Source organism: Balearica regulorum, chromosome W, assembly GCF_011004875.1.
Source record: "Balearica regulorum gibbericeps isolate bBalReg1 chromosome W, bBalReg1.pri, whole genome shotgun sequence".
NCBI lineage: Eukaryota > Metazoa > Chordata > Aves > Gruiformes > Gruidae > Balearica > Balearica regulorum.
Window position 1 is genome coordinate 5,788,786 of NC_046219.1, and position 60,948 is coordinate 5,849,733.

Here is a 60,948-nt window from a genome sequence, read left to right on the forward strand (position 1 = left end):
CGAGGAGGGGGTGTCACCCTCTATGTCAATGACCAGCTGGAGTGCATGGAGCTCCACCTGGGGATGGATGAGTAGCTGACTGAGAGATTATGGGTGAGGGCTGGGGCAGGGGATGTCATAGTGGGGGTCTGCTACAGGCCACCTGACCAGGGAGATGGAGCGGATGAGGCCTTCTATAGGCAGATAGGAGCAGCCTCACATTCACAAGCCCTGGTCCTCATGGGGGGCTTCAATCACCCTGACATCTGTTGGAGGGACAACGCAGCAGGGCACAAGCAGTCCAGGAAGTTCCTGGAATGCATTGATGATAACTTCCTTCTCCAAGCGACAGAGGAGCCCCCGAGGAGAGGTGCCATGTTGGACCTTGTTCTCACCAACAAGGAGGAGCTGGTGGGGGATGTGAAGCTCAAGGGCAACCTTGGCTGCAGGGAACATGAAATGGTGGGGTTCAAGATCCTCAGGGCAGGGAGGAGGGCATGCAGCAAGCTCGCTACCCTGGACTTCAGGAGAGCAGACTTTGGCCTCTTCAGGGACCTGCTTGCTAGAATACCATGGGACAAAGCCCTGGAGGGAAGAGGGGCCCAAGACAGCTGGCTAGGGTTCAAGGGTCACCTCCTCCAAGCTCAGGAGCGATGCATCCCAACTAAGAGGAAGTCAGGCAAAAATGTCAGGAGACCCACATGGATGAACAAGGAGGTCCTGGGCAAAGTCAAACACAAAAAGGAAGCCTATAGAGGCTGGAAGCAAGGGCAGGTAGCCTGGGAGGAATACAGAGAAACTGTCCGAGCAGCCAGGGATCAGGTTAGGAAAGCCAAAGCCCTGATAGAATTAAATCTGTCCAGGGATGTCAAGGACAACAAGAAAAGTTTCTATAGGTATGTCAGTGATAAAAGGAGGACAAGGGTAAATGTGGGCCTCCTCCAGAATGAAACAGGCAACCTGATTACCCAGGATATGGAGAAGGCTGAGGTACTCAAGGACTTCTTTGCCTCAGTCTTCACCAGTAAGCGCTCGAGCCACACTGCCCGAGTCACAGAAGGCAAAGGCAGGGACTGGGAGAATGCAGAACCACCCACTGTAGGAGAAGATCGGGTTCGAGACTGTCTAAGGAACCTGAAGGTACCCAAGTCAATGGGACCTGATGAGATGCATCCGCGGGTCCCAAAGGGAACTGGCGGATGAAGTGGCCGGGCCACTCTCTCCATCATATTTGAGAAGTCCTGGCAGTCCGGTGAAGTTCCCACTGAGTGGAAAAGGGGAAACATAACCCCCATTTTTAAGAAGGGGGAAAAAAGGAAGACCCAGGGAACTACAGGCCGGTCAGTCTCACCTCCATGCCTGGCAAGATCATGGAGCAGATCCTCCTGGAGACTAGGCTCAGGCACATGGAAGATAAGGAGGTGAGTGGTGACAGCCACCAGGGCTTCACTAAGGGCAAATCGTGGCTGACAAACTTGGTGGCCTTCTATGATGGGGTTACAGTGTTGGTGCATAAGGGAAGGGCAACTCTGGTCATCTACCTGTGCAAAGCATTTGACACTGTCCCACACGACATCCTTGTCTCTAAATTGGAGAGACATGGATTCGATGGATGGACCACTCGGCGGATAAAATGAATTGGCTGGATGGTTGCACTCAAAGAGTTGTGGTCAACGGCTCAATGTCCAAGTGGAGACCAGTGATGAGTGGCATTCTTCAGGGGTCGGTACTGGGACCGGCCCTGTGTAAGATCTTTGTCAGCGACATGGACAGTGGGATCGAGTGCACCCTCAGCATGTTTGCTGATGACATCAAGCTGTGTGGTGTGGTCGACACGCTGGAGGGAAGGGATGCCAACCCAGAGGGATCTTGACAGGCGGGTCTGTGCAAATCTCATGAAGTTCAACAAGGCCAAGTGCAAGGTCCTGCACGTGGGTCAGGGCAATCCCAAGCACAACTACAGGCTGAGTGGAGAATGGATTGAAAGCAGCCCTGAGGAGAAGGACTTGGGGATATTGATTGATGAGAAGGTCAACATGAGCTGGCAGTGTGCACTTGCAGCCCAGAAAGCCAACCGTGTCCTGGGCTGCATCAAAAGAGGCGTGACCAGCAGGTCAAGGGAGGTGATCCTGCCCCTCTACTCGGCTCTTGTGAGACCCCCCCCACCTGGAGTACTGCATCCAGCTCTGGGGGCCCCAGTACAAGAAAGACATGGAGCTGTTGGAGCGAGTCCAGAGGAGGGCCACAAAAATGATCAAAGGGCTGGAGCACCTCTCCTATGAGGACAGGCTGAGAGAGTTGGGATTGTTCAGCCTGGAGAAGAGAAGGCTCTGGGGAGATCTAATTGTGGCCTTCCAGTACCTGAAGGGGGCCTACAGGAAAGCTGGAGAGGGACTGTTTATGAGGGAGTGTAGTGACAGGACAAGGGGTAATGGGTTCAAGCTGAAGGAGGGTAGATTTAGATGAGATGTTAGGAAGAAATTCTTTACTGTGAGGGAGGTGAGGCACTGGAACAGGTTGCCCAGAGAGGTTGTGGAGGCCCCATCCCTGGAAGTGTTCAAGGCCAGGTTGGATGAGGCTTTGGGCAATGTGGTCTAGTGGAGGGTGTCCCTGCCCATGGCAAGGGAGTTGGAACTAGATGATCTTTAAGGTCCCTTCCAACCCAAACCATTATGATGATTCTGTATTCATCAGCATAGGAAGTTATTTGCCATATGTGGCAAACCCCCATTTTTAGTACATTTCAGCTTTCTTGGGCACCATACCTACCGCAGCTGATTTTAGTTAATAGCTAATGTTACTTGAAATCTTCACTGCAGTGTTGCCCTTTGTGTTGATTCTATAGGCCAGTTTCTAGTCTTCTGAAACTCTTATGAGGAATAGGTAATTTTTTTTTTGTTAAATCATTTGCAGTGCTGTTGAGTTGTTGATAGTTATAGTGAAAACTGGTTTATTTGCATCTCAATCCGCTTGTGAGAAAGAACTAAGAAGTTCTGTAGCTGCTGTTGTTTTGCTGGCATGAAAAGCTATTTGTACCTCACTTTGAGGTGTAGCTTTTCTGGTGCATGAGTCTAAGCCTTTTGCAAATCCCTGGCCCTCTTCAATAGACCTCTTTGCAAATTAAGGTCAAGTTTAATGTCAGGTAATCTCACCTGACAGGGAAAAGATGTGTGTCTGTGAAGGAAATGAACTCTCTCAGCTGAAGCCAGGACAGATGAGTCGTCATAAATTTGAGTGACTACTTATGTGGAGACGGTTGTTTCTTTAGCTAGTAGAAATATAGTAATTTTTACTCAGGATCTGTCATTCAAGAGATAATTTACTCTTAAGGGAGGTGACTGGTACCCTTTTTCTGCTATCTCCTCTAAATTGGTTGTGTTGGCTACCCATATCTAAGAATCTGTGGTTTTTCTCTGTTTTGAAGAAAGCTAGAGACCTTGGATAAAAGCCCTTGGCTGTAGCAGTCTCAGCAAAAATACTTTGTGAGCTACAAAGAGCAGTAGTATTCTAAAAATCTTCATGTTTATCAGGCTGTCTTGTGTTGCTTGTGTTTACTGCTCTACAAGTATACTTTATTAATGTGACATTTTATGCAGTATATGTCCATACCCTACCATAGCAAAGAGACTACTCATACATCTGAAATAAGGTTAACTGTTCTGTAATTTGTATTCCATGGCTCCTGCAGCAGTGCCCAATGGAGCTCTAAAAAAAATTGGAAATGCATGTAGGCATGAAAATTATACTTCTATAGAAGTTAGACGATTGATTTTTAAGATCGGTTCTCAATATTGTCAAGTGTTATAGTGTATTGGGTATATCTGGCAAAGTTTTGATAACAGGGAGGCTTCAGCGGTGGCCTCTGTGAGAAGAGGTAAGGAGCTGCCCCCAGGCTGGACAGAACCAGTTCCAGACACCTTCAGAATAGACCCATTGCTGGCCAAAGGTGATCAGCGAAGCTGGTGGTGCCTTTGTGATAACATATTTAAGAAAGGGTAATGTGGTGTGTTGACCCAGGCTGGAGGCCAGGTGCCCACCCAAGCCACTCTATTGCCCCTCCTCCTCAAATGGACAGGGGAGAGAAAATATAACAAAAGGCTTGTGAGTCGAGATAAGGACAGGGAGAGATCACTCACCAGTTACTGTCACGGGCAAAACAGACTCAACTTAATAAAAAATTAATCTAATTTATTACCAGGAAAACAGAGTAGGGTAATGAGAAATAAAACTAAGTCTTAAAACACCCATTCCTCCCTTCTTCTTGGGCTTAACCTCACTCCTGATTTCTCTACCTACTCCCCCCTGGCAGCACAGGGGAATGGGAATGGCAATGGCGGTTGCAGTCAGTTGATCACATGTTGTCTCTGCTGCTCCATCCTCCTCAGGAGGAGGACTCCTCACACTCTTCCCCTGCTCCAGTGTGGGGTCCCTCTCACGGGAGACAGTCCTCCACAAACTTCTCCAATGTGAGTCCTTCCCACAGGCTACAGTTCTTCACAAACTGCTCCGGTGTGGGTGTCTTCCATGGGGTCACAAATTGTCCCGTCCCACTCAGTGGGTGGTGTTAATTTTTTAATTCATTAACCATGCCCCCCATTCAGTGAGTCCCATGGACCGTAGGATGGATTGTAACCAAGAGTTTGGAGTCTCACCATCAAACCAGTCTTTTGGTTGCATGGATTGAAAAAGTTCTGCCATGTGGTCTGTTATCTCCTTCATTTTTGTTTGAGCTTCCTCTGTTGAAGTAGTAGCATTGTGTATGGTGATACAATATTCTCCATTGGTGAGATTTAACATCCCACAAACTCCTTGTTCTTTAAGCAATATCATATCCAGGGCTAGATGATTCTGAAGGGTCATCTTTGATACCTGTTGGACCTGTAAATTTAATTCTCCAAAGGCATATCATATCCAGTTACTTAAAAGATGTACCTGCCAGGTAATATTTCCTAGGACAAATTGGTGCCGTTTTAAGGTTACATAATGTTTGAAAATATTTTTACCCCTTAATCCAGCAGTATAATAATTGGGAGTTTGGACTCCATTAATTGCCCATTCGGGGTGGGCCTTTGGATTATTTCCTGCCTCTCTATGCAATTGCTGGGAAGGTATTGTAAAATTAAAAACATGTGATGGACACAAAGAAGGGATAGCTCATCCACACCTCAGGCCAGCATAATATTCCAATGTTAAGTAAGAGTAAAATTTTCCATTGGAGCATCCCCATGCTAACCCCAACGGGGCTGGATATATGCTAGTTTTACAGGTATATTGATCTGTGTAATTCACAGCATATATAATAGGCTTGGTGTTTATGGGTGTCCCTTGTAGGGGATAATGAATAAAGGGTACTCCACACCAGTTTTGTCTAATAAGACTGTGACTTCTGGGAAGAGTGAAGTTACAAGTTTTGTTGCTATTTTACCATCCCTTTGAAGGATATCCCCAGCATGTGCACATATCTCAAATTAGGGTTCTGAGACTATCAATAAACCAAGTTTCAGGAGGATCTCCTGGTCCTGAATCACAAGTGGTTGTCTTAGAACAATTAAGGGGGCTTTCAACTTCCCTGATAGGTGGATCAAATTTAGGCTCTATAAAACTCATCCCACTTGGTTTCCCTGACCAAGCCCACATCAAATTACCTCTATCTTGAGAGATTATATGGGTCTTATTCAGGAGTAGGATACGCTGTGCTGGGTTTCATTGAGTAGAATAGTTTGCTTCATAGAAATCAAGTTTTGCCAATGGATCAAACAGAGGATCCCATGGATAATAACAGGAGGTTTTCTTGGTGGTTTTTTTTTGAAAGTGACATTTCCAGCAGGTATGTTCCCTTTGGCACTAGCAAATAAGGGGTTTGATCCATCTATCGGAGAAGGAATAGAGACATTAAATGATGGCCTGGTAGCTTTACACACTGCTGTTGAATATAACATTTTTGGCTTGTTTTGGAGGTTTACTCCAAAAGTCATATATATCAGACCTTATCGTTGGCTGTTGCCGAAAATACACCCAGTTATTCTTGTTGGTCCAGTTGGGTGACAGGAATGTTAGAGGTGGCATTAGTCATATTAAAGATAAATGACAGATTTACAGGTGACAAAAACCTTAAGCCTTCTTTGGCTGATCTAGGTAGAGTAAGACACAGAACTTTATTTTGGTAGCCCCACATCCTAACAAAACCTTGAACTAACTCCCAAGCCAGATTTGGGGTATTTTGGCTTGTGGTTCCTATAACACATAGGGAGAGACAAAGAATATAGGACCAAATCCACAATTGCTGGTGTTGAGCAGAATCGACAGTCATAGTTTGGCTATGTACCTCTCTGTATCACACAGATTAGGAGTACAAATTCCCCAAAATATCATCAGCTTTCACTTTGAGGTGGAGGATGTTCCCAGTAGTTAGACCTGTAAAAAAAACAAAGGAAAAGATCCTGATTCTTTCAAATCAGTAGTTAAAAGGATGGGACAATCCATCTAGTATTAATCTTGTGTTTCTTTCTATAGGCATCAGCAGCCACCCATGAATAGGCGTTCAGTGGAGTTTTAAGGGTCAGAGGCACCTCCCCCACTGTTGGGAGGCCCACCAGAACAGGTTGTCCTGGACAGTGTAAGGGTTTTATGGGGTCCTTTTTTTCCTCCTTTCCAGGGAGCAAGGAGGTGGGCGTCAGACAAAGCGGTAAGTTGAGGGCATCTATTTATCCCCCATTGACCATTTACTCTGGCTATGGCATCTGGGAGTCTTGTGGACTACCCAGGGTCGTGAGGCTTCAGAATACGTTTTAGGAGTCCATTGGTCCTTTCTACTATCCCGTTAGTTTGGGGATAGTAGGGGGTATGGAATGTCCACTGTATTCCCTCGGTTTTTGCCCACTCCTGGACCACCCTGGCAGTAAAGTGGCTGCCATTATCTAATTGAATTGATTTAGGTTTAGGTAAAAAAGCTAAACCACAACTTTAACCCTTTTACTGTATTTTCCCCAGTCACCTGTGCTACTGCTTTGGCCTGAACAAGTCCCGATATTACTTCCACTCCAACAAGCACATATTGTTTCCCTTCTGATTTCTTAAAAGGTCCTATGTAATTGATCTGCCATGTTTCCCATAGTCCTTTTCCATTTCTCAGATGCAGTGGTGTCACTGAAACCCAGGAATAAACCTCGTAACACCAATGTAGTGTTAAAAGGCAGGCATTCTTTATTGCAATGCTGGATGCACAGGGGATAGCTACACCCAATGTGCATGCCAGGTGATCACCAACACACAGGTTACGTAGGATCAAAACATACATATTCATCGTTTTTCTCAGAAAAGGCAGTCCTATGATAATCATTTCTTGGAATTCATTTCCATATTTTCCTCCCCGTCACACATGCTCAGTGATTTGAGTCGGTGGCCCTCAAGGGGTCTCTGGTGGTCATTGGTGGTTGCACCCCTGTGTCCACTGGATGACCCTCTTCTTGCAGGCATGCGCAGTATCATTGTTGTGGATGCGCCTGTCCATAACAACTTCCTTCATAAGATAAATATTCCCAAACCTATTGTTCAGTTGGGTAGGGACTGTACATGGAACGTAGCAGCATTGTACCTTGCCATGGTCAGTTAGCTTCATTACCTATTACCTTGGTTACAAACTAATTATTCCAAACTAATCATTCTATAGTTTCTGTTTCATGGCCCCTATCCCACAGTTACACTGCTACAGGCAGGGACACCCTCCACTATACCAGGTTGCCCAAAGTCTCATCCAACCTGGCCTTAAATGCTTCCAGGGATGGGGCCTCCACAACCTCTCTGGGCAACCTGTTCCAGTGCCTCACCACCCTCACAGTAAAGAATTTCTTCCTAACATCTAATCTAAATTGACCCTCCTTCAGCTTAAACCCATTACCTCTTGTCCTGTCACTACACTCCCTCATAAACAGTCCCTCACCATCTTTCCTGTAGGCCCCCTTCAGGTACTGGAGGGCTGCTATAAGGTCTCCCCAGAGCCTTCTTTTCTCCAGGCTGAACAATCCCAACTCTCTCAGCCTGTCCTCATAGGAGAGGTGCTCCAGCCCTCCGATCACTGTTGACTTGCTCCAACAGCCCCATATCCTTCTTCTACTGGGGCCCCCAGAGCTGGACACAGTACTCCAGGTGGGGTCTCACCAGAGTGGAGTAGAGGGGCAGAATCACCTCCCTCGACCTGCTGGTCACACTTCTTTTGATGCAGCCCAGGACATGGTTGGCTTTCTGGGCTGCAAGCGCACACTGCTGGCTCATGTTGAGCTTCTCATCAATCAACACCCCCAAGTCCTTCTCCTCAGGGCTGCTTTCAATCCATTCTCCACTCAGCCTGTAGTTGTGCTTGGGATTGTACTGACCCATGTGCAGGACCTTGCACTTGGCCTTGTTGAACTTCAGGCGGTTCGCATGGGCCCACCTCTCCAGCCTGTCAAGGTCTCTCTGGATGGCATCCCTTCCCTCCAGCGTGTTGACCACACCACACAGCTTGGTTTCATATCCCTGAGCCTCTTCCTCTGAAAGCCTTATTCTGTCTCTGCCTGTCAGGGATACCCTCCACACATATTTGGTTTCAATTTCCTTAGCTTGCCTCCTATATTTTTCCTGCAGTTTTGCCAATTCCGTAACGTTATAAGGTATCTCTTTAGTGGTAATGATGGGTTCCGCATCCTTGCTGTTGTGTACAACTTCAGTTTTAATAAGTGGCTGGAGCTTAGGAGTAGGGTTAGGTTCTGTCACCACCCCCAGCTCCTCCCATGGATAGTGAGGGGCAACCTCCCTTGCAATGAGGTTGGCTTTTTTGGATAAGCTAGAAAATCCTGGTTCACTCTCAAGGTCCCCAGGGAGCTACAACTTCAGCTCTCTTTCCCTCACAAAAGCATCTCACAGGCTACCCTTCAAGTTTTCCATGATTCTTTTATCATCTGCTAATGCTTTTTCAGCTAGCTGCTGTTCTACCTGTTCTATTTCCAATTCTGCCTGTATTTTTTTAACCAATTGCTGAAGGGACTCATTTGCCTCCCATTCAGCTTGTTTAACAATGCAGTTGTCCTCCTGGGCAGCTATCGATGCAGCTCACAAGACACCAAAAAACCACAGCCTTTCCCTTTCCAGGCTTAAACTTGTTTTTCTTTTGTCAAGTCTCTTATCTGTTCTGCTATAGTTGTCAGGGACTGCTAGTGTCCCCCAGCCCCTTTTGGGGTCGGGCAAGCTTTATAGCTCTTTAACAAATCCAACAGTGGGGAGCAGTCAAGATCAGGCTTATCCCGGGTTGCCATGACCTAATGTCGGAGATTTCGGCTTCAACTGAAAATCAGTTCTCCTTTCTTCAGCACTCTGGCTGATATCCCCTTTTATGGAACCTCTTTACCACTTCTCACACAGAATTCTGTCTGTGACGCCAATTTAATGTCCCATCCCACTTGGTGGATGAAGTTAACTTTTTAATTCTCTGCACGGTAGTCAGGAGTAATGATAATTACTCGAGAGGTTCAAACAAATCACAAATTTACTTAGAACTCAGCAGAACTACAGAATATAGAGGCTTGGCAAAAGTTAAAACAATACTTAAAACTTAGCAGAACCACAAAAGGTAATGGCTTAGCAAAACTTGTAATTATGTTACCCTAATGTGCCAAAAATGAAGTTAGAGACAAAGAGAGTGATGGAGAGGAAAAGAGAAAAGAGATCACCACCCTTGGATCCAGTGGTGTTCTCGACTCATAGTTGTAGTCCTCAGGTGGTGGGCGCATGCTGAAAACTTGTCTCCCCTTTTTTTTTTATAACCTAATGTGCCTGTCCCATAGGTGGGGGCCTGTCATCACTGAGCAGGTGCAGTATGTGCTCAGGAATGTTCCAGAAATGAGTCGGTGGGTTGTGAGGGTCTTGGGGGTCTCACAGTTGTCCCCCTCCCCCCTCGGGGTTGACTGAGTGATAGCCTTTCACAGGCACGCATGTACGGGACACAGATGGTCTTTTGTCTGCACGTTTCAGGAATAGGGCAATGGACTCACAAGACGATATCCTGCCTCTGAAGGTTCTGTCCTTGGTCGAGACGGATGTCTGTGACATTCCCTCGTTATCAGTTTATCTCTGCTTGGGTCAAGACGGATGTTTGCAACATTCATTTATTATCAGAGCCGTACATAAGTCCTGCCAGCAAACCTGCTCTGGCATGGGCTCCTCTCTACACAGGTCCACAGGTCCTGCCAGGAGCTTGCTCCAGCGCAGGCTTCACACGGGGTCACAGCCTCCTTCAGGTGTCTCCACCTGCTCTGGTGTGGGGTCCTCCACGGGCTGCAGGTGGAATCTCTGCTTCCCATCATCCTCCATGGGCTGCAGGGGAATCTCTGCTCCAGTGCCTGGAGCACCTCCTCCCTCTCCTTCTTCACTGACCTTGGTGTCTCCAAAGTTTTCTCCCATCTTCTCACTCCTCTTTCTGGCTGAAAAAGCTGCTGCTCTTTTTTTTTTTTTTTTTTTTTTTCCCTTCTTGAATATGTTGTCACAGAGACACTACCACCATCACTGATTGGCTTGGCCTTGGCCAGCGGCGGGTCTGTCTTGGAGCTGGCTGGCATTGGCCCTATCGGACATAGGGGAAGCTTCTAGCAGCTTCTCGCAGAAGCCACCCTTGTAGCCCCCCTGCTACTAAAACTTTGCCGTGCAAACCCAATACAGGTGAAAAAAACCGCTGTGCAGCAGTTGAGAGAGAAGAGTGAGGGGAAAAAAAAAAGTGATTAAAAATGATTCTGTAGATACCAAGATCAGTGAAGAAGAGGGAGGAGGAGGTGCTCCAAGTTAACCCACCACATACACTTAGAAGTAAGATTTTTTTGTTGTTCAATTACATGGGTATTTCTAAAACAGCATGGGACTATGGACATCAGAAATTAGCTTGTTTTATTCCTGACTATAAACTTGAATCTAGCTTTGAAGGTGGTACGTGAAACTATAAGAGTGTTTCAATTTGCATGACCTGGTAAGAACTGAACTTGAGACTTGTGGATAGAGTTGGGATGGAAAAGCTGTTTAAGTTGACATACTTAGCATTGTGAAAGTAGTGTAAATGCTTATTTTAGGTGTGCTGATGTGGCCAGCATGGCTCTTGGCAAATTTTATCAACCCCCCTCTCTGGGGTAGGGGGAATATTGTTGGCAATGGATATACCCCTGCAGTAACCTCTGTTTTATATTAAGAGGACAAAATACATGTTTGCCAAGGCAGCTGTATCTTTCCCTTGCTTGCTTCAGGTGTATGTGCAGTTATTGTTTTGTTTTTTCTTCCCCACTCTGTTAACCAATAGTTTGAATAGGTAGTGTGGCTTATACTGATTTGCAGAATATCCGCATTGGAGCATTTGGGATGTTTTTCTTAAAGCGTAGTATAAAAATAGTCTTATCATTAAAATGGATAATATAAATATAATCCCAGTTCCTACTTGCAAGACAGGAAACCTTGATTAATTTCTGGAGGGCTTGAAAACATTGATGTCAGCCAGTGTGTGAAGAGTTTGTCTGGATTTCAGTGCAACGAAGGTCTCTAGTGCTCTGTAAGCCAGTAAAGCATCTCACTTTGCTTCTTAAAAGTCTTGACCTTCATTGTCATGGTTTAGCCCCAGCTGGCAGCGAAGCAGCACGTGGCTGCTTGCTCATCTCTCCCCTCCAGTAGGATGGGGAGGAGAATCAGAAGAAAAACTTAAACTTGTGGATTGGGATAAGGACAGTTTACTGGGACAGCAAAGGAGAGGGAAATAACAACAACAGTACTTAGAATATACAAAATGGGTGATACACAATGCAATTTGCTCACCTGACCTGATGCCCAGCCCATCCCCAAGTAGTGGCCCCTCCTCCCTGGCCAGCCCCCTTTATATGCTGGTCATGAAGTTATAGTATTGAATATCCCTTTGGCTAGTTTGGGTCTGCTATCCTGGCTGTGTCCCCTCCCAGCTTCTTGTGAAAATTAACTCTATCCCAGCCAAAAACTAGGACATTGTCCACCCCTTATTCTATACCATCTAAGTCATGACCAGATCCTACACCCAATTAATGAGCAACACTCTTCCTGGTTTTGAGAGAGATATATATGCACACATACACACACACGCAGATATCATTCCATTAGTCTATGGGCCATCCCTCTAAAATGTCCATTGAGTTCATTTAGTCCATGACTTTGGGCTCTGTCTGTCATTACAGTCTCTCAGGGCGGGAGAGATGGCGTGTGCTGTTGGATTGTTGCATGCTGCATCCAGAGCTTGTGGCTGGTGTATCTGGCATGGTCCATGCTCACAGTCTGCAGGTTGAAGATGTCAGTCTCGAGGAAGTTGCTGGGTGTCGGTTGCTGAAATCAGTTCTAGTTCCATCATCGCTGCACTTTGCTCACTTTCATCAAAGTTCATCCTTCATTAATTTGAGTGATTCTTACTGTAATACTATTGATACAGCATATAGCAATTGTAGTAGGGATGACATTCCTCCGGTCTTTCCCATAGATTGAGTATGATTATTGATTCATTCTGAGATGTCATCCGAGGTATGGGCATGACAGCAATGCCACACGCAAATATCAGCTTAAGCTCATGACCAGTGATGTTATTTTATCATAAGTCGATAGTACACAGTACAGCAAAATGAGAATCCTGATTCTTCTCCCAGAGGTGATAAACAGCACCACAGGGAATACATACAGCAAGTAAGGGTTTACGTACCACAGCTATGTGAACGAGCAAAACACCACTGTGACCAGTTAATATTTACCTAATATAATAAATGTGTATAATAACTTTGTGTTAACATTCTCTGGTCAGATCTCAACCCTTTGGGCCCCATGTTGGGCACCAAAAACAACTGTTGTGGTTTAGCCCCAGCCAGCAGCTAAGCACCATGCTGCCACTTGCTCACTTCTCTCCCCCAGAGGTAAATAACAATACTTATTGTACACTTTGTATATTCTGTTATGCAGAATACAGTTTGCTCACCTGACCCTATGCCCAGCCCATCTCTCAGTAGCGACGACTCCTCCCCATCCAGCCTCCTTTATATGCTGAGCATGACATCATATGGTATGGAATACCCCTTTGGCTAGTTTGGGTCAGCTGTCCTGGCTGTGTCCTGTCCCAGCTTCTGGTGAAAATTAACTCTATTCCAGCTGAAAACCAGGACGTTCATGCACCTTTCCTACTGCTGATAGTGCTTGCAGGGGCCTCTTGCCATGCTTTATCTGTAGTTTGAAACGTTGTAGGTTTTTTTTTGTTTTTTTGTTTTTTTTTTCCTGCAGAGCTCTTCGTTGCCTTATTACCCTGGAAATGCTATAACGTATTCTAATTGTTCTTTGACATGTATGTTTGTCAATGAGGTGAATGCTTCTGTTATTGCCTTAAGGGGAGGGACTTTATTTCCTCAAAAGAAACTCCAAAACTTATGTTTGTTATTGTTCTGGATAAAAATATTTTTGTTTTGGGTTGTGGTGGGGTTTAGTTCTTTCAGTTTTAACATCTTGCAGGGCTATAGCTATTACTGGTTTTGTATAGCATGCTCATTTTAAAGCAGTTAATAATATCAAATAAACTATTATATAGAAATTTGCTTATATTTAAATATGTTTTGTTAAATGTTTCCATAGAAATTGCTTAATTACTGGAGAGACGAAGCTTGTATTTTTCATGAGGCTTTTTTAATATGGGATTGTAATTAGAAACTGATACTATTCTCTCTTCCTATTTCAGACTAGAAGATGAATAATCTTTCCTTTAGTGAACTGTGTTGCCTGTTCTGTTGTCCACCATGCCCAGGGAAAATTGCTTCTAAACTGGCATTCTTACCTCCTGATCCTACATACACGCTGATTTGCAGTGAGAGTGGTAGTTGCTGGACTCTACATCTCTCAGAGCGAGCAGACTGGCAGTATTCTTCTAGAGAAAAAGATGCTATTGAGTGTTTCATGACTAGAACAAGTAAAGGTAACAGGATTGCCTGTATGTTTGTGTGTTGCTCACTTAATGCCAAGTATACTTTGCTCTTCTCACATGGAAATGCTGTTGACCTAGGTCAGATGAGCAGCTTTTATATAGGACTGGGTTCACAGATTAATTGCAACATATTCTCATATGATTATTCTGGATATGGTGCAAGTTCTGGGAAGCCAACAGAGAAGAATCTGTATGCTGACATTGATGCTGCTTGGGTGGCTCTTAGAACAAGGTAAGACATCTCTGGTCATTTTTATTTTTGTGGTAGGTTGACCCTGGCCAGCAGCTAAGCACCCATCAGTGTGAGCTGCTTGCTCGCTCCTCTCCCCCAGCAGAATGGAGGGGAGGGAATTGGAAGACAAAAAGTGAGGAAAAACTCATGGGTAGAGATAAAACTTTAATAAGTGAAGGGAGGAGGGGAGGGGAAATGCAAGTGATGCAAAAGCAGTCGCCACCTCCCACAGGCAGCCTGATGCCCAGCCAGTCTCCAAGCAACAGCTACCTTGGAAAGACTAACCTCCAGTTTTATTGCTGAGTATGATGATGTATGCCATGGACATTTGGTCAATTTGGGTCAGGTGTCCTGGTTTTGTCCCCTCTCAACCTCTTGCTCACCCCCTAGTCTAATCACTGGGGGATGGGCAGGTGGCAGCAGCAGTAGAGTGAGAAACTGAGAAGGCCTTGACATTGCGCGAGCACTGTTCAGCTATAGCCAAAACATTGGTGTGTTATCAGTACTGCTTTAGTCCCAAGTCTAAAACACAGCACTATACGAGCTGCTATGAAGAAAGTTAACTCCGTCTCAGCCAGACCCAGTACAATTTTCCAGCATGCTTTCCAAATGATTGTACTTAATCTGCACTGGCAGTTTAAATATAAATACTGTGTTTTAGGATTAGATTAATGGATTCATATCAAAGCTGGTTGATGGTGTTTTATACTGAAGGTATTGTCAATATATAGCAGAATTATTATATAGTGCTGATGTACTAGAGAAATTGAAATATACGCTAATAAATTTTATTCCATTTCAGTCTTACTTGAATGATTAGAAGATAAACCTTACTTATCACCGTTTGGGATCTCCTCAGTTAGAAATCTCAGAAGAGAAGAAAAATCTATAACAACTGATTGCCCAGTAACTGAGCCACTAGTTTGATGTGGGTTGAAAAAAATGCAAATCTGTTTTTCAGATGCAACTATTGCCTACTTTTTGTAGGGAGGGGTAGTAGAAAGGGGACCCTGGCAAGACTGCCAAAATTTTGTTGTAGTGTTCTGGTCACCTTTGTTTCAGAATTCAGACCAGCAGCTACAGCCTCTGGTTTTAGAGAGATTAAATGGTAAGTTAAAAGGCCACAGAGACATTCTCCAATAAATGTAAGAAGCTCAAGCACCAAATAAATACAGTACTGAACACCCACTTCTTAAATTTGAGAGCGTTTTTTTCACCGTGGCTTATTCCATTTAAAACCAAAATTCTTCTTGTTCTACAAATGCCCAAACTACAAAAAGATTATTTTTGAAAATACTATGTGACCATAAGAATAGATGTTCACAAAATTACCATCATATTGCATATTTAGCAATAGAAAAGCTGTGAAAAACTGAATTTTAATATTGTACAGCTTATTATGGTTGGATCATCACAACTTGAGTATGCTGTTTAATAATATATTATCAGGGATGTGACTTAGTATAGGGGCATGTGTAGAGATTGTGCAAATCTTGGGGCCCGGTTGTCACAGTGACTGTTGAACTTGTTCCATGTAATTTTAACCATTTCTCTGTTACTTTGAAGGGGATTATTCCTTTTCTTGGTTTTAAGTACATACATTGTCTTGAAATTTTTATCACATTATATCAAGGGCTTGATGCTTTCTTTTTAAAGAAGCATATATTTTAACCGTATATTAAACCTCATACAACCAGATGGGGCAGGTATTCAGCCTCGGATATTATTCTAAAATGCTTGTTCTGTGTATTTAGGCTAATTTTGACATTTCTCTTGATTATAGTAAAAAGTTGGAACATAATGAGACATCTGTTCTGTAAACAAAGAGCTACAACAGATGCGTTGGTGATTGTGGTCTGTAGTTGACAGGTTATGTGGAAGATAGCTACATGATGAAAGACCCAGTAACATTGGTTGCAAAAAAGGCTATGTTTTTGGTCAATGTGGAAAACAATCATTTATACATATCAGCAAAACAGAAGCAAAGCAGGTGATGAAGCTTAATTGCTTGTTTACATAAGTTTACAGGTTTTGTTATATGAACTAATTAGTAATTATCATATTCCCCCTGAATAATGTCTGTTTGAAAACATTAAAGGAAATGTGATTGCAAGTTGAATTCTCCCCTCTCTATTTCAACAACCCATAGTATGTCTTCCCCAATCAAATAAGATTATTGATCAGAATAATATCACATCTGAATATGCTCTTTATGCATTCCATTGGAATATGCCCTTTTCTGAAGAGCCTTTGGGAGGGGTGGTGGATTCTAAATACATGCTCTGTATTATTTGCTTTTCCCTTTCCAATTCAGGAATGATTTCACCTCAAGCACATCTATTGCCTGCATTTGGTTTTGTGTCAAAAATTTTAGAAATAGATAATAGAGTGTATAAAGCTTGGATTGTTCTGCCAAATTTGTGGATTTTGCAAACATGAACTTAATTTTTTTCATTAATTAAAAAGTGGTTGGTACTACTAGTTTCCCCTGTGCTACTTTCAGCAACTTTCCAACTGGTAGGTCTGGTCTTGTCTTTGTATCTGAACATTGAATGGAGAGGGGACAAATCTAACACATTACTTTGGGTATACTAGCTCCTATAGTTTGGTTACCAGTCCATGGTATTATTTTTTTGAGCCCTGAAACACAGTGCTCAGCTGCATTTAAATAGTTGATTAATATGTGGACCAAAATATAGCCTTTGAGTATTTTTTGCAATATTGATTCTTTTTTCTAGCTTAGCTTGTTTTTTCAGTATTACAATGATTACATAATCAACATTTATGATGTCAGTGTTCTGCAAAAACAAATCTGTGGATTGTTTGCTGAATGGACATAAATATAGCTGTAGCTCCTTTGAAATTCACGTTAACAGGATGAGAGAAGGGATCCTAGGCTTTCAAACCAGGTCTCCCAGGTTATGTGATGGGACAAAGAAAGGAACAGAGAAATTATTACTGTGTGAGGTTGATCACAGCTAATCACAGCTCTCTACATTCCCTTTTGTGAGACATGGGATCATAGGACCCAGCATTAAAAGGGGTTTCTGGGGCAATTGAAGTACTGATGTGGATTTCGTTTTACAGTCAACACTGCTGCTTGCAGTGGAGATGTGTTACTGTTTTATGTGGTATTTTGGAAGGACAATCCTGATGGCCTTTTGCAAATTGGCACAAGTTTCCAGTGGGGACTGGAGACCTGAGATGAAATAGTCTGTGAACTAATATTCAGGGGGATGGTGAGGTTAGTACAACACTGTTTTCTTAAAAGTGGCTATAGTAACAGTATGTGAATATTGTCATTCACGTAGATGTATATAGAAAGCTAATTTGGTGGCCAAATGCTTCCTGAACATATAGAGGCAAAACATTAATATCTCTCTTTGACAACCTTGAGTGCAAGGGGCATGTGAGTATAAATACACACACACATCTCTATGTGCAATTCTTGCAAGTTCAATTGCAGCCCTTGTGCTAGAGGCTGCTTCAATTTGTGAGGCAGCAGATCAGAAAAGGAAAAAAGCAGAATGCAGCTTTTGAGTTTTCCCCTTTTTTTTTCACCTGCTTTGAGTATTTTAACAGGAGGCAGTACTTAGCTATGTGGATGATGACTCTGGAAGATGACAAGATAATTCATTGTCATCATGTTTGGGAAAGGTGCACAGTGCTCCCATATTCATGGGCGTGGGACTACATAAAAGCTGCAAGTGAGGACATTCTTTTTGACCATCGTAGCTATGAAATGTTGAAATGCCAGTAGTAATTCTGGGATATACCCATCTTCTGCTGCCCTAGTCTGTGAAAGCCTTTGACATCCTAGCAAGGAAGGAGATGTTTAATCAGCCCCAGGCAAATGCAGGGTGAGGAGTGCTCAAACAGATACCTGAAAGCTTGCCAGAGTTGCCTTATAATGTAGATCTAACTTTAAGAAGCCAAACAACCTTGTCTCTGTTGCTTACTGTGGACCCTGCCTGGATCCTGGGCCCTCTTACCTGCTTCACAGCTCTCCTGTTTGCCAGATAGTCCAGCTTTATGCTTGCTAGCCAACAGATGCATTTGTGCACTTGTCTGACAAGCGCTCCACACTTGCAGATCCCTTGAATACCAGCATGGACCACCTGCCTGTCTGATATCCCTACCTGGATCTAGGGCTTACTACTTGCAGGCTAGTCCAGCTTGAAGTTTTCTAGTGAATTGCACATGGGCACCAGGTTGAGGGAAGATGCAATCACTTTCCCCCTGTCCCCCAACAGCTGGTGCCCATGTACATGGGCTTGTGACCCAAAACTCTGCTCCAGTTGCTGAGCCCCATACTTGCTTCATTCACCCTGTTCCCTCCCAATAGTAGCTGGTTCTCAGGATACATGCCATTCCTACCCCAGTGGCTAGTAGCCAAGACTCTTACCTGTTCCCAGTGGCTGGCACTGCAGGCCTGGGGATGCTTACACCCTGTGTTGGGTTTGCGTGGCAAGGTTTTGGTAGCTGGGGGGGCTACAGGGGTGGCTTCTGTGAGAAGCTGCTAGAAGCTTCCCCTGTGTCTGATAGAGCCAATGCCAGCCAGCTCCAAGATGGACCCGCTGCTGGCCAAGGCCAAGCCAATCAGGGCCTCTGTGATAACATATTTAAGAAAGAGAAAAAAAACAGAGAGAGCTTTTGCAGCCGGAGAGAGGAGTGAGAAGATGTAAGAAACTCTGCAGACACCAAGGTCAGTGCAGAAGGAGGGGGAGGAGGTGCTCCAGGCACCACAGCAGAGATCCCCCTGCAGCCTGTGGTGAAGACCATGGTGAAGCAGGCTGTCCCCCTGCAGCCCATGGAGGAAGGATGAGGGGGTGTAGAGATTCCACCTGCAGCCCGTGGAGGACCCCACCTTGGAGCAGGTGGAGGCACCTGAAGGAGGCTGTGACCCTGTGAGAAGCCCATGCTGGAGCAAGCTCCTGGCAGGACCTGTGGACCCGTGGAAAGAGGACCCCATGCCAGAGCAGGTTTGCTGACAGGACTTGTGACCCCGTGGGGGACCTACACTGGAGCAATCTGTTCCTGAAGGTCTGCACCCCATGGAAGAGACCATGCTGGAGCAATTTGTGAAGGACTGTAGCCTGTGGGAGAGACTCCATGTTGGAGCAGGGGAATGATGAGAGGATTCCTCCCCCTGAGGATGAAGAAGCGGCAGAAACAATGTGTGATGAACTGACCGTAACCCCCATTCCCCGTCCCCCTGTGCCGTTGAGGGGGGGCAGAGGTTGAAGCCGGGAGTGAAGTTGAGCCCGGGAAGATGGGAGGGGTGGGGGGAGGTGTTTTAAGATTTGGTTTTATTTCTCATTCCTCTACTCTGTTTTGCTTAGTAATAAATTAGATGAATTTCCTCTCTAAGTTCAGTCTGTTTTGCTCGTGATGATAATTAGTGAGTGATCTCTCCCTGTCCTTATCTCGACCCATAAGTTTTTTGTTATACTTTTTCTCCCCTGTCTAGTGAACGAGGGGAGTGATAGAGCGGCTCTGGTGGGCACCTGGCCCCCAGCCAGGGTCAACCCACCACATGCCCCTAGTCTGACTCAAGTTCCTGACCCCATATCTGCTCACACTCGTCTCACCAGTAGCTGACGCTTAGTCCTTGCAGCACACGCATGCATGAGATAGATAGTTAAGAAAAGATTTAATAAGAAGATAGGATAGACTGCAGTGATCAGGTGCAGGGCTCAGACAAGCATACTGACTGGCCCCATTTTACACCCAACTGGCCCCTCTTATACCCTTTTCTGTCTGTTCATCCCCAATTCCCCTCCCCTGGACACTCTCTCATCAGTTGGCATAGTTCTGCTGCTCCCCCTTAAATATTCCAAATCTTCTTGTTTCCCACTTATCAGTTACAAAATCCAGGTGTCCTTTTTCAAAGCTGTGCCTGGAGTTTAATGGCCCATTAATTTGTAACTTTTGTTTTTTGGCATTGTCTTCATTATCCCTTGTCTACCAGGTTTGTGTCTCTGTTCTTGTTTATGCCTTCTCCCTTTACTTATTTTACCCTTTTGCATTGAAAAGGTCCTTGATTAGATAGCCTCAATGAAGCAGAGGCTCTCACCTTCCACATCGCCTTACAGGGAAAAACAGTCTAAATTTATCATGAAGAGAAATCTTGGCAATAAAACAAATGTACCAGTAACTTTGTAAAGTTTAGAAAAGGCCAAAACAATGTGAGAAAGGCTGAAGTGCAGTTTGATTAGTACATGCATGGACTATGAGCTTGCTTCCCATGAAACATGGTTCCCTTTTTTTTTTTTAGCAGTGTTAATTGCATATGCCATAGAAGAATGTCAGTCTAAGTTGAGGAAGAGGTATATACTCATGCTCATTCATGGTATAGAATGTGTATAGCTAAAGATGTGGAACACATTCATACCCTTCATGTTCTGCAATTTGCAGCTGTAATTGCATGTGTTATATGCATGATGACAAAAGGTCCTGAAATCTGCATTTAAAACTTCCTCAGGATGTGCCCCTTGGTTCCATGTGCCCCAAATGCTGCTGTCACTTGGCTATGTCTGTGTGTTGCAATAGCTTCACAAACAGTAGCCTCTCTAAAGCTTAAGGGCCTGCAAAGTGTACTATAGTAACTTCAGCTGGTGGTATCTTGTTTAAGGTGGCTAAAGTCTAAAAATATCACTTGTTACAGGCAGATGTGCATTTGGCAGTTTGCATGTCAGTGATAGTAACAATATATATCTAATCAGTAGGTAGAGGAAAAAAAGATGACTGCTGCTAAGATAAGTGTTTAGAAAAATATAGCAAAGGTCTCTTGTTACAGAGGGAGAGGCAAAAATATAAAGGAAATTATAAAGGAATTCCTGCTAGAGCATGTTGTAAAGATTGTCGTAAAGGTAAAAAAAAAAAAATTTGTTTATTTTAACAATTCTTTGGGTCATTCAGGGTTGCCTCCATTACAAGAAACCATCTATATCTAATCAATGTATATAGGCTCATAGAAGAGGATACTAGCTTTATCAGTGGCACTGTGTTAGCTTGGATGCTGATACTAGGAAGTGGTCTGATGGTACAGTTAAAATGGTATATTGGCTTGCTACTTCCTTCACCCTACCAGTGGCATGTCCTTTCTTGTCTGATTCTGAAGAGGGACAGGATAAAGGAACAGAAAACTAGTTGCTACCCTACTCCCCAAAGAGATTAGTTCAGTTTACTGAGGTAGTTGGCAAGCCCCAGTGAAGGGGAACAGGTAATGGAAGATGCAAATAGGAAAGTGGTTTTGTTCTCCTTGACAATATTATTGGCTTAACAGGAACATTAACCTGCATCTTTAGTATGCTGATAGGTTGGAAGTTTGAGTTCTCTCAAATGTTCTATGTAGATGCTAGCAAACTTATGTCAATAGAGGTACGTTAAATACTGTTCTTAAAGTTCAACATGTTTTTGATTAAGATAGTCCTTAGGTGCATAAGCATAAAGAATGAATCGAGTGTTGAAAGGAATTAAAATCTCAGTTGCTATGAGGAAGAAAAATGTTGTGGGCATCTTTTAAAATGCAGAAAATATCTACCTAAATTTTATGCCAGATTCAGTCCAGAGTAACTTGTCCCTGGCATTGCTTTCTCTGAGAATATACATCTGTGCACAACTATTCTCAGACTCTTTGTTCTAAGGTCTGTTCAGGTGACCACAGCTTTAAAAACAACAAAAAAACCCAACCAAAAAACAACAAAACAGCCCAAACAAATGAAAGTCTGTCTATCCTGGCACAAGTTACCTAACATTACTTGGGTGGATAGTAGTGTTTGCATTTGCATTGTTATGATCAACATAATGAGTTTTCAAAGATATCAACAGGTTTTGCAGCATATCTTTTGAGCTCTTGTAATCTGAACATCAATTTAGAGTATAGTTCCTTAACTGTTACTTTTCCTTTCTTCAGGATGTCTTGTAATTCTAAGGCCCTGTTTAAGTGACCAATATTGATGTCACTCTTATTTTTCCTCTTGTGTGGTGGGTTGACTTTGGCTGGTTGCCAGGTGCTCACTAAGTTGTTCTATTACTCCCTCTCCACCAACAGGACAGAGGGAGAAAATACAACAAAAAGCTCGTTGGTCGAGATGAGGACAGAGAGATCACTCACCAGTTACTGTCATGAGCAAAACAGACTCGACTTGGGGAAATTAGTTTAATTTATTGCTAATTAAACAGAGTAGGATAATGAGAAATAAGAATAAAATCAAAAAACACCTTCCCCCCACCTCTCCCTTCTCCCTGGGCTCAACTTCACTCCCAAAACTTCTAACTCCTCCCCTCAAGCGGGGCAGGGGAACAGGGGTTGGGGTCATTTCATAATGCTTTGTCTCTACTGCTCCTTCCTCCTCGTACTCTTCCCCTGTTCCAGTGTGGGGTCCCTCCCACAGGAGACAATCCTTCACAAACTTCTCCAACATGGGGCCTTCCCATGGGCTGCAGTTCTTCACAAACTGCTCCGGCATGCGTCCTTTCCCCAGGGTGCAGTCCTTGAGGAATGGACTGTTCCCCTGTGGGTACCCTATGGGGCTATAGTTCCTGCCAGAAAACCTGCTCCTGCGTGGGCTCCTCACCACCACAGTTCCTGCCAGGAGCCTGCTCCAGCGTGGGCTCTCCATGGGGTCACAGCTTCCTCCAGGGCACATCCACCTTCTCTGGCATGGGGTCCTCTATGGGCTGCAGGGTGGATATCTGCTCCACCATTAACCTCCATGGGCTGCAGAGGGACAGCCTGCTTCATGATGGTCTTTACCACGGGCTGCAGGGGAATCCCTGCGCTGGTGCCTGGAGCACCTCTTCCCCCTCCTTCTTCGCTGACCTTGGTGTCTGCAGGGTTGTTTCATATATTCTCACTCCTCTCTCTCAGCTGCTGTTGTGCAGTGTTCTTTACCCTTTCTTAAATATATTGTCATAGAGGTGCTACCACTGCCTCAGTGATGACATACATTAATCGCACAATCTTCACACGCGTGACTTACATCAACAAAAAGAATTCCCCATACTAAAATCAAAATAACATCATCACAACACGGACAAAGGTAGACAATTTACACACATTCCACCCCTCATCCCTTTATCACAGTTATAACAATTCCCCACAATTATTCTGTTCTCTGTCAATGTTCAGCCCATATTTTGCCTGCTACTTTTCCCAATTACTATTCTTACCTTGAATTCCTTATGCTCCATGTTGGGAGCCAGAAAGGACTGGCTGCCAGGTGCTCACCAAGCTGCTCTCACTCTCCTTCCTCAGTGGGTCAGGGGGAGAGAATAAGATGAAAAACTTATGGGTCGAGATAAAGGTAGTTTAATGAAGAAAAGCAAAGGCCACATGAGTGTGAGGAGGAAGGAGTGGTAGAGACAATGTGTGATGAACTGACTGCAACCCCCATTCCTCATATCCCTGGGCCGCTTGGTGGGAGGAGGTAGAGAAACTGAGACTGAAGTTGAGCCTGGGAAGAAGGGAGGGGTGGAGGGAGAAGGTATTTTTAAGATTTGTTTTTTTTCATTGACGTGGTATAGCCCCAGCCGGTAGCTAAGTGCCACGCGCCGCTTGCTCACCCCTCCCCCGGCGGGATGGGGAGGAGAACGGAAAAACAACGGCAAAGCCTCGAGGGTTGGGATAAGGGCAGTTTACTGGGACAGCAAGGGAGAGGGGAAAACAATCAACAACAGTACTGATAACAGATATTCACAATGGGTGATAACAGAGAACAATTTACCGATCCGAGGACCAACTGACCAGACGCTCAACACATCCCGGAGCCACGCCAAGCCCGCCCCTGCCCGACTAGCCCCCTTTTATGGTGAGCATGATGTCACATGATATGGAATAGCCCCTGGCCAGCTTGGCTCACCTGTCCTGGCTCCTTGTGAAATTAACTCTATCCTTGCCAGAACCAAGACATTATCCACTCCTTATTCCATACCATCTACGTCATGCCCAGATTATTTTACAGATCTCATTGCCTTACTCTATGGGCTATCGCTCTAAAATGTCTGTCGAGTTCATTTAGTCCATGGCTTTGGGTTCCATCTGCCATTACAGTCTCTCAGGGCAGGAGCAATAGTGCGTGCTACTGGATGGTTGCACGCTGCATCCGGAGTCTTCACAGCCGGTGTATCTGGTATGGTCCATGCTCACAGTCTGGATGCCAAAGATGTGATTTTTGATGAAGTTTCTGGGCACCAGTTGAAGTCAGTTCTAGTTCCATCATGGTGGCACTTTGTTCAGTTTCAAAGTCCATCCTTCATTAGTTTTGGGTGATTCTTATGGTCATACCATTGATACAGTATATCGCTATTAACATCATGCAATTTAATTTATAGGCTATTTTCACCCAGAATCAAATCCCCTTGGGGTACACACCGGACTTCCCCATCCTTTCTCATCACCCACCAAGTGCACCCTGGTCCCTGAGCAAAAGCAATCCCGCAGATGGGCTTGCCTTTGCCTGAAGCAGGGATAACCCAAACTGTTTTACCCAACATATTTTTCATGCGTACTACAGGAACTTTATCCCCTTCTACTGGGCGTGGGAATTTTGATTGGGCAGGGCCAGCTTGATTGGCAGATCCCCTAGTGTTAACTAACCAGGTGGCCTTGGCTAAATGTGTGTCCCAGTGTTTGAGGGTCCCACCACCCATTGCCCTCAGGGTAGTCTTTAGCAGTCCGTTGTACCTTTCGATTTTCCCAGAGGCTGGTGCATGGTAGGGGATGTGATACACCCACTCAATGCCATGCTCTTTGGCCCAGGTGTCTATGAGGTTGTTCCGAAAATGAGTCCCGTTGTCTGACTCAATTCTCTCTGGGGTGCCATGTCGCCACAGGACTTGCTTTTCAAGACCCAGAAGAGTGTTCTGGGCAGTGGCATGGGGCACAGGATATGTTTCCAGCCACCCAGTGATTGCTTCCACCATTGTAAGCACATAACGCTTGCCTTGGCGGGTTTGTGGGAGCATGATGTAGTTGATTTGCCATGCTTCCCCATATTTATATTTCAACCATCGTCCTCCATGCCACAGAGGCTTTACCCGCTTAGTTTGCTTGATTGCGGCGTATGTTTCACATTGATGGATGACCTGTGAGATGGCGTCCATGGTCAAGTCCACCCCTCGATCACGGGCCCATCTATATGTCGCATCTCTTCCTTGATGGCCTGAGGTGTCATGGGCCCATCGAGCTAGAAATAATTCACCCTTACGCTGCCAGTCCAAATCCACCTGAGCCACTTGAATCTTGGCAGCCTGATCCACCTGCTGGTTGTTCTGATGTTCCTCAGTGGCCTGACTCTTGGGTACATGGGCATCTACGTGACGTACCTTTACAACCAGCTTCTCCAGCTGGGCAGCAGTATCTTGCCATAATGGGGCAGCCCAGATGGGTTTGCCTCTGCGCTGCCAGTTGCTCTGCTTCCACTGCTGTAACCACCCCCACAGGGCATTGGCCACCATCTATGACTCAGTGTAGAGGTACAGCGTTGGCCACTTTTCTCTTTCAGCAATATCTAAAGCCAGCTGGATGGCTTTCACCTCTGCAAACTGGCTCCATTCACCTTCTCCTTCAGCAGCTTCTGCAACTCGCCGTGTAGGACTCCAGACAGCGGCCTTCCACCTTCGATGCTTTCCCACAATGTGACAGGACCCATCAGTGAAGAAGGCATGTGGTTTCTCATCTTCTGTTAGTTTATTATACAGTGGGACTTCTTCAGCACGTGTCACCTCCTCCTCTGGCGACATTCCGAAATCTTTGCCTTCTGGCCAGTCTGTGATCACTTCCAGAATTCCTGGACAATTGGGGCTTCCTATTCGAGCCCGTTGTGTGATCAGCGCAACCCACTTACTCCATGTAGCATCGGTTGCATGGTGTGTAGAAGGAGCCCTCCCTTTGAACATCCAGCCCAGCACTGGCAGTCAGGGTGCCAGGAGGAGCTGTGCTTCAGTGCGAATCACCTCTGAAGCAGCTCGAACCCCTTCATATGCTGCCAATATCTCCTTTTCCGTTGGAGTGTAGCGGGCCTCAGATCCTCTGTATCCCCGACTCCAAAACCCCAGGGGTCGACCTCGAGTCTCCCCTGGTGCTTTCTGCCAGAGACTCCAGGTAGGGCCATTCTCCCTGGCTGCGGTGTACAGCACATTCTTTACATCTGGTCCTGCCCGGACTGGCCCAAGAGCTACGGCATGAACTATTTCTTAATTTGTTCGAAAGCTTGTCGTTGCTCAGGGCCCCATTTGAAATCATTCTTCTTCCGGGTTACGTGGTAGAGAGGGCTTACTATCAAACTGTAATTCGGAATGTGCATTCTCCAGAAACCCACAACACCTAAGAAGGCCTGTGTCTCCTTTTTGCTGGTCGGTGGGGACATGGCTGCTATTTTGTTAATAATATCCATTGGGATCTGACACGGCCCATCATGCCACCTTATTCCTAAAAACTGAATCTCCTGCGCAGGCCCCTTGACCTTACTTCGGTTTATGGCGAAGCCAGCCTGCAGCAGGATTTGGACTATGTTCTTCCCTTTCTCAGAAACATCCTCTGCTGAGTTGCCCCATACGATGATGTCATCAATGTATTGCAGGTGCTCTGGGGCTTCACCCTTTTCCAGGGCACTCTGGATCAGTCCATGGCAAATGGTGGGGCTGTGTTTCCACCCCTGAGGCAGTCACAATGGGGTGCTTTTGCCACTCAGTCCCAGTTAGACTTCAGGCTCCAGCGGAGTCAACTGTTGGGATCCCCCCGTCACACCAGAAATAGATATCAGTTCCACCCCTTCAGAGCTCAATGGCATTAGGGTACACTGTGCACCAGTGTCCACTAGGGCCTTGTACTCTTGTGGGTCCGATGTGCCAGGCCATCGGATCCACACAGTCCAATAAACCCTATTGTCCCTTTCCTCCACCTGGCTGGAGGCAGGGCCCCTCTAATCCTGCTCGTCATAGTCACTACTCACCTCTTGCAAAAAGGACTTAGAAGTCCCTTTGAGAGGATCAGAAGTGCGATCTGGCCTTCCACTTGTTCTGGGGGGCTGCCTGGTGGAAACTGGAGCAGCATTCTTTCTGGAAGAGTCCCTTTTTACAGCTGTCTTGCCTTGTAGCTCATGTACGCGTGCCCGCAGGGTTGAGTTAGGCTTCCCATCCCATTTCCTCATGTCTTCTCCGTGGTCACGCAGGTAAAACCACAGGATACCTCGTGGTGTGTATGCTCTACATCCCCTCTCCGGAGCAGAAAAACGCTTACTCCTAACAGCTGAAATACTGGTCTGTACAGGTGGGGAGTAAGATATATCCTCTTTGAGTTGCTGGACGTCCTGAGACAGTTTCTCCACAGCCGAGACGAGGGAGGAAGAAAGGCTCTCCTCATACTGCCGGAGTCGGCCAGCCATTTCGTCCACCGTGGGTGCCTCTTCACTTTTCCAGTCGATTACCGCCAGTGAGTCGGCGTACGATGATGGTGCACTTCGCACAAATTTTCGCCACATGGGTCGGGTACATTGGACTTCATCGGGGTCTGTGGGCAACTGTACATTGTCCGGATCATAATAAACCATCTCCCGCACAGCTAATTCCCTCAGATATTGAATACCTCTCTCCATGGTGGTCCACTTGCCCGGCCGACGTACGACATCTTCGCTGAAAGGATACCTTTCCCTCACACTTGACAGGAGTCGCCTCCAGAGGCTGAGGGCCTGTGCCTTCTTCCCAATTGCCTCATCAATGCCCCCTTCCCTAGACAGGGATCCTAGCTGCTTGGCCTTTCTGCCCTCCAGTTCCAGGCTACTGGCCCCGTTATCCCAGCAGCGGAGCAGCCAGATAATGATGATGTGCTCCCCTGGAAGGCAGCTGAAATCTTTTCTCATATCTCACAGCTCACTCAGGGACAGGGATTGAGTGATCACTTCTGGTTCTGGCTCTCCTTCTTGTTCTCGTGATGGTCCCGGTTCATCATCATCTCTCACTAAGCGAACCAATTTCCTTGTGTATTTGGTTTTGTGTATAGGGGCGACTGATAGTGGTATGGGTTGATCTTTTGGCTCAGCTGCAGTGCCTGTTGCAGGGGCTTGGGCAACTGTAGTGCCAGTGGGTCCGCTTTCTCCCTCTGGATGGTGCTGTCTACTATCAAGCAGTGTTTGATAGATTGTGGCCAGGGCCCAGCAGAGCGCAGTAAGTTGTGTCTCCTTGGAATACCCACAGCATTTTCCTTTCAAATATTCTACCATTTTATCAGGGTCTTGCAGTTGTTCGGGAGTGAAGCTCTAAACCATTGGGGGTGAGAAGGTCTCTAGATACCCGCCCATATTCTCCCACATGCCATGCCAGCCCTGACCATTCAGCCTCGGGGAAGATCTCTGGGTGGTATTCTGAAAACAATTTTTGCTAACCCTGAACAGGAGTGGGAAAGCATTCAGGAGACCTAGCAACAGGAATATACTGGCCTGAACATTCCAAGGGTATTCAAAATTCTCAAAAGCTGTTGTAACCAACCAAAAGGGAAAAGGGGAGGTTAAAGATTGGGAGAAAGTATCCCCCCCCGTCTTCCCCATAGATTGGGTCCAATTATTAATCAATTCTGAAAGATATTGACCAAGGTACAGGCATGACAGAAATGCTACATACAAGTACCATCTCAGACTCATGACTGTCAATGATATCTTATCATAAGTCGTTATCACACAGTACAACGATATGAGAACAGGAACCTGTGGTGAGTTGACCCTGGCTGGGGGCCAGGTGCCCACCAGAGCCGCTCTATCACTCGCCTCCTCAGCAAGGCAGGGAGGGGAGAAAGGAAGATGGAAAAACAACCCCAAACTCGTGGGTCGAGATAAAGGCAGTTTAATGTAGATAAAGCAAAAAGCCACGCACGGAAGCAAAGCAAAAAGCAAAAGATTATTCTCTACTTCCCATCAGCAGGCGATGTCCGGCCACTTCCTGGGAAGCAGGGCTTCAGTATGCGTACCCCTTACTCCAGAAGACAAACATTGTAAAAAGAAACAACGAATGCCCCCGCCCTGTTCCTCCCCCTATCTCTCAGCTTCTTATTGCTGAGCAGATGTCATAATGGTATGGAATATCCCTTTGGTCAGTTTGGGTCAGCTGTCCTAGCTGTGTCCCCTCCCAAGATCTTGCCCACCCCCAGCCTGCTGCTGAGGGGGAAAAGAAATGTTGGAGAGACGGCCTCGATGTGTGCTGGCACTGCTCAGTATTAGCCAAAACACTGGTGTGTTATCAACAGTTTGCTAGCTACCAAGACACAGCACAGCACTAGGAGGGCTGCGGTGGGGAGAATTAACTCCATCTCAGCTAGACCCAATACAGAACCTCTCTCCCAGAGGTGATGAACAGCACCGCAGGGATTACATAGAGTAAACTGAGGTTTACAAACCAGAGCCATGGGACCAAACAGAACATCATTGTGACCAGCCACTGTCTCACATGAGCCAGTAATGTGTGCTTGCAGCCCAGAAAGCCAACCGTGTCCTGGGCTGCATCAAAAGAAGTGTGACCAGCAGGTCGAGGGAGGTGATTCTGCCCCTCTACTCTCCTCTTGTGAGACCCCCCCACCTGGAGTACTGCATCCAGCTCTGGGGGCCCCAGTACAAGAAAGACCTCGAGCTGTTGGATCGAGTCCAGAGGAGGGCCACGAAGATGATCAAAGGGCTGGAGCACCTCTCCTATGAGGACAGGCTGAGAGAGTTTGGGTTGTTCAGCCTGGAGAAAAGAAGGCTCCGGGGAGATCTAATTGTGGCCTTCCAGTACCTGAAGGGGGCCTACAGGAAAGATGGAGAGGGGCTGTTTATGAGGGAGTGTAGTGACAGGAAAAGGGGTATTGGGTTTAAGCTGAAGGAGGGTCGATTTAGATTAGATGTCAGAAAGAAATTCTTTACTGTGAGAGTCATGAGGTACTGGAACAGGTTGCCCAGAGAGGTTGTGGAGGTCCCATCCCTGGAAGTGTTCAAGGCCAGGTTGGATGAGGCTTTGGGCAATGTGGTCTAGTGGAGGGTGACCCTGCCCAAGGCAGGGGCGGTTGGAACTAGATGATCTTTTGAGGTCCCTTCCAACCCAAACCATTCTATGATTCTATGATTCTAATTTTTGTGACTTGTCGTATAGGACTCCATACAGCAGCCTTCCATCTCGAATGCTTTCCTACAATGTGACAGGTTCCATCAGTAAACAGGGAATATATTGCTTCTCATTTTCTGGCAGTTTATTATATTGTGGGACTAGAAAACCCCAGGGATCGAGCTCGAGTCTCCAGGTAGGGACATTCTCCCTAGCTGCAGTGTAGAGCACACTTCTAACATCTGGTCCTGCCTGGACTGGCCCAAGGGCTACTGCATGAACTCTTTCCTGTTTAATTTGTTGAAAGGCTTGTTGTTGCTCAGGGCCCCATTTGAAATCATTCTTCTTCTGGGACTTTTGATAAAGAGGGCTTAGAAGCAGACTGTAATTTGGAATATGCATCCTCCAAAATCCCATAATGCCTGTGAAAGCCTGTGTTTCCTTTTTGCTAGTTGGTGGAGGAATAGCTGCTATTTTGTTGATCACATCCATTCAGATCTGATAACGTCCATCTTGCCATTTTTTTACTAAAAACTGGACTTCTGTGCAGGTCCCTTGACCTTACTTTGGTTTATGGCGAAACCAGCTTTCAGAAGGATTCGGATTATTTTCTTCCCTTTCTCAAATATGTCTTCTGCTGTGTTGCCCCATTTGATGTTGTCAATGTATTACAGGTGTTCTGGAGCTTCACCCTTTTCCAGTGCAGTCTGGATTAGTCCATGGGAAATGGTGAGGTTTTGTTTCCACCCCTGGGGCAGTCGATTCCAGGTGTACTGGATGCCCCTCCAAGTGAAAGCAATCTGTGCCCTGCACTCTGCCGCCAAAGGGACTGAGAAAGATGCATTTGCAATATCAGTTGTGTCATATCACTTGGCTGCCTTTGACTCCAGTTCATCTTGAAGTTCTAGCATGTCCAGCATGGCAGCACTCAGCGACAGTGTGACTTCATTCAGGCCATGATAGACTACTTGTAAAAGGGTATAAGAAATTTACCAGACGTGAGTTACCCTAGGTTTGCTTTATTGCAGCGCTGGATGCACGGGGGAAACAGCTCCACCCAACGTGCATGCCAGGTGATCGCCAACACACAGGTTATATAGGATCAAAACATACATATTCATTTTTCTCAGAAAAGGCAGTCCTATGATAATCATTTCTTGGAATTCATTTACATATTCTCCTCCCCATCAAGCATGCTCAGTGATTTCAGTCGGTAGTCCTGAAGGCATCTCTGGTGGTCATCGGTGGTCACACACCCATGTCCGCTGGATGACCCTCTTCGTATGGGCATGTACAGTATCATTGTTGTGGATGCGCCTGTCCATAACAACTTCCTTCATAAGATAAATATTCCCAAACCTATTGTCCGGTTGGGTAGGGACTGTACATGGAACGTAGCAGCATTGTACCTTGCCATGGTCAGTTAGCTTCATTACCTATTACCTTGGTTACAAACTAATTATCCCAAACTAATCATTCTATAGTTTCTGTCTCACGGCCTCTATCCCACGATTACATTTTCCATTTTTTGGAAGTTTTCCTTCCAGGCCTTGAGTAGCTTTCTGGTTAACATAAGTTTTTGTTATAGCTAAGCTTCTATATTTTCTACACTACTGTCAGTCTCCACTCTCCATTAGACTTTTGCAGTGGCCATATGGGACTGTTAAAGGGTGAGCGAGTTCTGCTGATCACTCCTTGGCTCTCCAGTTGACGAATCAGCTTATGGATGGGAATCAGGGAGTCTCGGTGCAATATTGCCGCTGGTGCGCCATTGTCATAGCGATCAGCACCTGTTGTTCTTCAGCCCTGAGCAAACCCACAACAGAAGGGTCCTCCAAGAGACGGGGCAGAGTAGACAGGTATTTAATTTCTTCTGTCTCCAAGGCAGCTATTCCAAAAGCCCACCGGTACGCTTTTGGGTCCTTGAAATACCCTCTCTGGAGGCAGTCTATGCCAAGGTTGCACAGAGCCTCTGGGCCAGTCACAATGGGGTGCTTTTGCCACTCATTCCCAGTTAGACTTTCTTTGGCCTCCAATTCAATTAACTGTTGGGATCCCCTTGTCACTCCAGAAATACAGATGGGTTCTGCCCCTTCATAGCTAGATGGCATTAGGATACACTGTGCACCAGTGTCCACTAGAGCCTTGTACTCTTGTGGATCTGATGTGCCAGGCCATCAAATCCACACAGTCCAATAAACCCGGTTGTCCCTTTCCTCCACCTGCTGTGAGGCAGGGCCCCTCTAATCCTGGTTATCATATTCATTACTCACTTCCTGTAAAAATGACTTAGAAGTTTCTTCAAGAGGGTCATATGTACGATTAGCCCTTCCACTTGGTCTGGAGGACTGCCCACCAGAAAGTGTAGTGGCATTTTTCCTGGAAGAATCCCCATTTGAGATATTGTTTTTCTTTGCAATTCACATACCCGGACCTCTAGGGTCGACATAGATTTTCCATCTCACTTCCTCATGTCCTCTCCACGGTCACGCAGGTAAAACCACAGGGTGCATCATGGTGTGTTCCCTCTAGCTCCTCTCTCTTGAGCAGAGGAATGCTTACTCCTGGTAGTTGAGATACGGTTCTGTACAGGCAGGGAGTAGGACATATCCTCTCTAAATTGCTGGAAATCTCGGGACAGTTTCTGCACAGCCAAGACAAGGGAGGAAGATAGACTTTCTTTGTATTACCAACGCCACTTCATCCACTGTTGGTGTCTCTTTGCCTTTCCAGTCCATTACTGACAATGAGTTGGCGTACGACAATGGTGCACTCCATACAAGCTTCCACCACATGGGTCGTGTGCACTGGACTTCATACAGATCTGTGGGTAACCACGTTGTCCAGGACATAATAAAGGTCTCCCGCACAGCTAATTCCCTCAGGTACTGGATGCCTCTCTCCATGTTGGTCCACTTGCTTGGATGACATACATCATCTTCACTGAAGGGATACCTTTCACTCCCGCTTGACAGGAGTCACCTTCAGAGGCTGAGGGCTTGTGTCTTTTTCCCAATTGCCTTGTCAATGTCCCCTTCCCTAGACAGGGATCCCAGCTGCTTGTTTTCCCTACCCTCTAGTTCCAGGCTACTGGCCCCATGATCCCAGCATCAAAGCAGCCAAGTAACAATGTGCTCGCTTGGATGATGGCTGAAATCTTTTCACATATCTCGCAGCTCACTCAGGGACAGGGATGGGGTCATTACCTCTGGTTCTGGCTCTTCCTCCTGTTCTTGTGGTGGTCCTGGTTCATCGTCATCCTTTACTAAACGAGATGATTTTTTGTGTGTGTGTATTTCTTCTTCTGTATAGGGGCGACTGATACCGGCACGGGTTGGTTCTCTGGTTCAGCTCCACTGCATGTCACTGGGATTTGAGTAGCCACAGTGCCTGTTGTGGGGGTTGGAGTAGCCACAGTGCCTGTCGCTCTGTTCTCCCTCTCTTCCCCCTGAGGGCGCTGCCTACTATAGAGAAGTGTTTGGTAGATACTGGCCAGGGCCCAGCACAGTGTGGTAAGTTGTGCCTCTTTGGAATAGCCACAGCATTCTCTTTTCAAATATTCTATCACTTTATCAGGGTCCTGTAGTTGTTCGGGAGTGAAGTTCCAAACCATTGGAGGTGAGAAGGTCTCTAGATACCTGCCATATTCTCCCACATGCCATGCTACCCATGACTATCCAGCCTCAGGGCAGATTTCTGCTTAGTATTCTTAAATAGTTATTTAACTCTAAACAAGACTTGAACCACATTCAGACCTAGCAATAGGAACATGCTGGTTTGAACATCCCAAGGGTATTCAAAATTCTCAAGAGCGATTGTAACTGGCCTGAAGGAGAAAGGGAAGGTAAAGGTGAAAGTATTCCCTCGTCTCCCCGTAGATTGCTTCTCCGCAGAAAAAAGCTGGAGTGTGTGATTATTAATAATTCCCAGGAGATGGCACCCAAGGTATGGAAGTGACAGCAATGCTGAATACACATACCAAATCATTCTCATGGCCAATAATGTTATCTTATCATAAGCAAGTAGACAACAGTGCAGCAAAAGGAAAATCCTCATCCAGCTCCCAGAGATGAGAAACAGCACTGTAGGGAATATATAATACAAGTAAGGATTTATATACCACAACCATGCGAACAAATAATACAGCATTGTGACCAGCTTCCGTTAAACTAACAAAATGAATGCTTACAACAAATTTGTTTTAACACACTCTGGTCAGATCTGTCATTATGTCAACCCTTTGGACCCCACGTTGGGTGCCAAAAAGGACTGTTGTGGTTTAACTTGGCAGGCAGCTAAAACAACCACCAATGCTTAGCTAGTTCCTGAGCTGCGTGCCTCCCAACCAACTCCCCCAGTTATATATTGAGCATTATGTCGTATGTTATGGAATATCTCTTTGACCTGTTTGGGTCAGCTGCCCTGGCTGTGTCCCCTCCCAGCTTCTTGGGCACCCCTCGCCTTCTCATTGGCAGGCCAGTATGAGAAGCTGAAACATCCTTGACTGCTTGGCAACAACTAAAATATTAGTGTGTTATCAACATTATTCTCATCCTAAATCCAAAACATAGCATTATGCCAGCTACTAGGAAGAAAGTTTAACTCTATCCTAGACAAAACCAGGACAGTTAATTACAGAAAAAGTGAGAGTGATTTCATCTAAGTATGAGGGGCTTTGACTTTAATTTTCTAGCACTTACTGGGCTGTCTCTCTCAATTGTGGGTTAGTTTAGATATTCCTCTTCCTGCCTATGTGTCAAAGGAACTGTGTTAAAAAAAAAGCATCACAGCTATTACACAGAATCCATAATATTCTGGCTACTGTTTGTATAGGGATCATTTAGGTCCCTATAAATTGCTGAGCAGGGTTACCAGCTTTTAGCTTTTACCCAATATCAGAATAATAAAAGCTGACTAAATTTTTTGCATGTTTGACTATATAACTAGTAGACAAGTTGTAACTGCATTCACAAATCCATATTTTAAAAAATAAACCCATATTTTAGTATCATTCAGGGCATAAGTCAGAAAAAGTACTGCAAATACAAAGTAAATAGTTTTCCTTTTAAGTCAGAAATGTTATAAAACATATTTGCTTGTTCTACCAGCTCCTGTTTCACAGTTTATCTTCTTCACAAAATTTTTATCTACCAAGCGTCTTTTTTGTCTAGTTGTATAGAAACTGATCTGTTTAATTTTAAATTACATTTCTGTTAATGTTTTTAATTTTCTAGGTACGGAATCCGCCCTGAAAATGTTATTATATATGGCCAAAGTATAGGAACGGTACCATCTGTGGATCTTGCTGCTAGGTATGAAAGTGCTGCTGTAATTCTTCATTCTCCACTGACCTCAGGAATGCGAATAGCTTTTCCTGATAGGAAGATGACCTATTGCTTTGATGCATTCCCAAAGTGAGTTGTCGGATTTTTAGTGTGTGCGGTTTTTTCTATTACAGAAGTTGTAGAATAGGGAAACAAGTAATCTGGCAAATACTCTGAATTTTCTTTATACAGTTTTGAAACAATAATTGGAGAATAATCAGAGTGAATGAAAAAAATGAGAAACATTTGAGGGAGTTTACAAAACTTTGTAAATCTTTTAGGTTTTTTATATCATGAATCATTTCAGTGGGTATCTGTATAAAAATGATTAGTTTTCCTATACATAACCCCTAGATACTAACAAGTAGTTCTCTTGCAGTGAATTGTTGCTTTGGGTGACTATAAATAGTCTTTTGAATGTATTTCTATAAGTAGCAAAGACTGGAAAAAATAAATAGACCTTAATTGAAGTAAATAGAGTTCTGTCAAGTATTTCAGAACTATGCCATTCATTGGCCATTGCAAACTGGTACACTTTGCTAGAAGAATTGCTTGCATTGTAAATATCTATCTTCAAGGAGTTTCCCATAGAGGATCAAAAGTTAAGAGCCAAAATTCTTCCAGTTCTGACAGGCTCTTTTTCTATTGAGGAAAAACTCTGAATATTTTTTATCAGTCCAATGACTTTGATTTTTGAAGTGAACATGGTAATGAATACCATTTTAAGATTGATTGTTCTGTTACGCAATCCTAGTAGATTCCATTAGTGTTTTTCCTTTCTGTGTAGTTTTGCATATGCTACTCTAATGGCTTCCAGGGTGTTGATAATATCGAAATTTCTAATGATTTAAACAATTTTAAAATTTAATTATGCATTGTACTTTTAATTACTCATTGTACTTTTAACCATTACAAAAAATTAAATTAAGACTCTCTGGTCCTTCAAGAAGGTTTAATAAAGCTGACCATGTTCATGGATATAATCTTTTTCTTACAGCATTGACAAAATCTCTAAAATAACATCTCCTGTGTTAATCATCCATGGGACTGAAGATGAAGTAATTGACTTTTCACATGGCCTGGCATTATTTGAGCATTGCCAGAGACCTGTAGAACCACTGTGGGTAGAAGGAGCAGGCCATAATGATGTGGAACTCTATGGACAGTACCTTGAAAGATTAAAACAGTTTGTGTCACAGGAACTGGTGAACTTGTAATTTTCTTTGTATATTTCCATGCTTTTTCATTTCACTGATGAATTGCACACCTTGATAAATACATAACATAAAATCTACAGGTTGTGTTTTGAAATAATGTTGATTTCCTTCATTAAATGTACAGGTAATGATTTGTCAACATAATGAAGGTTTTAATGCCAGTATTATAAACTGGAATGATATGATCATGCAGTAAAGCTTGGCAGATCATATTGTTTGAGGGTTTTTTCTTTATAGATGTACAAAAAAATCACAAGGAATACTGTATGAAATATTAATTATAGAAAATGAAATGCTGTAAAAGTGTTGCCAAATTTTTAAAATATTTCAAAATGTACTGTGACTTACTCTGTTGCACAGATGTAAAGTAAAAAACAAACTTTTAAACAATTGTCCTGTAAAAATGCAATAGCCATTAAATTTGAGCAAATACTCATATGAGAATAGACTGTCACTGGAAATGACCTATGCCCTGTTATAGAGGGAGGGGCTCAAAATAGATTTCTTTTTCCATATTTTTCATGTCTTTTGTGCTTAGTTTTGCTTTAGTTGGTTTGGGGTTTGGTTGGTTTTTTTTAACTTGAAAGATAAGGGTCAAATTTACCCAATCATCTTCTCACTGATCCTGGTCTTGCCACAATAATGTCAGAAGTTATCATTTGTATAACATAAATATCATTTACATGATTGCTACTAAGGCCACTAAGTACTTCGTTGAAATCAGTAAGCCTTTTAGAACTTATAAAAACTTTGTGGGCATGTCATGGTTTAACCCCAGCCGGCAACTAAGCACCACACAGCCGCTCACTCGCTCCTCCCACAGCGGGATGGGGGAGAGAATCGAAAGAGTAAAAGTGAGAAAACTCATGGGTTGAGATAAAGACAGTTTAATAGGTAAAGCAAAAGCCATGCACACAAGTAAAGCAAAACAAGGGATTCCTTCACCACTTCCCATGGGCAGGCAGGTATTCAGCCATCTCCAGGAAAGCAGGGCTCCATCACGCGTAACAGTTACTTGGGAAGACAAATGCCATTGCTCCAAACGTCCATTCCCTTCCTCTCTCTTACTCCCAGTTTTTATTGCTGAGCATGATGTCATATGGTATGGAATATCACTTTGGTCAGTTTGGGTCAGCTGTCCTGGCTGTCCCCCCTCCCAACTTCTTGTGCACCCCCAGCCTACTTGCTGTGGGGGCAGTGTGAGAAGTAGAAAAGGCCTTGACTCTGTGTAAGCACTGCTCAGCAATAACAAAAACATCTCTCTATTATCAATACTGTTTTCAGCACAAATCCAAAACATAGCCTCATACTAGCTAGTATGAAGAAAATTAACGCTATCCCAGCCAAAACCAGCACAGGGCTACATAGTTTTAAGCATTGTAGAGATGCAGTATTTCAATCGAAAGAACCTAGAAGTTTATCCAACTTCGCAATAAACAATTTGCAAGTTTGCAGATGTCTTTTCAGGCTTACTTTTGGCTGTTTAGTTTAAGAGCTTGTTTTTTGAGTATTGCATGGAAATTTCACCTGTCACTCCAGGACAGTGTGGGGAGGGGACAAGAAGAAAATGTTGACATTTTTCTATTAACTCATAGTAAAATAAACTTTGTAAAATGCCTTTCCCTTGAATGCATTTTGCTTGAATAAAACTTTGAAAGATAAACTTAATTATAAGTAGCCTAATTTGTAAACAAAGTAATATTCCAACAGTGCACACTGTGCTTTTAGTTTCAAGGCCTTATGCAGCTTAATTGTTCTGCTTATTTTTTGTGATTGAAAGTATTGTATAATTAAATGTATTATCAAGTATTGTGAAGACTTTGTTTCAGATCTGTTGATTAACAGTAAACAAAATTCCACACACTTGCTGTTCTTTCTTTTTTTCTGAAAAGAAATAGCAACTTTTAATTGTAAATCAAAATAATAAGCAACTCCTCACTTTAGGAAATCAAAGAGCTAATGCAGTAACAATCTGTTATTACTTATTGGCAGATTTCTATATTGGCATCTATTGCTCTGATTACCCTCCTATCCCTATGGTCTCAATTTGTACTTCTTTCTGCAGTCACCTCTTCAATAAAAATTTTTTCTATTGCAGAGTTGCATTATAAACATTCTTCTGTCATGAATTCAAGTTTATCTTTCATTGAAATCATCAATTATTTCTTGTCTTGTGTTTCCTGGTTTGTTATTTGAATATAAAGGAATTTAAGATTCATTTAAATTTAACATTTAAATTTCGAGTTTGGGGTTGTAGGGCTCTACCATGGCTGTGGAGACCTGTGGGGCCAGGTAGATGGAGAACTCCAGCTTGGACTTTTTGCCGTAGTCGACAGAGAGGCGCTCCATGAGCAGGGAGGTGAAGCCGGAGCCGGTGCCACCCCCAAAGCTGTGGAAGACCAGGAAGCCCTGCAGCCTTGTGCACCAGTCAGCCAGCTTGCGAATGCGGTCGAGGACCAGGTCAATGATCTCCTTCCCAATGGTGTAGTGCCCACGGGCGTAGTTGTTGGCTGCATCTTCCTTGCCCGTGATCAGCTGCTCAGGGTGGAAGAGCTGCCGGTAAGTCCCTGTGCGCACCTCATCGATCACTGTGGGCTCCAGGTCCACAAAGACGGCCCGGGGCACATGCTTGCCGGCCCCCATCTCGCTGAAGAAGGTGTTGAAGGAGTCGTCCCCCCCACCGATGGTCTTGTCGCTGGGCATCTGCCCGTCGGGCTGGATGCCGTGCTCCAGGCAGTACAGCTCCCAGCAGGCATTGCCGATCTGCACACCCGCTTGGCCCACGTGGATGGAGATGCACTCACGCATGGCTGCGGCGCGGTTACTCGTCCCGACAAACAAGGAATCGACGCAAGTCCCAGGCTATAGGAGGTGATAATCGCCCTAGGAACCTGCCCAAATCCTTCCACACACCCTGCCACCCAGGGACCGGCTGCCTCAGGGCACGTTTCAGTATTGCCTCACTCAAAAGTTGTCTCCCCTTAAACCAGGACAAAACCAAACTCCACAACACCTGTAATATGCCAGCAGTATTAATTAGTAATATTAATGAGCTTATGTAAGGGTGAACAAGGACCTTAGGAGCCGGCATAATGAAACCATCCACGTCAAAACCAGGTAGGGAGAGAGAGATGTATTCCCCCATCATCTCCACAAGATAGCTCCCCCAGCACAGCAATAACATCAATGCCAGGGCCATGCACATAACCATTGTTTGTACTAGCATGCTCCCAAGTTCCTTCATCCTCCCCACAAAATAGCTCCCCCAGCACAGTAAGATCGTCAACACTAGGCCAAAGCACAGAGCAGTCATTGTTTGTATCAGCATGTTCCTAAGTTTAGCAAAATAGAGATAAGCAGCACAGCTAACAAACCCCGTGACCTGCACAGGAGCTTGCAACTTAATAACTACTATAGCTGTAGCACTCTTAATACTAAACTGCCATTGTCAAGCCCCACGTTGGGCGCCAAAAAGGACTGTGGTGGGTTGACCCTGGCTGGGGGCCAGGTGCCCACCAGAGCCGCTCTATCACTTGCCTCCTCAGCAAGGCAGGGAGGGGAGAAAGGAAGATGGAGAAAAACAACCCCAAACTCGTGGGTCGAGATAAAGGCAGTTTAATGTAGATAAAGCAAAAAGCCGTGCGTGGAAGCAAAGCAAAAAGCAAAAGATTGTTCTCTACTTCCCATCAGCAGGCAATGTCCGGCCACTTCCTGGGAAGTAGGGCTTCAGTATACGTGCCCCTTACTCCGGAAGACAAACATTGTAAAAAAAAAAACAACGAATGCCCCCGCCCTGTTCCTCCCCCTATTCTCAGTTTCTTATTGCTGAGCATGATGTCATATGGCATGGAATATCCCTTTGATCAGTTTGGGTCAGCTGTCCTGGCTGTGTCCCCTCCCAAGATCTTGCCCGCCCCCAGCCTGCTGCTGGGGAAAAAGAAATGTTGGAGAGACAGCCTTGATGTGTGCCAGCACTGCTCAGTAAGAGCCAAAACACTGGTGTGTTATCAACACCTTGCTAGCTACCAATATGCAGCACAGCACCATGAGGGCTGCTGTGGGGAGAATTAACTCCATCTCAGCCAGACCCAATACAGTTCTCAAACAACTGGCTGTTTTGTTTGCTTTTTTGATCAAGTACAGATCAATGTGTTCTGAACTTCAGACTAGTATTGAGGTACAATAATATTAGACTCTTAATTTTCATCTTAATCCAAGATTTTGCAATTGGAAACACACTTCAATGGATGTGTAACTCAGCTTTATTACATCATACTTTATATACAATTTGATTTCAGTTCCTTACTACCTTTCAGCCATTCTGATTTATATAGAAATCCTGAGCCTTTTTAATGAATTATATCTGTTTCCAGAACCCTCTTCAGAAATTCACAAATAAAGAGTGTGAAACTGTGATGAAAACTGATATAGATTGGCTGGTAGTATTGCAAATTGCAGGCAAATGATCACGTGTCATCACTAGAACTATCTGATATTGGAACTAGATGATCTTTAAGGTCCCTTCCAACCCAAACCATTCTATGATATGATTCTATGATATGATATTTCTGAATTGTATGCTGGGGAATGCTATGGCACCGTGTAATTGAAATGACAAAAAAGGCGGCATAGCCATTTTGCTGCTCTTGTTTTTGTGTTTTGTTGAGGCAGAACAAAAAAGGCCTAATAGTGTTGTGCTTTCAATAGATGCAGCTGTGCTGGATTACACTGGTGAGTAAAGATTCTGTTCTCTTAGGAACCACTTATGAATGCTTAATTATTACCAGTTTGTTCTGATTTGTATTCTACACCTAGATTTTTTAAGATAAATTGTTTACTGAAGGAATTGAAATAGCTTTTATGCACAGCCTTGTATTTTGTATCGCGTTATGGCAACAAACCTTTTATTGACATAAAGCAACTCCAATATATTTCAACTAGAAGGAAAACATTTCACATGGTGGTTGACTTGTCCTTAAACCATCATTTTGGTGAAAATGACAATGGGCTGTTGTTTTATGTTATAAATAAAATTGTCTCGTGATAAAAAAGAGTTGATTCAGCATTCATTAATAAGACAATGTCTTATTTCAGAAAAAATAGCATTTTATGAACCATATAGACTTATTCCTTTTTTCTTTAATAGCCAAATATTTGACATTAAACTGTCTTTTCAGTTTTGAAAAGCTGGCAAATCAGCTTTAAAAACAATTTATGTAAAATGTGAGGTGACTTTCTAAAGGTGTGATCTTTTGGGTCATGTTTTGATCCTGTGCTGTCTCATACTCCCAGCTACAGATTTAAAAACAAACAAAAAAATCACAGCAATCATCTCCCTTCTGTTTACTGTCTGCCTGCAGTGGCCAAGTGATCTAGTGCATGGTCCATTAGCTACTGATCGATTTCATATCTGCTTTTCTTTTCAATTTTTTTAGTGAAAAAAAAAGCATGCCTTTACTTTTGTGCTTTTTTAATTAAATGCCATTGTGCAGTGATGTAGTCATGGCCTCCTGTTGTAGAAAATTACAGGTGCTGCAGATACAAATTTTCCTCAGTGTACAATAGGCATTATTAGTATTTGTCTTGATCAGCCAAAAATACAAAAATGAGGAAAAAATTGTTTGAGAAGCAGAAGAGGAAGAGACATCCTGAATAAGTATGGTATGGCAATCCTTCTTTAAATGGTTGGCAGTAGGAATATCTGTGCACCATCATTACATACCAGCTCAAAAGTGGAGGAGACAGTTGAATTACAAAAATTGTTATTTAGTGCTCCTTACTATGGATGCTTCATCTTTCAGCAACAGAAAGACAACAAAAAGATACTAAAGAAAAAGCCTGCAACTAGCTATCTTAATCATGAAACCATCAGTGCTTGATGTGCTATTGCTGGGACTGACTCTAATACCAAAAGTTATACTGCAGACAGTGTCATCAGAGATCATGTTGGTATCCTACTACAAAAGGAAGATTGAAAAGCTAAATGGATCTAAACTAGATTTGAAGGGGGGAAAGGGATAAAACCAGGCTTGCTAGAGATAAGCCTGGGGGTGGCACACCAGTGTTTGAGGGACAGTGTTCTAGCGAGGTCCTTTGGTCTGCTGTCTCAATGGAGGTAGGGGATGGAGATCCACGCAGCAGCAAAGACACAAGGGTTACTGATGTGTTAGAAAATATGGAAGTGCTTGAGAATGGTCACATAGGAATTAGGGCTTCCCCCCAAAAAAAGGTGGTGGGATCCATAGCCCAACTGAAGTGTATCTACATGAATGCATGCAGCATGGGCAACAAACAGGAGGAGCTGGAAGCCATTGTGCAGCGGGGAAACTGATATAGTTATAATCACAGAAACACGGTGGGATGACTCACACAACTGGGCTGCTGCCATAGATGGCTATAAACTCTTCAGACAGGATAGGCAAAGGAGGAGAGGCAGTGGGTTAGCCCTTTATGTTAGAGAGTGTATTGATTGTCTAGAGCTTAATGATGGTGACAATAGGGTTGAGTGTTTATGGGTAAGAATCAGAGGAGAAGGCCAACAAGGCAGATATCATGGTGGGAGTCTGTTATAGACCATCCAACCAGGATGAAGAGGCAGCTGGGAGAAGTCTCATGATCACTAGCCCTTGTTCTCATGGGGGATTTCAACTTACCAGGTGTCTGCTGGAAATACAACACAGCAGAGAGGAAACAGTCCAGGAGGTTCCTGGAGTGTGTGGAAGATAACTTCCTGACACAGCTGGTGAGTGAGCCAACTAGAGAAGGTGCCCCGCTGGACCTGTTGTTCACAAACAGAGAAGGACTGGTGGGAGATGTGGTGGTCAGAGGCCGCCTTGGGCTTAGAGAACATGAAATGATAGAGTTTTTGATTCTTGGGGAAGTAAGGAGGGGGATCAGCAGAACTAGAACTTTGGACTTCCAGAAGGCAGACTTTGTTCTGTTTAGGGGCCTGGTCGACAGAGTCCCTTGGGAGGCAGTCCTGAGGGGCAAAGGAGTCCAGGAAGGCTGAACATTCTTCAAGAAGGAAATCTTAAAGGTGCAGAAGACTGGCCTGGCTGAGAGCTTTGGCTGGAACTCAGGAAAAAAAGGAGAGTTTATGGCCTTTGGAAGAAGGGGCAGGAAACTCAGGAGGACTACAAAGATGATGTTAGGCCATGCAGGGAGAAAATTAGAAGGGCCAAAGCCCAGCTAGGACTTAACCTGGCTACTGCAGTTAAAGATAATAAAAAAATGTCTCTATAAATACATTAACAACAAAAGGAGGACTAAGGAAAATCTCCGTCCTTTATTGGATGTGGGGGGAAACATAGTGACAAAGGATGAGGAAAAGGGTGAGGTACTTAATGCCTTCTTTGCCTCAGTCTTTAGTAGTAAGACCAGTTGTTCTCAGGATACCCAGCCCCCTGAGCTTGAAGACAGGGACAGGGAGCAGAATGAAGCCCCCATAATCCAAGGGGAAATGGATTGTGACCTGCTACACCACTTAGACACACACGAGTCTATGGGGCTGGATGGGGTCCACTCAAGGGTACTGAGGGAGCTGGCGGAAGTACTCACCAAGCCACTTTCTATCATTTATCAGCAGTCCTGGCTAACTGGGGAGGTCCCAGTTGACTGGAGGTTAGCAAATGTGATGCCCATATACAAGAAGGGCTGGAAGGAGAATCCAACTTGGATGGGTGCACTGTTCGTTGGGTAACAAAATGGATGGATAGCCAGGCCCAAAGACTTGTGGTGAATGGAGTTAAATCCAGTTGGTGGCTGGTCGCAAGCAGTGTTCCCCAGGGCTCAGTACTGGGGCCAGTTCTCTTTAATATCATTATCAATGATCTAGACAAGAGGACTGAGTGCACGCTCAGTAAGTTTGCAGACAACATCAAGTCGTGCAGGAGTGTGGATCTGCTTGAGGGTTGGAAGGCTCTGCAGAGGGATCTGGACAGGCTGGATTGATGGGCCAAGGCCAACTGTATGAGGTTTAACAAGGCTAAGTGTTGAGTCCTGCACTTCGGTCACAACAACCCCATGCAACGCTACAGGCTTGGGCATGAGTGGCTGGAAAGCTGCCTGGAGGAAAAGGACCTGGGGGCATTGGTAGATAGCTGGCTGAACATGAGCCAGCAGTGTGCCCAGGTGGCCAAGGTGGCCAACAGCATCCTGGCTTGTATCAGGAATAGTGTGGCCAGCAGGACTAGGGAAGGGATCATGCCCCTGTACTCGGCACTGGTGAAGCCATACCTTGAATATTGTGTTCAGTTTTGGGCCTCTCACTACAAGAAAGATGCAAGGTGCTGGAGCATGTCCAGAGAAGGGCAACGAAGCTGGTCAAGGGTCTGGAGCACAAGTCTTATGAGGAGTGGCTGAGGGAACTGGGATTGTTTAGCCTGGAGAAGAGGAGGCTGAGGGGAGACCTTATTGCTCTCTACAACTACCTGAAAGGAGATTATAGCGAGGTGGGTGTTGGTCTCTTTTCCCAAGTAACAAGTGATAGGACAAGAGGAAACGACCTCAAGTTGCACCAGGGGAAGTTTAGATTGGATGTTAGGAAAAATTTCTTCACCCAAAGTATTATCAATCATTGGAACAGGCTGCCCAGAGAGGTGGTTGAGTCACCATCCCTAGGGGTATTAAAAATACATGTAGACATGGCACTTAGGGACATGGTTTAATGGTGGACTTGGCAGTGTTAGGTTAATGGTTGGACTTGATGATCTTAAAGGTCTTTTCCAACCTAAATGATTATGATTCTATGGAGCATAGACATTCTATCCTAAAAAGATAAATGCTTCAAAGATATCCTAAACCTTCTCAAATATGGGAATGTTGCTCTTATGACTACTAGTATGTAACATTTGACAGGCTTCTTCTCTTTCACTTAAATAGTTCAGATAGCAAAGTCTGACTCTTTTTATTCTTGAAAAAGTTAACATGAAAATTGAGTGTAAGTAGTCCTAGATTGAAATTTCATCATGAAACAGCTTTAGAACTTTTGACAGATTGTATTGGGTGTACATGGCAAGGTTTTGGTAGCAGGAGGAGCTGTAGGGGTGGCTTCTGTGAGAAAAGACATGGGGTTGCCCTGTGCCAGACACAGCTGGTTCCAGCCAGCTCCACAATGGACCCGCTGCAGGCCAAACCTGAGCCAATCAGTGAAGTTGGCAGTGCCTCTGTAGAACATACTTAAGAAAGGGCAAAAATGCCACACATAGAGGAGGAGAGAAAAAAAAGTGAGAAACAGCAGTACAAACACCAAGGTCAGAGAAAGAGGTGCTCCAGCTGCCAGAGCAGATACTCCCCTAAAGCCTGTGGAAGAGAAAACACCAGAACAAGCATTCACACATCAACCCATGGAGGACGCCCCACAAGAGCAATTGGATATTTCCTAAAGAAATTACAGCCCGTGAAGAACCCACACTGGAGCAGGTTTGCCTGACAGGACTGCAGCACATGGAAGAGCCCGCACTGGAGCAGATTTCTCCTGAAGGGCTGCAGCCTGTGGAGAGGGCCCACAGTGGAGCAAGGGAAAAATGTGAGGTGGAAGGAGCAGCAGAAAGAAACTGTTATGTACTGACCGTAATGCTCCCCCATCCCCCTCCTGTCACTTGGAGGGTTGAGTAGGTAGAGGAGTCAGGAGTGAAGGAGAGAATTTGTGCCTGGGAAAGGGGAGGAGGAAGTGTTTTAATTTTTGTTGATGTGGTTTAGCCCCAGCCGGCAGCTGAGTGCCACGCGCTGCTTGCTCACCCCTCCCCCGGCGAGATGGGGAGGAGAACGGAAAAACAACGGCAAAGCCTCGAGGGTTGGGATAAGGGCAGTTTACTGGGACAGCAAGGGAGAGGGGAAAACAATCAACAACAGTACTGATAACAGATATTCACAATGGGTGATAACAGAGAACAATTTACCGATCCGAGGACCAACTGACCAGACGCTCAACACATCCCGGAGCCACGCCAAGCCCGCCCCTGCCCGACTAGCCCCCTTTTATGGTGAGCATGATGTCACATGATATGGAATAGCCCCTGGCCAGCTTGGCTCACCTGTCCTGGCTCCTTGTGAAATTAACTCTATCCTTCCCAGAACCAGGACATTTGTTTTTGTTTCTCACTATCCAAATCTATTTTAGCTGGCAAGAAATTAATCTTTCCCAAGTCGAGTCTGTTTTGCCCATAACAGAAATTGGTAACCAATCTCCCTGTCTTTATCTCAACCCATGAGTTTTCCCATCCTATTTTTTCCTCCTGTCCTATTGAGAGGGACTGAGTGAGCAGTTGGGTGGAAGTCCAGCTGCTGGCTGAGGTTAACCCACCACACAGATACAGAACTTTTTAACCAATTTGCATTGAGCGAATATCAATTGTAAAACAACCATAGTGAGAAACAGTATTTTCATGTGAAGAAAATCTACACCATACCTCCTTTAATTATTTTCTTCTTGCATTTCTCATGTACTCTCTCTTGTTGTTTCTTTCTGTGAAAATAAGCAAAATTTGAGCACATTTCTGAGAAAGTGCCAAGGAAAACCCTTTAAGAAACAGTATAGTTCTTAAAAACTTATTTTTCTGCCAGAGAGGAAGGAGTCTTAAAGTGTCTCAGCATCAACTTTTCCCTAGAGTTATTAATAAAGTATCTTCAGCTAATAATCTGTTTCAAAATACTTAGAAAACCTCAAAAGGTTTTTCTGTTTGGTAAAAGGCATTATACAGAGGACTGTGATTTTTATAATGTGTCCCATTTCCAAATTTTTCTTTTTGCTGAGGGCGAATAGTTTTCTAACCTCCAGCACAGAAGAGAAGGCATCGAAAAGAGATTATCCAGGATTAGATCATCCATTTACCTTCCTATTATGCTAGAAAAGAATATAATAGAATCATAGAATCATAGAATGGTTTGGGTTGGAAGGGACCTCAAAGATCATCTAGTTCCAACCCCCCTGCTGCAGGCAGGGACACCCTCCACTAGACCACATTGCCCAAAGCCCCATCCAACCTGGCCTTAAACACTTCCAGGAAGGGAGCATCCACAATCTCCCTGGGCAACCTGTTCCAGTGCCTTACCACCCTCACAGTGAAGAATTTTTTCCTTATATCTAATCTAAATCTACTGTCTTTCAGTTTAAAACCATTACCCCTTGTCCTGTCACTATACTCCCTCATAAACAGTCCCTCACCATCTTTCCTGTAGGCCCCCTTCAGATACTGGAAGGCTGCAATTAGATCTCCCTGGAGCCTTCTCTTCTGCAGGCTAAACAACCCCAAGTCTCTCAGCCTGTCTTCATAGAAGTGCTCCAGCCCTCTGATCATCTTCGTGGCCCTCCTCTGGACTCTCTCCAACAGCCCCATGTCCTTCTTATGTTGGGGGCCCCAGAGCTGGACGCAGTACTCCAGGTGGGGTCTCACCAGAGTGGAGTAGAGTAGAGTAGAGTGGAGTAGAGTAGAGTAGAGTGGAGTAGAATAGAATAGAATAGAATAGAATAGAATAGAATAGAATAGAATAGAATAGAATAGAATAGAATAGAATAGTTCAGTTAGAAGGGACCTACAATGATCATCTAGTCCAACTGCCTGATCGATTTGTAACCGAATGGATAACCATGGTGACAGGAAGGGAACATTCTGAGCAGAATGGTATGGTGATGGTTGGGTGATTGTGTTTCATTTGATGTTTGTGGTTGCTAACCAATTTGTGGCTGCTAATTATGTCCATTGTATAGCCCTAACCTGACGTGAACGATAGAATAGATAAAGCGCGTAGTTGGCAGTGGATGCAAGTAATATTTTATTTTCTGTCAAAATCATGTCCTTTGACTGAACTTTGTTCATTATAATCTAATTATAATACCAAACCACACCTCCATTCTAAAAGCTACCCGCCTTCGAAGTATGACCACCCCTCACTGGGCATGCTCTTTGAATTTCTCTAAGTATATAGCTTTAAATCAAAGTGAGAAAGCTCTTTACCAATCACAATAAGGTAACTATGTGATGTAAATGTAATTTTGTAGTGATGTAAGTGTGATTTTGTAACCTAAGGGTATAAATGTATAAGGCATTGAAGGCTAGGTGTGCACGTTAGGCGGAGAGATTCCCCCATGCACCCAGTGCTGAATAAACCAATATTGGCTTTCTGAAGTGCATTTCTGTTTGGAAAGTTTTTATTGCCATTTGAGCGGTAACAAATTCAGGGCTGACCAAAAGTTAAAGCATGTTATCAAGGGCATTGTCCAAATGCCTCTTAAACAGTGACAGGCTTGGGGCATCGTCCACCTCTCTAGGAAGTCTATTCCAGTGTTTGACCACCCTCTCAGTAAAGAAATGCTTCCTAATGTCCAGTCTAAACCTCCCCTGACACAGCTTTGAACCGTTCCCACACGTCCTGCCACTGGATACCAGGGACAAGAGATCAGCACCTCCCTCTCCACTAGCCCTCCTCAGAAAGCTGTAGAGAGCAATGAGGTCGCCCCTCAGCCTCCTTTTCTCCAAACTAGACAAACACAGAGTCCTTAGCTGCTCCTCATACGACATGCCTTCCAGCCCTTCCACCAGCTTTGTTGCCCTCCTCTGGACACATTCAAGTACCTTCACATCCTTCTTAAATTGTGGGGCCCAGAACTGCACACAGTACTCAAGGTGAGGCTGCACCAATGCTGAATACAGCAGGCTAATCACCTCTTTTGACTGGCTGGTTATACTGTGTTTGATGCACCTCAGGATGTGGTTTGCCCTCTTGGCTGCCAGGACACACTGCTGACTCCTATTGAGGCTGCTGTCAAGCAGCATGCCCAGATCCCTTTCTGCAGGGCTGCTCTCCAGCCACTCCTCTCCCAATTTATGCTTGTGCCTGGCGTTACTCCATCTCAGGTACAGAATCCAGCATTTGAACTTGTTAAATTTCATCCCATTAATCATAGCCCAATGCTCCAATCTATCTAGATCCCTCTGCAAGGCCTCTTGTCCCTCGAGAGAGTCAACGGCACCTCCCCAGTTAGTATCATCAGCAAACTTACTAGCAGTGCATTCAACTCCTGCATCCAGATCATTCTTAAAAATATTGAACAGAACTGACCCTAGAATTGAGCTCTGAGGAACACTTCGTGACTGGTTGCCAGCCAGATGCAACCCCATTCACTATAACCCATTGAGCCCTGCCGTTCAGCCAGTTCTTCACTCAGCTCACCATGAACCTGCTCATCCCACAGTTGGACAGCTTGTCCAGAAGGATGCTGTGAGGGACAGTATCAAAAGCCTTACTAAAATCCAGAAAAACTACATCCACTGCCTTCCCTCCATCCACTAGGCACGTGACCTTATCATAGAAGGAGATCAAATTATTTAAACAGGACCTTCCCTTTGTGAACCCATGCTGACTGTTCCTGATGATTGCATTGGTCTTTAAATGCCTTTCAATGGCAACCAGTCTGATCTTCTCCATAATTTTTCCAGGAACTGAGGTTAGACTCTGTCACAGAACCTCACAAACCAGGCCAGGCCACTTAACAAACTAAAAAGTGAGATGTATTTTACAAGATGGAAGGAAAAATAAAACTAAGTTTTATTCTAACTGAAACCATTCTGCCTCCAACAGACATTAACAATCCACAGATTCAGGATGTCGGTCGGGATGTTAATACTACACCACTGACTTAAGAGCTCCTAAGATTCATGGTTGATGACCCAAAATGCGCAAAATCACTCACCCGTGTAAGATGAGGTCTCTCAATCTGTACAGAAGATGAACCGTAGGTGATGTCCCAACCCATGGGGAGAGCCTCCGACCACAGACCCGCTGCTCTGAGGGAGACAGACTCAAAATGGCTCTCTCTTGGTACCTCATTTATACTCAATTCGAATCTGACCTGTGGTCATATATGGTCACGTAGCCCTCCCATTGGCCGAAGAACTCAGCTTTGTCACCTGTCAACTGAAATGGCCACTACCATGTGGGCATAATTCAAACTGCATCAGTGTCGTGGTTTTACCCCAGCCGGCAGCTGAGCACCACGCAGCCGCTCGTTCACTCCCCCCCATCGGGATGGGGAGAGAATTGGAAAAGTTAAAGTGAGAAAACTCGTGGGTTGAGATAAAGACAGTTTAATAGGTAAAGCAAAAGCCGCGCGCACAAGCAAAGCAAAGCAAGGAATTCATTCACCACTTCCCATGGGCAGGCAGGTGTTCAGCCATCTCCAGGAAAGCAGGGCTCCGTCACGCGTAACGGTTACTTGGGAAGACAAACGCCATTGCTCCGAATGCCGCCGCCCCCCCTCTCTCTTCCCCCAAGCTCCTTATAAACTGAGCATGACGTCATATAGTATGGAATATCCCTTTGGTCAGTTTGGGTCACCTGTCCTGTCTGTGTCTCCTCCCAACTTCTTGTCCACCCCCAGGCATCCCGCTGGCAGGGCAGTGCAAGAAGCAGAAAAGGCCTTGGCCCCGTGTAAACACTGCTCAACAATAAGTCCAGAGAACAAAAACATCTCTATATTATCTATGCTGTCTCCAGCACAAATCCAAAATGTATCCCCACACTAGCTACTATGAGGAAAATCAATCCTCTCAGCTGAAACCAGGACAATCAGGAAGGTTTTACTGTGGGCTTTGTCAGGGCAGGTGCATCTGCCACAGACTCACAGGTTTGTAGTTTCCTGGGTCTTCCCTCTTGCCCTTCTTGTAAATTGGAATAACATTGGTTAGCTTCCAGTGTGTTGGGTTTGCATGGCAAGGTTTTGGTAGCAGGGGGGACTACATGGGTGGCTTCTGTGAGAAGCTGCTAGAAGCTTCCCCTGTGTCTGATAGAGCCAATGCCAGCCGGCTCCAAGACAGACCCGCCGCTGGCCAAGGCCAAGCCAATCAGCGCCTCTGTGATAACATATTTAAGAAGGAAAAAAAATAGATAGGGAGAGCTTTTGGAGCCAGAGAGAGGAGTGAGAAGATGTAAGAACATCTGCAGACACCAAGGTCAGTGAAGAAGGAGGGGGAGGAGGTGCTCCAGGTGCCAGAGCAGAGATCCCCCTGCAGCCTGTGGTGAAGACCATGGTGAAGCAGGCTGTCCCCCTGCAGCCCATGGAGGGAGGATGAGGGGGTGTAGAGATTCCACCTGCAGCCCGTGGAGGACCCCACGCAGGAGCAGGTGGAGGCACCTGAAGGAGGCTGTGGCCCGTGGGAAGTCCACGCTGGAGCAAGTTCCTGGCAGGACCTGTGGCCCCATGGAGAGAGGACCCCATGCCAGAGCAGGTTTGCTGACAGGACTTGTGACCCCGTGGGGGACCCACACTGGAGCAGTTTGCTCCTGAAGGTCTGCACCCCATGGAAGAGATCCATGCTGGAGCAGTTCATGAAGGACTGTAGCCCGTGGGAGAGACTCACGTTGGAGAAGGTCGTGAAGGACTGACTCCTGTGAGAGGGACTCTATGCTGGAGCAGGGGAATGATGAGAGGAGTCCTTCCCCTGAGGATGAAGAAGGGGCAGAAACAATGTGTGATGAACTGACCGTAACCCCCATTCCCCGTCCCCCCTGTGCCGCTGGTGGGGGGCGGAGGTTGAAGCCGGGAGTGAAGTTGAGCCCGGGAAGATGGGAGGGGTGGGGGGAGGTGTTTTAAGATTTGGTTTTATTTCTCATTCCTCTACTCTGTTTTGCTTAGTAATAAATTAGATGAATTCCCTCTCTAAGTTCGGTCTGTTTTGCTCGTGATGATAATTAGAGAATGATCTCTCCCTGTCCTTATCTCGACCCACAAGCTTTTTGTTATACTTTTTCTCCCCTGTCTAATGAAAGAGGGGAGTGATAGAGTGGCTCTGGTGGGCACCTGGCCCTCAGCCAGGATCAACCCACCACATCCAGTCAGCAGGGAGTTCCCCAGACTCCCAAGACTTTTGGTAGATGATCAAGAGGGGTCCTGCTGTAACATCTGGTAGCTCCTTCAGTATGGTGGGATGAATCCCTTCAGGCCTCATGGACTTGTGAACATTCAGCTGATGTAACTGGTGCCTTACAATTTCAGTGTCCACAAATGAAAAGTCACTGTTCCCACAGTCATGGTCTTCCAACTCAGAGGACTGGGCAGCCCAAGGTCTATCAGTATTATTAAAGACTGAGGTAAAAAAAGCATCGAATGCCTCTGTTTTTTCTTCTTCCCTAAGAAGGAGCTGTGCATCCCTAAAAGCTATGCATAACTTAAGTAGGTAGTTGTGCCCATTGTCCTTCTAGAGCATAGGGCATATCTATATGAATGTGGAGCCAATCTCTCATATTGGGACAATTTTTATATGGAACAGTTTTTCTTCCAAAATCACAAAGCCACAAACATTTTTGTCCTAAGTTTTTTTCTGAAGTCAGATAAATAGTGAATTTACCATTTTATTCTAAAAAAAAATTATACTAATGATCCAAATTATTTTTAAATTAAAAGTGTAATAAATTGTTTACAAATGCAAGGATGGAAATCGTTTGATCAGTAATTGATGTAGTACCTCAAAGACATATAATGGTAGTGCAAGTCTTTCTTAAATGTCTTGAAGGCATTGAGAAGGTCAAAAAGACAAGTCATCTACTTTTAGAGATCATACACTTTATATGTAAAGGGGTTGTAAGACATGCTAGGGAGAGAAGAATGTGGACTCAAAATCACCTGAGGGTATTCCTGAGTTAGGATCATAGGATATCCTGAGTTGGAAGGGACCCATGAGGATCATCGAGTCCAACTCCTGGCTCCACACAGGACCAGCCGAATCAGAGCATATGATTGAGAGCATTATCCAGATGCTTCTTGAACTCAGTCAAGCTGTGACCACTTCCCTGGGGAGCCTGTTCCAGTGCCCGACCACCCTCTCAGTGAAGAACCTTTTCCTGATATCCAACCTAAACCTCCCCTGTCGCAGCTTCATTCCATTCCCTCGGGTTCTATCACTGGTCACCAGAGGGAGGAGATAAGCGCCTGCCACCTCAGTCCCCCTCGTGAGGAAGCTGTAGGCCGCGATGAGGTCTCCCCTCAGTCTCCTCTTCTCTAGGCTGAACAAACCAAGGGACTTCAGCCTTTCCTCATACGTCTTCCCCTCTAGACCCTTCACCATCTTTGTTGCCCTCCTTTGGACACTCTCCAATAGTTTTATGTCCTTTTTGTACTGTGGCGCCCAAAACTGCACACCGTACTCGAGGTGAGGCTGCACCAGTGCAGTGTAGAGTGGGACAATCACTTCCCTAGACTGGCTAGCATTGCCGTGCTTGATGCACCCCAGGATACGGTCGGCCTTCCTGGCAGCCTGGGCACACTGTTGACTCATGTTCAACTTGCTGTCGACCAAGACCCCCAAGTCCCTTTCAGCATGGCTGGTCTCCAGCGTCTCATCGCCCAGTCTGTATGTATAGCCAGGGTTGCCCCTTCCCAGGTGCAGAATCCGGCACTTGCCCTTGTTAAACCTCATGCGGTTGGTGATTGCCCAGTTCTCCGATCTGTCCAGATCTCTCTGCAAGGCCTCTCCACCCTGGATGGAATTGACAGCTCCTCCCACGACACCTTCTAGTCCTACATCCAAGTCATTTACGAAAACATTAAAAAGAACTGGCCCTAAAATGGAGCCCTGGGGAACCCTGCTAGTGACTGGCCGCCAGCCTGATGTAACCCCATTTACCATAACTCTTTGGGCCCGACCCGTCAGCCAGTTGCTCACCCATCGCACTATGTTTTTGTCAAGCTGTATGCTGGACATTTTGTCCAGAAGGATACTGTGAGAGACAGTATCGAAAGCTTTACTTGCTTAAAGGCACATATGATGCACTGTAATTTTGCTCCAATTCTTAATTAAAATAAATTCCTGAGGTCCATTTGAAAGATGCTGCACAGTTCAGAATAGGAACAAACCTGCTGGTCACTGGCCTGAAATGATCTCCCAAGATAGTGTGATTTTGTTACATTAATAGCAACATTTTAATGCATTAGAAGCATATTTAGAAAAGATTTGGGTAATGAAGCCTAAAGTGCTGACAAGAGACATTGTGGTTTTCAACCAGTTCTGCTACCTGGTTCGAGAATATCTAAGGAACCTGAAGCTCTACAAGTCCATGGGACCTGATGAGATGCATCCAAGGGTCCCAAAGGGAACTGGGGGATGAAGTGGCCAGGCCAATCACTCCATCATATTTGAGAAGTCCTGGCAGTCCAGTGAAGTTCTCACTGACTAGAAAAGGGGAAACATAACCCCCATTTTTAAGAAGGGTAAAAAGGAAGATCCAGGGAACTACAGGCCGGTCAGTCTGTGCCTGGCAAAGATCATGGAGCAGATCCTCCTGGAGACTAGGCTCAGGCACACGGAAGATAAGGAGGTGATTGGTGACAGCCAACACAGCTTCACTAAGGGAAAATCATGCCTGACAAACTTGGTGGCCTTCTATGATGGGGTTACAGCATCCGTGGATAAGGGCAGGGCAACTGACATCGTCTACCTGGACTTGGGCAAGGCATTTGACACTGTCCCGCACGACATCCTTGTCTCTAAATTGGAGAGACACGGATTCGATGGATGGACCACTCGGTGGATAAAATGAATTGGCTGGATGGTCGCACTCAAAGAGTTGTGGTCAATGGCTCAATGTCCAAGTGGAGACCAGTGACGAGTGGCATTCCTCAGGGGTTGGTACTGGGACCGGCCCTGTGTAAGATCTTTGTCGGCAACATGGACAGTGGGATCGAGGGCACCCTCAGCAAGTTTGCCGACGACACCAAGCTGTGTGGTGTGGTCGACACGCTGGAGGGAAGGGATGCCGTCCAGAGGGATCTTGACAGGCTGGAGAGGTGGGCCCGTGCGAACCGCCTGAAGTTCAACAAGGCCAAGTGCAAGGTCCTGCACGTGGGTCGGGGCAATCCCAAGCACGACTATAGGCTGGGTGAGGAATGGATTGAAAGCAGCCTCGAGGAGAAGGACTTGGGAGTATTGATTGATGAAGAACTCAACATGAGCCGGCAGTGTGCGCTTGCAACCCAGAAAGCCAACCGTGTCCTGGCCCGCATCAAAAGAGGTGTGACCAGCAGGTCGAGGGAGGTGATCCTGCCCCTCTACTCCGCTCTTGTGAGACCCCACCTGGAGTACTGCGTCCAGCTCTGGGGGCCCCAGTACAGGAGAGACATGGAGCTGTTGGAGCGAGTCCAGAGGAGGGTCAGGAAGATGATCAAAGGGCTGGAGCACCTCTCCTATGAGGACAGGCTGAGAGAGTTTGGGTTGTTCAGCCTGGAGAAACGAAGGCTCCGGGGAGATCTAATTGCAGCCTTCCAGTACCTGAAGGGGGCCTACAGGAAAGATGGTGAGGGACTGTTTATGAGGGAGTGTAGTGACAGGACAAGGGGTAATGGGTTTAAGCTGAAGGAGGGTCGATTTAGATCAGATGTTAAAAATAAATTCTTTGCTGTTAGAGTGGTGAGGCACTGGAACAGGTTGCCCAGGGAGACTGTGGATGCTTCCTCCCTGGAAGTGTTTAAGGCCAGGTTGGATGAGGCTTTGGGCTACCTGGTCTAGTGGAGGGTGTCCCTGCCCGCAGCAGAGGGGTTGGAACTAGATGATCTTTGAGGACCCTTCCAACCCAAACCATTCTATGGTTCTATGATTCTGTGATCCAAGATGGCATGTGATGATGTTAAATATATAGTGTATTCCTTTATTTAGCAATTGGCCAATTCTTCTGTATCACACTTCACAGAAGGGTGCCAAGTATTGCATGGTTTGTTTACTAGATTTATGTTTATGTTATAGTGAAATTTACAGTTAGCAACAAGTTCAAATAAAAACCACTAGCTGTCAGAGGTTTTGTGGTCATGCTAGTGATGTAACACAGAACATCTGTTTAGAGTGATTACAAAAGGACAGATCAAGTATACACTCTAAAAAAGCATATGAATACTGTTTCTGCTGTAGTGGTAGAACCCAGCACTCTTTCAGTCTACTCATCACGGTATGTTTGTAAAATAGGTAGCCTGTCACTTTGAATCCTAAACTAGAAGAATTGGAGAAATTCTTAGAGTTAGGATGACATGTATGCTGCATTTTGTGTTTCTCTGTAGTCACAAAGGCTAGAAACTACTGTTTTAAAGAAAAATTAAGATTCTGACAATAATCATTTGTCTTCAGTAGCTGGAGTTGTGAGATACTGTGGTGGGTTGACCCTGGCTGGAGGCCAGGTGCCCACCAGAGCCACTCTATCACTCCCCTCCTTCACTAGACAGAGGAGAAAAAGTATAACAAAAAGCTTATGGGTCGAGATAAGGACAGGGAGAGATCACTCACTAATTATCATCACGAGCAAAACAGACTGAACTTAGAGAGGAAATTCATCTAATTTATTACCAAGCAAAACAGAGTAGAGGAATGAGAAATAAAATCAAATCTTAAAACACCTCCCCCCACCCCTCCCATCTTCCCAGGCTCAACTTCACTCCCGGCTTCAACCTCTGCCCCCCTCAGCGGCACAGGGGGACGGGGAGTGGGGGTTACGGTCAGTTCATCACGCGGTGTTTCTGCCGCTTCTTCCTCCTCAGGGGGAGGAATCCTCTCATCATTCCCCTGCTCCAGCATAGAGTCCCTCTCACGGGAGACAGTCCTTCACGACCTTCTCCAACGTGAGTCTCCTCCACAGGGTGCAGACCTTCAGGAACAGACTACTCCAGCGTAGGTCCCCCACGGGGTCACAAGTCCTGTCAGCAAACCTGCTCTGGCATGGGGTCCTCTCTCCATGGATCCACAGGTCCTGCCAGGAGCTTGCTCCAGTGTGGGCTTCCCACGGGGCCACAGCCTCCTTCAGGTGCCTCCACCTGCTCCTGCGTGGGGTCCTCCACGGGCTGCAGGTGGAATCTCTACACCCCCTCATCCTCCCTCCGTGGGCTGCAGGGGGACAACCTGCTTCACCATGGTCTTCTCCACAGGCTGCAGGGGGATCTCTGCTCTGGCACCTGGAGCACCTCCTCCCCCTCCTTCTGCACTGACCTTGGTGTCTGCAGAGTTTCTTACATCTTCTCACTCCTCTCTCTGGCTCCAAAAGCTCTCCCTATCTATTTTTTTTCCTTCTTAAATATGTTATCACAGAGGCGCTGATTGGCTTGGCCTTGGCTAGCGGCGGGTCTGTCTTGGAGCCGGCTGGCATTGGCTCTGTCAGACACAGGGGAACCTCCTAGCAGCTTCTCACAGAAGCCACCCCTGTAGCTCCCCTGCTACCAAAACCTTGACATGCAAACCCAACACAGAGACATGAGATATCATAACACATGATAAAAACGTGAGAATTGGCAAATCTGAATGTGCAGTCCACGAGGACTTCAAAATAATCCAGTAAGGTAAATATAAAATCCATGCCATGGCCATTTCAGACATTGCTGTTACAATATATTATTGTCTTGCTAACTTTTCACTTAGTAACAGTAAGGAGATGGGTTTTATCTAAGATATTGTTCATGAATAGCAAAATCACATTGCAATTTCCCATGACTCTGATCTGTGACCTGTACGCTTGCCTTCTACAGAAATTTGCACAAACAGGTTTGTTTGCATGGATGTTTAGGAAATAGCTACTCTAAAGAACAATCACATATGAACAAAGATGTTCATATATGAATAAAGTGTTAGGACTTATTTCTGATTATTGCTTAGTCAGTGATTGTCAGCTCTTCTTGGTAGAGTTGTCTCTTTCTCTTTTTCTAAGTATGTGAGGACTAGACTACTCATGAGAATATGTATTTAATAATAACTTGTTCTTCTATTTGAACTTAGTCACCCACTCTGAACCATAATCAATACTGTATGACTTTGATGAACAATTGGATTTCATAAATAACAAAGAACCACTAAGGTGTAGTCTGTGTACAGACTACAAGGTGCAATGTGTTCATATAAGTATTTGATAAACATTTTCAAATAAGTACATTTCCATATAGAATCATAGAATCATAGAATCAATAAGATTGGAAAAGACCTCTAAGATCATCAAGTCCAACCGTTGACCCAACACCACCATGTCTACTAAACCATGTCCCGAAGTGCCACGTCTACACATCTTTTAAATACCTCCAGGGATGGTGACTCCACCACCTCTCTGGGCAGCCTATTCCAGGGATTGACAACCCTTTTAGTGAAGAAATTCTTCCTACTATCCAATCTAAACATCCTCTGATGCAACTTGAGGCCATTTCCTCTTGTCCTATCACTTGTTACTTGGGAAAAGAGACCAACACCCACCTGGCTACAACCTCCTTTCAGGTAGTTGTAGAGAGCAATAAGGTCTCCCTTCAGCCTCCTCTTCTCCAGGCTAAACAACCCCAGTTCCCTCAGCTGCTCCTCATAAGACCTGTGCTCCAGTCCCTTGACCATCTTTGTTGCCCTTCTCTGGACACGCTCCAGCACCTCAATGTCCTTCTTGTACTAAGGGGCCCAAAAGTGAACACAGTATTTGAGGTGCGGCCTCACCAGAGCCAAGTACAGGGGCACGATCCCTTCCCTAGTCCTGCTGGCCACACTATTCCTGATACAAGCCAGGATGCTGTTGGCCTTCTTGGCCACCTGGGCACACTGCTGGCTCATGTTCAGCCGGCTGTCAACCAGCACCCCCAGGTCCTTTTCCACTAGGCAGCTTTCCAGCCACTCTTCCCCAAGCCTGTAGCGTTGCATGGGGTTGTTGTGACCGAAGTGCAGGACTCAACACTTAGCCTTGTTGAACCTCATACATTTGGCCTCGGCCCATCAATGCAGCCTGTCCAGATCCCTCTGCAGAGCCTTCCAACCCTCAAGGAGATCAACACTCCCACCCAACTTGGTGTCATCTGCAAACTTACTGAGGGAGCACTCAATCCCCTCATCCAGATCATTGATAAAGATATTAAAGAGAACTGGCCCCAAGACTGAGCCCTGGGGAGCACCGCTTGTGACTGGCCACCAACTGGATTTAACTCCATACACCACAATTCTTTGGGCCCGATGATCCAGCCAGTTTTTTACCCAGTGAAGCATATGCCCATCCAAGCCATGATCAGCAGGTTTCTCCAGGAGAATGCTGTGGGAAAGGGTGTCAAAGGCTTTACTAAAGTCCAGGTAGACAACATCCACAGCCTTTCCCTCATCCACTAAGCAGGTCACCTTGTCATTGCCTGGTTGTCCTGTACGTGCTGTGTGATGGCACTCAAGATGATGTGCTCCATAGCCTTCTCTGGTACCAAGGTCAGACTGACAGGCCTGTAGTTCCCTGGATCCTCCTTCCGGCCCTTCTTGTATATGGGCATCACATTTGCTAACCTCCAGTCAACTGAGACCTCCCAAATTTGATATAAACTCTCAGGTTGATAATATAGCAAAATTCCGATCAGATAAAACAGACAGTCATGTCAAGCCAAATACACCCTGATGTTTCCACTGTCACCAATTAAGGATGTTTTTAGATGTATCTCCCCTGTGTTTCAGCACATGCATTGAGTTTAATTAAACATGAAGCAGTACTAGAAACTGGTAAAACACAATCCCACAGTCATTCATATCTTTTATTTCATTGGTTTTGATGTATAGAGTTAAAATATCAATATTGTGTCCCTTTTGTTGCACTTGAACTCCTCACTCTGATGACCATATCATCCCTTTTCTCATGTGAAGTCAGGTCAACTTTCCAGTAAGGAGAATAATAAAAAACAGAAGTTGGGAAGAAAAGTACATGGAATATTACTTTAGGTAGAACAGAAAAGTAGTACTTGAACTATATGGAATATATACAGGAAGGAAATGTTTCATATTTGTTTTAGGCTTAATCCAATCGGGATGATAATGAGTTTTGGAAAACAGGTTGCTCTGGGCTAGCAATCACTAGACCAGCCTAAACTGTGCCTGTACAACAGGCTCCAGATTCATGCAGTTCCCTTGTGGGGAAGTGTCTTGAGATGACATCCTCAGATATAAGCACAGGTAAGTCTGTGGTCCATGTTCCATCACTACTAACCCACACAGTGTGTCCCATAGAGAGTATACTGAGTTCTGAACAAGTTATATTAGACCAGTTATCATTGTTAGTCAAATGAGACCAAGTGTAATTGATCAAAGTGGTGTAGTTATGACAAATACAACCTAAGGCTTGAACTATCAGGCCCAGTCTCTGAATTTCAGCCTCTCGACTGCTGCAATTATAAACTTTAGCACAATT

At 45.2% G+C, this 60,948-nt stretch overlaps 1 protein-coding gene and 1 pseudogene across 1 annotated transcript; one reads left to right on the forward strand and one right to left on the reverse strand.

Annotated features, from left to right (window-relative positions):
• The first annotated feature begins 13,720 nt into the window (after positions 1-13,720).
• On the forward strand, positions 13,721-36,810 carry LOC142599195 (alpha/beta hydrolase domain-containing protein 17B-like). Its single transcript, XM_075739095.1, has 3 exons — positions 13,721-14,192; positions 35,498-35,677; positions 36,585-36,810. The coding sequence occupies exons 1-3, from the start codon at positions 13,726-13,728 to the stop codon at positions 36,802-36,804; spliced, it is 867 nt and encodes a 288-aa protein (XP_075595210.1). The 5' UTR covers positions 13,721-13,725; the 3' UTR covers positions 36,805-36,810.
• Positions 36,811-39,036: 2,226 nt separating this feature from the next.
• LOC142599344 (tubulin alpha-1C chain pseudogene) lies at positions 39,037-39,663 on the reverse strand (annotated as a pseudogene).
• Between the last annotated feature and the right edge of the window lie 21,285 nt (positions 39,664-60,948).

Excerpts from the sequence above, each read along its gene's own strand:
- LOC142599195 (XM_075739095.1), top strand. The coding sequence starts at position 13,726 with ATGAATAATCTTTCCTTTAGTGAACTGTGTTGCCTGTTCTGTTGTCCA. Across the intron at positions 14,193-35,497 it reads TGGGTGGCTCTTAGAACAAG|GTACGGAATCCGCCCTGAAA; the intron begins GTAAGACATCTC and ends TTAATTTTCTAG. Across the intron at positions 35,678-36,584 it reads TGCTTTGATGCATTCCCAAA|CATTGACAAAATCTCTAAAA; the intron begins GTGAGTTGTCGG and ends TTTTTCTTACAG.